The 60,944-nt window shown below is 42.9% G+C and overlaps 2 protein-coding genes across 3 annotated transcripts; one reads left to right on the top strand and one right to left on the bottom strand.

The window, feature by feature from the left end:
- The first annotated feature begins 2,097 nt into the window (after positions 1-2,097).
- Positions 2,098-34,370, top strand: FAH (fumarylacetoacetate hydrolase). Of its 2 annotated transcripts, XR_004753468.1 has the most exons (16): positions 2,098-2,312; positions 4,607-4,717; positions 5,302-5,423; positions 6,314-6,363; positions 7,686-7,776; positions 8,292-8,389; positions 8,648-8,700; positions 9,557-9,656; positions 10,393-10,523; positions 11,206-11,281; positions 11,861-11,907; positions 12,686-12,787; positions 13,793-13,910; positions 18,332-18,491; positions 26,361-26,365; positions 34,358-34,370. XR_004753468.1 is itself a non-coding variant. In XM_035335418.1 (14 exons), the coding sequence occupies exons 1-14, from the start codon at positions 2,232-2,234 to the stop codon at positions 18,409-18,411; spliced, it is 1,260 nt and encodes a 419-aa protein (XP_035191309.1). In that variant the 5' UTR covers positions 2,098-2,231; the 3' UTR covers positions 18,412-18,575. The 2 variants fall into 2 exon arrangements, 1 of the variants encoding a protein (XP_035191309.1); XM_035335418.1 differs by lacking the exons at positions 26,361-26,365; positions 34,358-34,370 and having other exon boundaries at positions 18,332-18,575.
- CTXND1 (cortexin domain containing 1) lies at positions 25,632-60,417 on the bottom strand. Its single transcript, XM_035335421.1, has 3 exons — positions 60,133-60,417; positions 31,493-31,670; positions 25,632-26,852 (listed from the first exon to the last, which is right to left on the bottom strand). The coding sequence occupies exon 3, from the start codon at positions 26,796-26,798 to the stop codon at positions 26,619-26,621; it is 180 nt and encodes a 59-aa protein (XP_035191312.1). The 5' UTR covers positions 26,799-26,852; positions 31,493-31,670; positions 60,133-60,417; the 3' UTR covers positions 25,632-26,618.
- Between the last annotated feature and the right edge of the window lie 527 nt (positions 60,418-60,944).

The raw sequence follows: 60,944 nt of genomic DNA, 5'->3' as shown, positions 1-60,944 counted from the left end.
AATTAGTAGATAAAGCACTACATGTAGCATATAAACACTACACAGCAGAAGGAGCTTCCTCTGTCAGATAGCTATGGAAAGGGATTTGCAAGACCCAATAACACATGACGTATCTTGAGCTTGCAAAAATAGTTTAATCACAATTTATGGAACCTTTTTTTTCATAGTAAAAGAGGGCATAGATAAAGCCAAGTTTCAGTAATGGTCTGCTCCTATGGGTCAAAGATCTTACGTTTCTTTACAGCATTTGCTAAACTTCCTCTGACGTAGTGCAGACAATGGAAGAGCAGCAGCATCCTCTTTCATGGCTTTCCTCTTAGCTACTTCACTTCTTCCCTTCTCAGTTTGATTTCTTTTCTCTATTCAGTTTCTGGTTGCTCTTCTTAAAAGTGTCTTTTTCCTATGTGTCCCTCTCTGGTCTGCCTTTCTGACAGTGATACTTCTGGGCTAAGCAGAGAAGATGCTGTAGGTTTAACAATGGAGGAAAGAGATTTGAGCTTTGTAAGTTTGTGTTTCTGAGAGATTGGAAGAAGGAAGGGTACAAATGTGGCTGCCCTTAGAATTCACACAATCCCTTTACCACTGCCTGCTATGAAGCAACAACTCTTCTGGCCCTTGATTGTATGGTAGGAAACGTGACTGTGCCAGGAGGAAACTTGACTTGCAGTGTGGTGGCAGTACTCACAGCCTGTGTTGGTATTAGGCAATTCTGTTTCTACACATCATTTTCAAAGCAACCTAAAAAACTTTGTGGCCTGGCTTATGCAGATTGGAGTTAAGATAATATTTCAGGACCATCTCTTTCAATAAGCTTGCATTGGGACTGGAAATCTTTCCCTAACAATAAGGGTTGTCATCTTCGTTTGCTTTGGCATTGGCCCCACCTTATCATGGTGGTTGATCTGCCTCTCAATCTGGATAACCAGTAATGCTTTATATTTTGTCATCAGCTTGAGGTTAGCAGATGAACACTTTAATACCAGCATATTCACAGCACTACAAAATGAATAAATCTTTTTTTTTTTCAAGATGCACGCTGTGTCTGATACACTTCCAAGGTTTTGTTTTTTGGAGTAAGGTTATATGTGCAATTCCTCTAAGCTTGGCAAAAACCCTTTTCATTGTGTTAAACGTTTTAAACAATCATTGGAGTGGAGTTGTACCTAAGATACTGAATTTGCTTACAGGAAATTTTACAGGAGTCAGTGCTAGGCATTGTATTCTTTTAAATAAGACCCCATGCCAGACAGCACCATGTGAGCTTTCTTCTCCACGAGGGAAGAGCTGTCACAGATGGGTTGTTGTCAATGGTGTTGTGTCATCTTACACTGAATATCTGGCTCTACAGCTTGCTGCATTTCTTCTAATGAGTCTTCTCTGCCAAAAAATAAAAAATAAAAAAAAAATTAAAAAGTTGAGCAGCGACTCAGTTCTTGGGCTTGGCAGTCGCAACCCATCTAATTTTTTATTGAAAAGGGGTGGTCTTTGCTATTTAGTTTTAATTCCACAGATACTCCCTCATTGGTTTCTAATTTTCCTGCATATGGGTGTCCCAGGGGTAGGTACAAGCTGGGGCTGGGAGCAGAAAAAGGCAAAAGTCTCCCTGTTCTTTTTTTGTTGTTTGTACATGTTTTTAAGCAATTGGGGCTATCTGGGGAAAATAGGGCTCGGGTACTGCATTACAAAACTGCTACGCACATGAAGTGCGGTTTCAGGTGCAAGTTGTGCAACTTTCTCAGGGTTGCAGGGCTCCTGGGAGATGCCCTGCTCGATCTGGGTTAGACGCGGGCATCATCATCTTGCCGTCACCCCGGCAGGTACACAACCCACGGGAGGCAAACCAGCAGCGTGTCCCTGCTCTGACCGCACCGGCCGGAGCCGTCTGATGGGATGCGGCCACCCGCAAGGATGCAGCCGGTAAAAGGCGGCCCTGGTTTCACGGAAGGGTTTATCAAGCAGGAAGAGCCTGTTTCTCGCCAGGAACAGTTACCAGCTGCTGACTCACACAAACCTCTGGCACTAATTAACCGCGGTGGCTGCCAGCAGGAGCAGGCAGAGGGGTGGGATGGAGACGGGGCTGCGATTGGTTTGGGGCTGGGGACGGAGGGTGGGATTTGGTGCCTCTGTGCTCCCCTTTGCGACATCTGGAGAGGTTCTTCCTTCTAGGTAGGAGCGCAGCAGCCTGGCAGGTCGGGGCTCTGGTTCATAAGCAGGGAGTGCTGGTGTTCAGCATGTCTTTCATCCAGGTAGACAAGGACTCAGATTTTCCTCTCCAAAATCTCCCCTATGGGGTTTTCTCCACTAAGGAGGAGGTGAGTAACAACATGCGTTGCACTGGGGCTGTTGTAACTGCTTGGAGCCTATGAATAAGAGGAGAAATTCTCAGCAACGTGGGATAAGGAAAAGGTTGACAGGCTGGGACATCGGTGCAGGCTTCCTGGTTTGACAGTGAGGCTGTAGCTGGCACGTTGTCTTTTTGCTTAATGTGGTTATTTTTATGACAGCTTCCTTGAAATTGTGCAAAAGAAAGAGAAAGTGTTAACACACCTGAAGAGTGTTTTGGCTAATACATCATACAGTTTTTGTGTGGTTTTGACTGTTAGTGTTTTGTTTGTTTTTTGTAAAATCATTAAATCTGATCCTTTCACATCACTGTTTGCGATGACTTTTTTTTGAACTCAATTCCTCATTTTCTTTGTGATTGGGTATATTTACACCCTCACCCTCAAGAAGCCACATTAAATATCTATTTCCTCTGCCATTAACTCTGTAGCATCCAGTCCCGTTTGCACAATATGAACTGGCATAGGGGGAAAAATTAATTCTGTCCTGTAATAGCTGTATTTTCAAGTGAGTGCCTTGTTCTGTTTTCCTTTAAGAGCCTGCTCTTCATCAGTTTGGTAGAGCTGGGTGCAGAAGCATTAAGCAGGGCACAAAGCATGTCGTTCCATCTCTGCAGCTGACCAGTTGTGGTTTATTGGGCATCAGCATTGCAGCAATGTGTTAAATGTGCTAAAGTCCATAACTGCTATGCCCAGAGGCTACATCGTGAGCCAGGGTCAGGCCTTATATTTGATCTGTCATGTAAGAAAATGTGGCTCAGCCTTTTCCAAAGAAGGTGGCTCCCAGTTCCTATGTGCTGAGCCCAGTTAGGCCAACTGCCGACCTCAGACCTGCAGACACCCGACCGGCCAGAGCCACTGAAATGTGCCCTGGATAAAAAGTGTGATTTCTGGGAAGGAAAAGCTGGAGGACTGCTAACTGAAACTTCGTTATCATCTCTTGCTTGCTGCTGTCTCCGCTTATCAGCACTGGTTCAAAAAAAGAATTTAAACTCAAAGATTGTGTTTTCTGATCTGGTATTTTCCCAAGATAAAATGAGATGGTTCATTTAATCTCTTCCTAGATGTGCATGTTGTTATCTAACAAGTTTGGATTATTTTTCCACCTTCTCCAGTGACTGTTTGCTGAAGAAAACATCTTTGCCAAGATCTTACTAAAAGGCAGAAATTATTTGGGACAATAATGTTTTAAAAGTGGCACAATGTTCCAACAATTCCAGGTTAAAGCAGTTGATGTAATTCCTGACTATCCCAGTTACAAATTAACCTGATATGACCTTTAGAGTTTTCTGCAGGAATGTTTGCTGAATAAATACTTACCATATTTGGAATCTTGCTTAGGAATTTAAGGCTAAAAAATAGGTTTAATAGCATGGATTTTCAGAGATGATTTTCCCATTTTGTTAATCTAGTTTTCATGACGACTGTGACCAGTTTGTCTCTACTTGCTTAAAGGCACAAATAATTGAAATTTTGTCTCTGAACGCAGCAGTGTTTCTATAATTTCCACCCAGCTGTGGCAGAGCTGCAGTGGGACAGTCTGCGCTGCTCCGGCACCGGCACCGCAGGCTCAGCACGCACCCAGCGCAGACCCTGCAAGGACTGCAACAAATGAACGCGGTCTTTGTCCGCGTGCATCTGGCAGGCAAATGCATCCATGGCAATCTCCCATATGCACGGGGAGCTCTTCCTACAGTCAGGATCTACACCAGGGTTTGCCTTCAAGTGGTGGACTGCTGCCGTGCTGTGAGGATGCTCCAGGCAGGGCAGCCTCCTTCGACCTTATGCAGGGATAACGTGGCTGAGCACGATGCACTGCAGTGGAGCACAGAGCACCTTTCCTCAGCTCAGGAGGAGCTGGAGTGTAGAAACACCAATTTATTTCTAATAATACGCACACAAGGATGAGATCAATCCTTCCCATTGTGTCTATGCTGCTGTTCCCCACCTGGAGGAGAAATAGCATCTTCCTTAGAAACCTCTCTATTGTCCTCTCCTTCCCCCAAAAGGCTGGGATGAGGGGAATGTGCTCTTCTACCCTGCAAGTCGGCGACGAGTCTGTGATGATACCTCCAAGCCTTAATGTTTTTCATCAGCCAGCCTTTTCTGCTAGCTGTCAGTAGCAAATGGCTGTGACATTGAGCCCCTGTCCCTGATGAATCCAGCTCCCTGTGATCACTGCGTTCCCCCATGCCCTCTTTGGATGATCTTTGGGTACAAGCATAAACTCTTCTTCTCTTCCCCCTGCTCTCACTGCTTTGCAGCCTCGGCACAGAATTGGGGTAGCGATTGGAGACCAGATTTTGGATCTCAGCGTCATCAAGCATCTGTTCAATGGACCAGCTCTTGCCAAACACCAGCATGTCTTTGATCAGGTATTTATCACAGAGTCTGTTGTTTGACTTTCTGCATGCTTTTTAGATATATCCATGAGAGTTGTTAGCGATGAGCGATGAGATGTAGGCCATGAACTGGAAATGGTGGCTTTTACTGAGCACTGAAGCTCTGTTGGTCCAGTTTTAGCCTGGTGTAACTGTCAAAGAGCAGCATGATGAAGCAACATCACCCAAAACTTGGAGGGGTGAAAGAGAAACATCTAAAATTAGCAAACTATTTCAGACCACCATAAGGCCTTTTCCATCCGTTTGGTTAGCACAGTGCAGAGCAGCACTAGCAGCTTTCCTTTTGAAACTTCGGCTTTGAATCCAAAGCAGAAACAGGAATCCAAATTTCCCAGTCTGGTGCTGGGGGGCACATCTCTGTGGCAGAGCCCAAATCTGGGGCAAATTCCCCCTCAGGGAATGTGGGCCTGTTCCATCGGTTGTGCTCTGCTCTGAGGGAGAACCCATCACTGTGGAGGCAGCCAGGGCAGTGGGGGCCTTTGGGACCCGAAGGGCCTTTTTATGAAGCGAAGCACAGTCTGTTATCTGCCTCCCCGCTCCTCTCTGTCACCCCCCAGCCCACCCTCAACGCCTTCATGGGGCTGGGCCCCACGGCCTGGAGGGAAGCCCGGGCCCTGCTGCGGACGCTGCTGTCAGCCGCCGAGCCAACGCTGCGGGACAACGCGGGCCTGAGGAAACGGTGAGCAAGCGCCGGGCCCGAGGTGTCCAGGCGCCATCTGAGGGGGACTTAACCCAGCGTTGGGGCCTGCTGAGAGCTTCCTGTTCCTCGTTATGTCGCTGGTTAATCCTCTCACCGCCCGCAGATCCGGGGTGTCAGCCCCTGCTTAGGAACACGGAGATTACGCCCTGGGGCGTGCCTGGATCTGCTGCATCCCTACGGAGGGACGAGCTGGGCTCCTGGGCTCTGGGGACACCTGGGGCTCCACACACGCTGTGGCAACCACGGCTTCCACTCGGGAGGTAGCCTCAAGGCCTCCAGTCCATGCCTCTCAGCAGAGCTCTGTCTGTCCAGGCTGTGGCTCTTCTGCCAGGGGGGCGCCCCTCCAGCTGCCCCCAGAAGCCATCTCACTTCGCCAAAACCCAGCCTGTTGGGGCGAAGTGGCTTGAGACACGTGGCAGTGCGTTGGTGCAGGAGGGGAGGGCAGGGCAGGGGACTCCTCCCTGTCCTGCTAGGTGGTGCCCGTGCCAGGGAGTTGTTGAAGCTCTGCTTCCCACAGGGACTTTCCCCGCACACCCCCAGAGCCACAAAACACAGCCTCACCCCTTCCTTGAAGGCAGAGGACAGAGCATGTTTCTTCAAAACAGCCTGCTCCTGCATCCATTTCTCACCTCCCTTGCTCACCGTGATGGGTGCTGCTTTTGGTCGTAACCCTCTCAATAGCAGCAGCCTGTGCAGTCCAAATTTTCCTGCATGCCCCAAACTAGAAAGGAATCACTGCAAGGTTTGGCAAAGCAAATTAAAGATGAAGCTGCTAGAGAGAAATGCTAAGTCCCTTATATGCTTGTAAACCACTTCAGGGTGAGAGCCTCAACTTTGCTGAGAGCTGAAGTCTTTGTCTTTCCTTTCAGAGCATTTGTACCTCAGGCTTCTGCTACCATGCACCTGCCAGCACACATCGGTAAGCCTCCCGGAGCCGCTGGCTGCTCGGCACTGCGCTTTGCTCTTGCCCAGAGGAGCTGCTTTATGTCCAGATTGCTCAGACAGATCAGAGCCGCGACAGGGAGTGGGCTTTGTAGGAGCCAGAAGTAGATTATTGTATGTAATGAATGGTAGGTGCTGTCTGCGGCACAGGAATAGAAAAACCCAGGGAAGCTCAATAGCAGCCAGAAAATTCTTGGATTTTCACTAAATCAGGGTTGTCTGGTGCCACAAAACTCTTGTCATCACCAAAGGCCTTTGTGATTAGAGCCAGGCAGGAAACACTAGTTTGATTTCAAACATTGTCCCCATTTGTCATCAGAAGATAATCCAGATTTTGCAAAGTTTTGCAAGCCAGATACTCAGGCACAGCCTCATAAACAAGCATGAGTCCCTGCCGCCAGGCTGTTACCCTGCATCCCAGCCCACGTCAGGCTGTGGACTGTTTTTGGAATGAGAAGCATCTTCATGATTTTGACAGAAATTTATATCTGAATCAAAACCAGCTCGACCAAAATCACTGGAGGGATGTGACCATCCCCGGATCATGTGAATTTGCCCATTTCCCTACCAAACACTGCTTCACTAGTCTTCTGACCCCTGTGGAGCACAGCGCAGCTGTGGGACATTGTGCCCTCTCCTGCAGGAACCGTGACAACTTCTGCAAAAGGTGCCAGGCTGAATAGGCCCATGCTTCCCCAGCAGACAGCTCGGTGAAGAATTGCAGACCCCGTGCACGCTGCTAGTGAGAGCATGACCCTGGCAATATCCCCTTGCCAGCACCTTGCAGCTGCACATTATTTAGCTTCCTGCAGCGTTTATGTCTTTGTGCTCCAGTCTTGCTTGTTCTGAGAGCGAGCACTGCCTGTATCCCCTGCTGGGGCTGCGAGATAACACACCGAGGCTGCAAAATAATGCAACGAGGCTGCAAATTAACACACCGAGGCTGCAAACGAACGCCAGGCCGCCGAGCTGCTCGCAGCGGCGGCAGCAGAGGGCAGCAGCCGCCCGCCCCGCGCCAGCCCCTGGGTTGTCTTCGCCGGCGGGGTCTGGAAACCAAAAAAGGAGCCGGTTTTGTCATCGTTTTCCAGGCGAACCACATTAATCACCACCCTTATGCTATTCATCACAGCCCCGTAGTAATCATGTGAGATGCTGAATGGCTCCGCTTCACTCCCTGCATCCCCTCCTGCTCTTCTCATCACATATCGTGTGCTTTAGACCCAGTGAATGATGGGCTTTCCCACCGTTGATCCATTTTTTTTTTTTTTTTTTCTTTTTTTTTTCCTTTTTTCCATGCAGGAGATTACACGGACTTCTACTCATCACGACAACATGCCACGAATGTTGGGATCATGTTCCGGGGCAAGGAGAACGCGCTGATGCCCAACTGGTGGGTCACACAGGTGGTTCCCTGGGGCACCTTGTTTTGTACGCTCCTCTGTAGGTATATGTACATTTTTAAAGGTCTGGGTATTTCCGCAAAATACTGATTTCACAGTGGACAAGAAACTGTGAACTTTGAGAGTTTGTCAAGAGCTCAAGAAGAGAAGCAAAAGCCCCATTTCCCCAGCCTGTGCAGGTGCAGCAGCCGCACCAATGGCAATGCACACCTCTGGTTCAAGGGCATATTTACCTAAGAAATTGTTTTGCCATATGACAAGAAACCAAGGTTTAAACTCTGAGGAACTTAGGGGAGCAGTGGCATGGCAGTAGCACAGCTACATGGATGCAGGGTTGTAGTTTGTTCCCATCTTTATCTCACAGCAGGGAAGGTGCAATTGTTTGTGCCCATCCATCAGAGTTCAGGCCTCAAACTTCACACCCTGAGGTGCCTCTGCCCCCAGAAGCGCTCTGGGTGGTGATGCTCCCCGAACTAACCCATACTCCGTGATGCTCTTTCACAAGGCTGCACTTACCCGTGGGTTATCATGGCCGAGCATCTTCCGTCGTGGTGTCTGGGACGCCCATCCGGAGACCTGTGGGACAAATGAGACCCGACAACGGTGAGTCCACGGCAGGCTTTAAAGGTGGCTTCTTACTCATTTTTTAACTTTTATTTTTCCTCCACATTGTACAGCAGTAGGGAGCAAGGGTCTGGGACGCCCAGGCTGGGGTCAGGGCAGAGAGCAAATGAAAGCCCAGAGCTAAATCCATCTTATGTCTGCATGCCAGGCAGCATCGGCCACTTCATTTCTTCTGCATGATGCTTTCATTGCCCTGTCTGCTTCCCTCTCATAGAACACTCTACTTTTTACCCACAGATAAACCTCCGGTGTTTGGTGCTTGCAAGCGTCTGGATATTGAGTTAGAAATGGTAAGACACGCTATTTGCCTTGCCATTGTAATAGACAAATATTAAAGACAGGAAAGAAAAGGTAAATTCAGCTGCTTCCAAAATGAATGTCTTGAGGTCCATTCATTCATTTCGTCTGATAGGTCTGTGTAGCAGGCAACCAAGAGTTCTGTGGTGGAAATCTGCCCTTCTGACGGCCAGGGGAGTTTTAGCTCATTCAGTGCTTTGCTAATTGAGCGTTCAGGTTGGAAACAGCTTGTCTGGCCAGACCTGAGCAACCTGGAAGCATGTGGCATGTTCTTCGTATCAGGCACCAACGCATGCTATCTGGCCAGCAGTTGCCTTTGCCCTGCAGCCAGGATCCTTTAGCAGACACGGGGATTATGGAAGCCCAGACTGCCCGTGCCATGAATCCAGAGCTGAGAAATCTGGAAATTGCTGCGAGTGCCATCCAAGCACCTTGCCCTGGCTAGGAAAATAAAACCTGTGCTGTGGGTGTTGGAACAAAACATCTTTGGTAGGTGCATTTTGTGGCTTAGCCTGGTCCTAAAGGAGAGAGTTTTGTAGGGTTATTGGCTGTAATTTATACAATATATATCATCTGGATTGTCATTAGGGGAGACATTTTGCTCCCATGTTTTGATGCCCTTGTTTAATGGCTGGCTCTTGGCAACACAACGCTCCCAAGCACTTCAAAGCTGCCAGCCTTCAGGAGGGGGTGAGAGAGGGAGTAGGCCACGTTCCTTGTTTAATTGTGTCCGGGAAATGATGCAGAATCACGTCCTGCCCAGCCTTGGTTGTTCATGCATGTAACTCTCTGTATGGTAAAGATTTCTGACTTCAGAAACTTAATCAACACTTTGCTTTTCGACTTCAGGCATTCTTTGTGGGACCTGGAAACAAGTACGGGGAGCCAATCCCTATCAGCAGAGCCCATGAGCACATCTTTGGGATGGTCCTTATGAACGACTGGAGCGGTAACCAGCACTGCGGGCATCTGCCTGGAGGGGGGGATCACAGCATCGTGGGAAACCCTAGATATGGATGAAGGATGTCTTTTAATAACAGATTAGGGGGCATTGATATCACTGGGTGTAGTCGAAAGGGATCAAAATGAAACTACCTGCACTTCTCAAGCTCTTTCTAAACCCGTCTTTGATCAATCAGTAGAACCAGTGATGGCTGCCTAATGAAGATTTATTTACTTATGAAGGAGCTAATATCCATCTAGTTTCTTCTGAGCAGGGATGGAGCAGCCCTAAGGATGGTGATTTCATGAGAGGATTGATTCCAGTGTCAGGATTAGGGAAAGGATTTGACAATCACAAATCCCTCTCTCTGTTCAGAGATTTAAGCAGACAAAAGCATTGTTATCGAGGTGAAATTAGCCCTATGGCTGGCACAGACTCCTGGCTGGGTGTCCATTAACTAAACTGGGGAGGCAAATGTGGTTATCTGTGGATGGCCTGGTTTACTTTAATTATCCCCGCCTTTTCTTCCTAATCTAGCCTGTCTGGGAAATTTGGTGTGAGGGTTGGAAAGGGATGGATTTAAATCAAGGTTTGGGCACAATGGCTGGAAATGGGTGGCAATGACATTTCCAGTCCATGCAGCTGGTTCTGTAGCTGTGCAGAGATCTGTGTCTTTAACCAGTGTGAAAGCTCACAACAATAAGTGTGTTTAATGGCGTTGCTTTCAATTTTCCCTTCCTAGCTCGTGACATCCAGAAATGGGAATATGTTCCTCTGGGCCCGTTCCTGAGCAAGAGCTTTGGCACAACCATTTCACCTTGGGTTGTCACCATGGAAGCTCTCATGCCATTTGTGCTGCCCAACCCTGTCCAGGTTAGCAAGGGGAAGACTTGAACCTTTGAAGAGTTTACAAGCATGATCCTGCTTCCAAACGCACAGAGGAACCTTGAGCTCTTTGAGTCAAATGCTGATTGATGTCACTGGCAGGGCCATATGGCACCCTGACTGCCATCCTGCCTACTCGAGCAGGGCAGAAAAATCAGCTCCTTCAAAACATCTTGAAAATAAACTGATCAGAGAGCTTCTTGGTAGTGCTTAGCATTCAAGAAGCACTAGAGAGAGAGAGAGAGGACTCATTCCAAAACACTTTGTTCAAATGTTTCCAGTTGTCTGTGTTATGTAGGCGTTTAGTTAAAATGGAAAAAGATAATGAAGGTCTCACAGAGAATTTGCCATCTTCTCTGTGCAGGCAGAGAACAAAGTTGTGCTAGAACCATATTTGTTTTGGATTAACATCCATGCCATAGTGATGGAGAGGGATTTTGGAGCCCAAGTGCAAAAAAGAGAATCTGGATCTGTGGATATCACATCAAACTCAGAAAGGTCTTTAAAAACATGTGCATGAGAGCAAGAAAAGCAACAATCTGAACAGTAATAGTGGTAAAGTAAATGGAGCGTGCAGCACAGCCTGCATAAACAAAAAGTCACCAGGAAAGGCTCATGGAATTTTTCCTTTCTGCTTGTTTAGACTGACATGCCTTTCATATGTTATTAGGATCCCAAGCCACTTCCCTATCTTCAGGATGAAGAGCCCTACACTTTTGACATCAATCTCTTTGTTGCCATTAAAGGTACAGCAATGCTGAGCAAGTTATAAAGCTGAAATTGCCAATTAAGGACTGCAGGACCCACCGGGTACTCCAGACAATTTGCTCTCGGCTCTGCAGTGTTCCTTTTTGCCTCTGTCGGGGAAAGAAGGAAGCTCCTTGTGCTCCCCATTGGCCATGCAGTGATGCACCTAGGAGGAAATGCTGCCCACCCGGGGCTTGCAGATGGTCAGCTCATGAGGAGGAGGGTCCCTGCGGGGGCTGCCTACAGGGCATGGAAGGAGCAGCTGTCCATGACTGTCAGATTTAAGCCCAGCACAGCCCCCAGCTAATGGCTCTGCTGAGCAGGAGGTCTAGTTGCTGCTCCTGTAGTAGAGTAGAGAATAGGAAATGGGTAGCTTGATGTTACCCTGGTGCCAGCCACACGCTTGTTTTCTGTGAAATGCTGGCCTTCATAAGGGAATGGAAAATGTTATTGCTTCTTTGCTGCAAGGGATCGCAGTGATAAAAGGAGTCATCCATCTGTAAAATGAAAAGACTCTAGCATCAGTCATCCAACACAAACGAGTTGTTTTCCTGTTTCTTATTTTTTATTTTCCTCAGGAGAAGGAATGAGCACGCCAACTACTATATGCAGATCCAATTTCAAGGTAAGACCTCGGTCTCTTGCCTCTGCTGGAAATCTTGCTGATGCCATCAGCTCCAGTTTGGTGCCCGAGCACAGAACAAGGGAGCAGCTCCTCCTGCTGCTTGGCTTAGGAGTCAGGCAAAGGCAATTGCCTCTTGCTGTGCCAAGGTGGAAGAGAGCCTCGCAGTCACAGCTGGTAATTTCCACATGGACACAGCTGCAAGCCCAGGGCTGTCCTCGATGCTGCGTGGGCAGGGTGGTGGCTGTGGCGGTGTGGGCTGATGGGGACATGGTAAGCCAGGGGGCGTGTGGACCAGCTGCAGCACGTCTCAGTCAATTTTGTATTCGCATGTAGTTCTGTGCATCTCTAGTAATTACTTTAATCAGTAAATCAGTAGTCAGCAAATCAACAATTAGGAGATTTTTCTATAAGCCTACTGGGCCTGACCATGGATCCTGTGTTAGCAGTGCTGGCCTTAAAGAGAAAGAAAAGGAGAATTGACATCTAACTGAAAGAGATTTTAAGGGACTAAACTGCAATTTAAAGTCTGAATTTTAGATGCACATAACAGCTCCTTGTCATCATTTAGAAAGCAATCAGCCAGGCCACAGTAACTATTAAAAATATAGCACCAAGTAGCTGTGGATGTTACTTTTAGGCTGCTGAAGGTTCCTGATTAAATAAGGGAATTTCTTTTGGGGGCAGTGTGAGCAGCATCATCCAGAGAATGCAATACCTCCTGCACAGGCATGCAAGAGGTTTGTCCTTCATTGCTTTAGCCTCCTTCTCCCTTCCGCAGCACATGTACTGGACCATGAAGCAGCAGCTGGCTCACCATTCAATCAATGGGTGCAACCTCAGGCCTGGCGACCTCCTGGCATCAGGAACCATCAGTGGGCCTGTGAGTGTTCAAATACCGATAGCCACGGTTACCTGGTCAGTAGCCCAAACCCGACAGAGCAGGGCTTTGGGTCAAAGTCCTATTTGGATTGGGCAGCCATGAAAATGCCTGCAGTTCCTTCCTAGGCATTTCAGGCTAATGGGTTTGCAACCATTCACACTGAGAGAAGTTATTTGTTTGTTGGTTTTTTTTTTTTTTTTTTTTTTTTTTTTAATATCTCCTGTGTTCCTTTCCCTAAGAACTATTTAACTCTAGATGCAAATTAATTTCTGTGTATAAGCATCCACGCAAGCCTATTTTTGCTTGATGACATGCAGCTTTTAAAATTGTTATTATTTCTGAGGGTAATATTAAAGGTGCATGGGTATAACTTGTAGTTTCTCTCATACTACATCTATGGACCTAGCTTCACAAGCTATTATTCTCCTTGTACACACAGTTGTTGCAATATCTGAGTAAGGTATTGGCACTTGCTGAAACATCAAATATAAATGCTCTTCACGCTGTCTGGAACACAGCTTCAGGGGAAGTGGTTTCCAGACAGGGTTACCTGTACTTCCATTTTGAGCACTCCTGAAGTGCTTTCTGCTTCCTCTAACTCATTGCACTGCAGATTGACACTGAAGATGCACAAACCTTTGCCAGCTTTGCTCTTCTGAAGAACAAAATGTAAATAAAACCGTGAACCACAGCTACATGAAAGCAGTGGATTTGCAGGAGTGCCCTATATTTGTTTCCCTTTTTTGTAGCAGGCTCAAACTTATCTTAAAGGTTTAGGACTATTTTAAACGTAGCAGATAAAGTCTGGAAGGCATGGCTGCTTACAGTGAGCAAGGAATTAAAATGCAAAGGCAAAACAATAAGACAGTGTATCAATGAATCAAATCAACAACAGGACTGCAGTCTGTATTTTTATGTATTTGTGAATCTACATCCAGCAGCAAGTAGCTTAGCAGTGGGACAGGTGCTAAAGAGCTACTTATTCATTGATAACTTTTGCTGCAGGAACCTGAGAGCTTTGGCTCCATGCTGGAGCTGTCTTGGAATGGGACAAAAGAAATCCCCCTTGGCAGTGGACAGTCTCGTAAATTCCTGCAGGATGGAGATGAAATCATTTTAACAGGTAATGGCCAAGCTCCTGCTCTTACACTGTACCTAAGAGATGTTTCCAGATGTTGATGGCAGTGGCACAAGTCCCCAGCAAGGACACAGGATGTGCTCCATGTGCCTGCTGTGCAGCCCCAGCTGTTTCCATCCCACCTACCAGCAGGTAAAAGGAAGCAGATAGAAATTTCCCTGCAATAAATGCTTTCTGGGTTAGTTTATTTGCTTTGCTAAGTGAGTGAATGGCCTCGCTATGTCTCTGTGTGAGTGCTAATGGGATGTTGGAGTAGATTTGCCTTTATGGGTTAAAATACCCTGGGACTAGCATTATCTGATTAATTGTTGCCACCATGGTCTGAATTTGCAAAGCTTGGCAAATCTTGAAAAAAGTCATTTTGCAAATAATATTTCATTGGTGATATATGCCTATCCAATTTAATGGGTTGCAAATTCAATATGTAGGAAGTAGCATGAAGCCTACTAGAACAGCTGACCAGGTCCCCCCAGAAAAGGGCTGCACTTGAGAACTCTTTCATTCTGGGCCATGGTTTTAATTTTCATTTTGAGAAACTAAGGATTTTATGCATTAAAATCTGACATGGTCTTTTGTGATCCAGATCCCACTCCTACCTCTTTTTAATCCACAGTCCAGTGCAAGACAAATCTATTTTTCCTTTCCTCTCATCTTGTCAACCCCGTTACGGCTTTGAGGTGACAAAGTGTTGGCAAGAACAGTCATGTGAAACTTTTATTCAAACATCTTGCTACGTTGCCTACTGAAGTTTTAGAGAATATTTGGTGGGATTTTGTGCATCAGCAGCTCCCACTCTGAGACCCAGCCAGTAACATGCCTGGCTCTGAAGCTCTGAGAAAACATTCACAAATGTGATGTAGGCCAGAGAAAATGTGAGTGAGTAATATCTATGCAGTAACTTGAAGGATGTGAAAGTGTGATGTAGTATGTGTTCACAGGTCTTTGCCTACTTAATCCAGCCCACATGGTAATAAGAATAGATGGGATTTGTCAATAGAGGCATTGCCATCTGCCTGCATCTCCTAGTGCTGGTGTTTGCAAAAGCATGGGCTACTTTGTTTTCTTTCTGCACTACGAGGCATTTACTTCACACCCCTTGGTATCTTCATTTAAACTTTCTGTCTCCCCAAGCAATGATCCAGATACCAACACTAAGCCTCACAGCAGGATGCAATAGGCAAAAGGGACAGTAAGACTGTGGCATGTGCTGCAAGCTGTGATTGCCTGATCTAGTTAATGCAGGTAAAATCAAAGGTCCTTTACCTAGTTGTGTTTCAACCACAGAGGTGTTTAATTGAAGAAAACCCAACATGGTAAAGCATAAGCACATCTAAACAAAACATGAGCCTGAAGTTAAGCAGGACACATGTTGGAGCGGCGTTCATCGCAATGCTGAAAGGGATGAAGCAACAAAATCCAGCAGCACGCATGTAGGTGCACACCCCACAGTCCGCAGCACCTCCCCTCTGAGATATTCAGCATGAGGAAGAAGAGGGTTTGCACACAGGAATGGCCACTGGGCCTGCCCATCTGGTTATGTATAAGCTACATATATATGCTGGTTGAATGGCTGGGGTTTTGTTTGTTTGTTTTAGGGTGAAACATCAGAGTTAGGTTGTGCTAAACCTTGGGAAGAGCACTGCCCTACTGTCCTAGCTCTTTGCCAGGGCTTGACTGGCTCTGATCGCCCTCAGTTGAGGCAGGAGGTGATAAGAACCAGGAACACTGCAAACCAGCTGGGGGTAAATGACTGCCAGACACATGCTGTATTTAGCTTTTAGAAACTAGTCAAAATGCACAAAACTTTCCCACACAACTCCTTGCTGGAAAACAGCTTTTTTGTGCTGTAGTTATCACTCACCATGTATCTGAGTGGTGGTTATGGGCTATTCTTGGCCAAGACTTTCAGGAATTTTGCCAAAGCAGTCTAAAAATTCTCATTCTTTCAGAAACATTTTTAACAAAAAGCAAGGACCTTTCTGTGGAGAAAAGTATGGCTGCATTCCAGTCTGCCAGTGATGGCTGTGTGAGCAGTGCCAGTGTGGCCGCAGCCCCAGTGCCTCCAGTCTGGCAGCCCCCCTACTGGGTTTGAATTTCTGTGAGGTGCTGCCAGCTTTGCAGAGCAAGGTGTTGAGACAGCTGGAGATTGAGATGTACTGGAGGGAGATGGAGACAGAGGTACCAGGGAGTCCCTGGTACCTCTGACATACTTCAGCCCTCAAACAAGCCTTTGTATATTCATGCTGCAGTGTGTAGATGTCTGATGCTGCTGTCCATTGCCCTCTAGAGGTGCAGGTCTCTCTCAAGTAACTATTCCAGCAACCCTAAATTAGGGCACAATTAGGTGTATGAATGTCCCTTTGGAGTTCCATGCTGACATCCTGATCTGCAATGAGCACCTTGTGGTTTGGGAGCTGCGGGCACATGGTGTCTAGCCGAAGGACAATGGGACTAGACTGTGACCCATGCTGACCTTCATGCCCAGAGCAAGAATCCTTAATGTCTTTTGGTATGATGACGTTGCTGTTAGCCTGGGTGAAAGCACCGCTGCCCCAGGAGGACGGTCTCACGTCAAGCAGCCTGCTGTGCTGTTTCAAACCAGCTGCAGTTTGTGGTGATGGGGGCATCACGCCATTCACGAGAGCCATGTGCTGCTGGGACTGCCTGCTGGGACAGCTTGGGACATGCTCCTATTTAGTGATGTATGACTGATCCAGCACCTTAGGGCACCCCTGAGGCAGGGCTGGTGCTATTTCATCCTCTCCCCAGGCAGCACCACTAGCTCTTGCCAAGCGCCCAGCCCATAATTCCTAGTCTCCCATTTCAACTTTGTGTTTTTGCTCACTTTCATCTCCTCTCACTTCATAGGAACCATTTCAGTGCTGTACTGCACAAAATAAGAGAAATACTCTGTTCCAAAAAGTACATCTTGGGGAGGGAGCCCTGTTAGCGATGGCTCGCTGAGGGTGTGCAGCAGCCGGCTGCACAAACCTCGCCGCAGCTCCTTGGCACGCTGCTCCGGCCGACACTGCTGGCAGCACAGAGCTGGCTTTGTGAAATGTGCCGCTCTTTGGTGCTGCTCTAAATCACAGTTGACAGCAGGGATAACTAAACTGGACTGAAATAATAAGCCAGTGCTCAAAGGAAAGCTGGCAACAGAGCCTGATGAGAAAAATGGAAAGTGAGCTGAGCCTCAAAGCAAGCATCTTACTCCAGTAATGTTGAGAATTGAGGATGGCCTAGCAGGTAGTGGGAGGATGTCTGCGGGCCGGCTGTTATACAGGTACTTACAGACACTGCTGTCCTCAGGAAAACTTCATCTCTGCCCGACCGTGACAGCAGTGCTGGTGGGCTGCCACTGGCAGGGTCTGTCCTGCTGCAGCCTGAGCCCACTCACCCTCCTCTTCCTCCCCTAACCCCCCTGCAGGTGGGGATCGGGGGTTGAGCTCTGTTGTGTTCACATCCCTCTCGGCTCCTCGAAGGCAGCTGGCTTTTATCACATGCGGGGAAGATGATGTATTCCATTATTTTAGGAAACCCATCTCTAACTATGAAATCAGCACAGCATATGCCACTTGTGTCCTTCCTTTGATCAGCCGTTGCTAGCAGAGAGCTGCAGTAGGTCTCCTCAGCTGCTTCTTTCCAAAATAGTCTTCCCAGATGGGCCAGGAGCCCCTCGCTGTGTCCGCTCCCTTGCTTCCCCTGCAGCTGTGCTGCAGATGCTGGTTTGGCCCGTGGCAGCGAAGGCTGTAGTGGCACCTGTGTCACCGTGTCACCTCTTCCATCGGTCTGCACCCTCCTGCAGTGGGACATGTCGTCACAGACCAGTAGCTTCAGCATCAGCCAGCACACTTGTGGTGTCTGTCTGCCCAACAGATGATAATAGGATATTTTGCGTTACTTACTGAGTTTCTCGTGGAACTATGCTGCTTTATTTAGGTCCTGTCGTTTGGGGGCTTTTAATGACCATCCCTCTGGTTCTAAGCACCCCAATGTCCCATGAGTAGTCCTACTGGTGCAGAGAGAGAACCCAGGTTTGGTTTAGTAATTGCAAGGCTGAGGCAGCCACAAATCAGATTGATGATGCTGCAGGTTGGGTTTGAAAACAGGAATATTGCACATCTTGTTTGTACTTTGATCATATTCACTGAACTTGTATATTGCTGTGTTGCACTTTTTTTTTTTTTTTTAACAATCCTGGCCTATTTGAACTTTTTTCCACCATTGCATTTCTGAAAGTTTTTATTTATCAGTCAGACTTTAAAGCTACTGTACTCTTAACCTCAGCTATCCACCTAAGGATACTTCTACTCATTTTTGGTCTCTTTGTGTCTTTATATACTGCAATTCTTGATAAAACCCTGCTGTCCTCACACCACAACCTGCCTCTTCTTTTCTGGCACCAGGTTACTGCCAGGGGAGCGGCTACCGTGTGGGGTTTGGCCAGTGCTCAGGAAAAATCCTTCCAGCCGTGTCAGGTCCGTGATGACTGCAGTAAGGTGGTGTCCAAGGAGGAAGAGAAGAAGGAGGAGAAGGAGGACCAACCCCCCTGACTCTAATAGAAATGCTACTTTACTCAGATTTATTATTTTTATATGAGTGATTGAAATCTTACTGTTTTTAATTATCAATAAATATCTTCAAGATGAATGTGGCTCTGTGGTGTGATAAGAAAAGGTTTTCAATGCTAGCTTAATGTTCTTGGAATGAGAATAGGGTGATTTAAAGAGAAAGTGAGATTTTTATCTCTTCTGTATTAATATTTTTATCACAGCTATAAAAAGGTCTTCAAATAAACTTAAATATTCAGAGCACTGGGTTGATGATACCAGCAGAGATTGAATGCTGACTTCTGGTTTCTCCAGTGTTCATATTCTGATGAAGGCAAGTTTCAGATGGAAGCTCAAAGCCTGTGAACCCTTCCAAGAGCTACAGGAGCATTCCCTAAACTAACACGTAACAAAGCAATTGGCAAATGTGATCATCGATGCAACTGAAAGGACAGGAAAGCGAAACAACAAGGCACTAAACAACCTTTTAAACAGAGTGAAAACAAATCATGCTGTACCAAAGGCTGTGCACCAGCTTCCCTGGTGTTAGGGAAGGAAGCAGCATCACTGTGGTGGCCAGTGCTGTCCCCAGGCACCCAGCAGTGGTGGTCCCACCTTGTCACCCTGCAGGGGCCATGACATAGAGGAGGTAGGCCCCCCTCCTTTGTGCCACCCAGTGCCATGGCAGCTCCTTGCAGCGGGCAGCAAACAAAGCCACACAACACTTTTCTCAAGTGTAACGGGCATCTGCCACGTCCTGCTGGCCTACAAATCAAATTAACTCCGTGGCTGAGTGCCAGATCACATCAATTAGAGGGTATTACTGACTGAAGGAGCTCGGGATAATGAACTCTGGTACGGTGCAAGGGAAACTCGCTAAATATTTGCTTGTTCCTCAAAGTGAAGGGGCTGATGAGGCTGCTGGCTTCATGCAGGGACAATAGGATGAGCTGTTTTCCATGGCTGCCCAATTGCTCCTATTGAGGCCTGCGGGTAATTTTGGGCAATGTGCCCCCACAGCATCGCCACCTACAGCTGCAGCTGCATCCCAAGAGCCAGAACCCCTGTGCTGGGGTTGGTGGACAGCAGGAGGGTTGGCTATATGGAGCTTTTGAGTTCAAAAGTCTTGTTTGTGGAGCTCCCTGTAGGAGAGGGTCTGGGCCATCCACTTCAAAGCCTAGGCAATATGGCATCGGGCCATGCTGATATTTAATGTCATCCAGGGGGAGTATCCAGTACTCATCGGGAATGTGACCCCTTGTCCAGGCAGGAGAGAAAAGTGAATTTGGAATGAAGATTAATGAAAAAATGTGACAGAGTGGATAAATCACTGCAACGGGGTGTGTTTGCTGAAATGGGCTCTCTTCCAGGCAGCCTCAGTGTGCAATAATAATAGTCCCTTCCACGCATGATACTGGGAGGATCATCCCTAAATCAATTTAAAATTTTAGCCAAAGACATTCCACTGTTACCAGAAGGGATGGCCTGGCCAGGAAAACAGTGGCTCTTTGTTTATCAAGAAAAAGTATTTTTTTTCTTCTGGTTCTTGTGGATACTCTGAATTGGACTACTAGACAAATATTTAATTTATTGTACTCTGACTCGGTTGTCAATTGATAGGATGCTTTGTGCTCTCTTTTGACCCCAAAAGACAACCACAAATTGACACCTTCCCTCTTGGCTTTAGAAATAACTTGTTCTGTCCTTGATGCAAAGCCGTGGCAGCCCCATGTTGTGGCTTTGTCACGATGTCACAGTCCCACAGAAGCTAAAAAGGGGGGGAAATATTTTTTATACCCAAGGTGACCACATTTCACCTCCAGGAGGAAGACGTGGGCCTGGTTTTGGTGTGCTCTGCGGGGACGGGGAGCAGGCCCGGCAGGCCCAGGCTGCCCACAGCACGGATCCCCACCCCTGCCTGAGATGAGGGTATATCTGCACTGCAATGTCCCCAAAATCACATTGTTTTCACTTGGTAAGGAACCAGCAGTGCTACACGCACTGTAGTACCACAAAGAAAGCTCTGGAAAACACCCAGGTGCTCTGGGCACCTCCTGAGGGCTCAATTTCACTTGGGGCAGCTGTGTCTACTTTGTGGGCTCAGACTTTAAAAGATGAAGGTGCTAGAAGCCCCATTTCTTTTTTGGGGGGGGAAGACATCTGTAGGGGTGGAAGGAAGCTGAGGCCTCAATGTGAGGCCCTTGGAGCAGGAGGGTGCTCAGGGGCTCTCAGTGAAGTGTGTAGACCTGGTGTTGAGAGGAGTTTATTTTTTGAAGGGACATTTGAAATGGCTTCCATGGCTTCCCGCTCTCTCTAGAGAGCTTCCTCTGTGCTTCTGGAAGCTTTTGCTGCAATTAGATTTGAGCGTGGCTCTCTTTGCTTCCAGAGTTGATTACTTTTAATTCAATATAAGTCTGCTTTCATTAGGTTTCTTGTATACCAGCTTCCAACAACAATGAAAGGAAAAAAGCGAAACCCAGAGCTCCTGCTCCTCTGCTGTGTCATAGCACCAAGTTTACCACCTGGATGTAGAAGAAGAAATTCCTCCTTGCCTCTTCAGAGGCCTGGAGGAAAAGTAGAACTCATTCAGGTGGCCTTGTTTGGAGTGTGCAATATTGCATGGGAAGGGAGCTGCTGCCTCTCTGGGCAGAGGAGAGGGAAAAGCACAGCTGATGGAAACCTCAGCTTCAACGCTTGCCTGGAGCTCCCACCACTCTGGTGAGTTTTTTGAGGCAATTTCCCACTGCCATCCTGGGGGTGAGTAGTGGGGGGACCTTGGCATCATGCTGCTTTATAATGACATAGTGAATCACATTCCTGTACCTTAATCCATCTGGTTTTATTGTGCTGTTAAAAAAGCTAAGGGCAGCTTCTGGTTGATACTGTTTAAGATCCATCTTTTTCTAGATCAGAGTGTCGGTTGGTGTGCAATGAAAGTGCTGGGTATAATTTATGATAGCACTGTGGTATAAATGAGTGGCAAAAGAAAAGAGCAGAATAAAAACCTAAAGCATAGTTCTGAATTTAAGCAAAACAATGGATTTTCAGTATGAAATAGTGGCCTTTTGCACCAAAAAAATATTTTTCTGTAGAGGTTCTAATTAGAAATTGATGTGATATGATGAGAAAAACATTGGTGTTGATGAAAGCAGTCAGGTCAGCAATACTCCTAATTCCTTTATTAGCCAGGCAGTAATTATTCAAAGTATAATGCTTCCAGTGGCTGTTCAGGGTCAAGGTAGTGACTTTGCTAAAATGGGCACTGCTGATAATGATATTCACATAGGTTTTGGCCTTAAGCAGGAATATGGGAGGCCATTTTTCAGGCTTGATTGCAGCTTCTGTCCAGGATGCTCACATGGTCACTGCTTAGTGAGAGAGAGGGAGAGTGCTTCTAGAACCTTAAAATTGATTTAAAGCTTTGGAAGTCTTTGGAAGTACGCAAAGAACATGCTGAAGCACTGGCCCCATCTTGCCCTATACAAACCAGTTATGAGTAGCACAGCTGCTGCTTGAAAAATCCATTTAGTTTTAAATATAAAATATATTTTAATAAAGTTCTCTTTCCTTATGGATTCAGCATGCTTAATGCAATTTCAATATATTTTGACTGATTTGTGATTTTCCTCCAAGTTGCCTGGCCAAGTCCCAGTCATAAACACTGAGCTTTGCAACTAACATTTCCTAATACTGCTGTGAGCTGACTGAGTTGAACCCTGAGAGTAAATGCATCTAGGAGTTTTAAGCTATGCATTGTTTTAAAAATATATGTGTGATCACTGTTTTTCTTCTGGTTAGCAAAAATGAATGCTGGCCAGAGGGCATTAACTATTTTTAAAGAAAATATATTTAAGTGCAAATGCAAAGTAACGTAGATTGAAATCAAGAATTCCCATGGCTGCATTAAGACATGGTTAAAATTCAGGATTTAATATCCTTTATTTAAATCAATTCACCCGAGATGTAAAACCACAGGACAGCTAAGACAAGTGGTTTGAAGGCTGGCAAATCTGGGCTGACAGGGTCAGAGACAGCGATGGGAAGCAGAGGAAAAGAGGAATTTAAATTGCCCGGCCTGCATTAGGCAGCGCTTTCACAGCATGAGCAGCTCAGCCAGAGCTGTTGTGATGGTGCTGAATGCACTGAATATGGCCCGAATGTGCTAACGGGGATTGTGTGCAGATAATGCAAGGGGCCAGCATCAGTCTGGCTCTGGGGAAGTTGAATTTGTGGCTGTCTGGAAAAGGCACTGCCTTCACCTCTTGTGCGCTCCATCTGTCTTCTAGGGTACCATTGATGGCTGATAAAGCGAGGCTGGTCAATAGGCAGGGTCTCTGTGCTCACCTCCTCCTTAGGTGTGCTGTGGAGACCACTGGAGTCTGAGCACGGTGTTTTCTCCCTCCAAGTCCTGTGTTGGCCTGGCTTCTGAGCTCCAGCCGCATGGGCTGAAGTTACCTTCTGAGACCGCAAGGGTCCAGTGGGACACCTTTAGATGCTGCAGCAGTGTTTGTGTGGTTCTTGGCTGGCATTGGTCCCTGTTTCCTTCAAAAACAAACAAAAAAAACTTTATGCTCACTGTTTTCTGGGGTGTCTACCCAAATTCAGCCACTGCTGGCTTCAGTTCAGGTCTGATCTTACTAGCCCTAGTAGCTGCTCTGAAAGCAGCATGGAGGTTCCAGTCTGTTTCTGACTAGGACACGGTTAATGATTTATCAGGTTTTTGTTTCTGTGGCAAGCTGGGTTGCAGGCACGAAGATCTCTCTGCCAGAGGACTTGCTGCAGGGGTGAGCAGATATATAAAGTGCCCAGCTCTGAGGCAGCTGAGTACTCTCACAAGGTGAGAGAAACAGCAATTTGCCTCTCCATCTTTCTCAAGAGGAATTCCTGGGTGCATTTCACTTACCGTGTCCCTTGTTCTGTGGCTTCTTCAGAGAGACCCCACAGATGCTCCATGCTCTCTGTGCATGAGATCCTGGCAAGTAGCACAAACCACAACCGATGCAGTCTTTCAATGTAGATGTTGTTTATTGCATTAGATAAATACATTTGCAGTAAATTTGCATTATTTCCTCTGAGTACAATTGCTGGTAGTATGACAGAATGATTAAAAATAACAAAACTAGCAGAGGCACTTGTTACATGCAGCCGAAATTACTGCCAAGCCCAGTGATGCAGCCCCTGCAACACAAAACTTCCTCTGGCTGGGAACGCAGCTTTGCCAGGCGGGCTCACAGGCTCAGCTTTGGCAGGAGCTGGAGTAACAAACATGCCTTGGGTGGGCAGGTCCCAACTCAAAGGCAAGCAGGATGAAACTTCTGCTTTTGCTGTGATGTTCAGTATTGCTTTTAGTTAGAGTGGTGAGGTTGTGTGTTTGTGATCATTGGTGAAAGGCAGAAATTAGAATAGGTTTATCTTATCTTTATAAAAACAATCCTGTTTTGATAGTTGTGAACAGGCTGGATGCAGAGGAGGCCACTTTCTAAACAGATGGGCTTGATAGGTTATATCAGAAAAATAAGTGCCTCTTTAGAAAATTGAGCTACCCAGGGGGACCCTTCCTCTAAAATATTTTGGAAAAAAAAAGTTTACATTAGTTGGAAATAGATATAATGGCGAATAATTTTGTGAGGCAAACTTGTTAACTTGCTTCCCCAATATTTGTCACTATTCTCATACAGGCCTTGTTCCTACAAGGGCTGTGGGTTACTGCCCCTGCCCAGACAAGGACACAGCGTGTGGCTGACCCTTGTCCCTGGGTAGTCAGGCAGCCAGGTCAGGGGCTTCAACTTAAGTGTGTGCATAAGTCTGTAGCTGAACAGGGGCTTATTGGTGATGCACAGCAAAGCCAAAGCATGCAGATACTCCTTGAGAGTTTTGGTGTCAGGAGTGGTGACAAGTGCTATCTGTCAGCTGCGAATGTAGCCAGGTAACCCAAAAACTGGAAGTGTCTGTAGCCTGGAAATAGATTTTTTTTGTTGTTGTTTATTCTGTACCCCCACTAGCATCAAAGTGGCATATAAGACTTAGTGACAAGAATGGGTTCTAAACTTTAGCCCAGAGGACAGAAACAATCTCCTTTGAGCTAGGGCATCAGTTCCTATCCTATAGATAGGCACACTCATAAGAGGTGACCGTATTTTCTCAAATTATGGTGAACATCAGCATTCACACTTGTGAAAATATTCAGTTACTGGTGATTAATTGGCTAGCAGAAACTGAGGCTAAATAACAGCCCGATGAGCAACCTGCAGTGGGTAATCGATGCAGTGGGGGTCTCTTGTTGGAGAATAGCAGGATAAAAGCTGATCCTCAAATCTCCTGCCTGCTGAATGGGATCTCCTAGAACAGAGATGACCAAGAATTGTGCGATTGAGCCTAGTGCAGAAGGTGCATGCAAAATTTTCCGTGTACCTCACCACCTGCTATTCTGTAATCACTGGGGCTGCAATGAGGGCTGGACAAGTTCTGTGCCTGGGCAGAGCTTCCCTTGCTGTATACTGAGATTCAGACCTCCCCCTTTAGTTTCACAACGAAAAGCTGTAAATCAATACCTCATTTTCACTTCCCTATCTAAGGGTCTCCAAGTGCTTTTTGTGGTGGTATGATACAGAGAAAAGTAAGACAAGTTACTATTATTGTACCAATTTTACAAGTGTGTAGACTGAGGCACAGAGAAACTTGACTTGTATGATGGCCAAACAAATCTGTCAGAGCTGAGAGCAGTAACCTACAAAGTTTACATCCTGATCCTTTGCTCTAACTTTTGTTTCTACCTTTCTCAACCACTGTACCTTGCCTTATGGCAAGAACCTAGAAGTCATGGTGAGGAAGTGAAATGCCCTTCTTACAAATTTGTGCTTTCAGGTCTTGTCTACTCATGGTACTTGTGGTTTCAGTTCCTACTCCTTTTTGCTTCAGCAACTCTTTACTATCTGTTAGGCTTAATGTGTACTCACTCAAGGTGGTTGTGGGCGAACCTTAGAACTTGAGGAATATCAGACACAGGAATCCCTCAATCACCGCTCTTCAAAAGGTAAATAACAGTTTTCCGAAGCTCCCTTGTTTGTTTATGCCTTCTTTCATAATGGCTTCCTTAATGAAGTGGGAGAAGGAAATGTACAAATAATCACCCTACAAATCTGTGGAAAAATTCTTATAAAGGTGCTGAGCTTGTTTGAGGTAGAATGCATATTATTGTATGCTACTGTATCTGTTATGCTAAAGAATCTGACAAAGCTAGGAGTCCTGTCTTTGCTTATTGTCTTTAATCTCCTTGTGTGATCCCACTGAATTGTGCCTGAAAGATCAATGAAGTTTCATGTGGAATCTCTCTTTGAAAATCATGACAAGCTCTATGCAGTTGAAGCCAGTGGTGTCCAAGTTCTGTTCCGTGAACTTGTGGTGTCTGTCAAGCTCATTGCAAGTAGTCTGGTACATGTGGGTGATCCACAGACCTATGGCAGGTAACAAAACATCTAGTGTTTTCCAGGAGTAGGATAGAGCAAGGTGAGGCTGCAGAGTCAGTTCCCATGACCCCATTGGGAACTATAGTTTGAGTACTTCTGTACTCTGATCACTGGAAATATGACTGCAGTGTGGTAGGGAGTGTATGCGCACAACCAAGTTAATTGAGAATGCATCTCCTCATAGCACCCTCCTTAGCCATGGTGCTTTAGTGCTTCTACTCAGTGCTCTGGGTTACAAAACTGCAAAGCCTGCCCCTTTTTCAAAACACAAATATAACGACTCACGAAGTTATTTGAAGCAAACATTGAGGGAAGAAAATATTTTTGTTGCCTTTCCGAATTCTGTTTTCTGAACAAAGCCCTGAATTTGTGGGAGATAGTGAGAGGGCAAACTGTGCTACAAGCAGGAGTTACTTTAGGAAGAGTCTGGAAAGTCTTGTGCTACTTGAGTTCCAATGATCACTGTTTTCATTAAAATGTGTGTTGCTGCATAGTATTAACTGTGCTGCCAGAATGGCTTGCCAATATCCTGATCTGTTGAGCAAGAATCATCTGATCTACGTGCTCTTAAAGATACTGCAGTTGCCCTGCATGTCTGAAAATGGCTTTGTGTTTGCCTTCCAGGTAGGGGAAGGCCTAGATTGCAGCATTTTATGGCTCTGTCTAGCGAAGTCCTTTCAGTCATCGAGATGCTGCTCCTCCCATGTAGACGTAGGGATGGCGCTGTAGGGGTCCATGATGACTTTTGCACAGCGAATGATCATCACAATCAAGAAAAGGCAGAGGAAGACGAAACATGCTAGTGTCAGTCCCTTGTCCACATCAACGTACACGGGCTCTGGGGTTGGTCCCTCCATTGCTTTTGCCGCTCCTCATCTGGGTTTATATTTACTGCCAGCATCATCGACCACCTGCAAAACAAACAGTGTTAGACACTGCTGACTGCTGCCCTGAGCATGGAGAAACTTGGGTTCAAGTGGAAACAGAATATCTGTGATGTGTTCTTGGAGGGAAATAAACCTGCTGGAGATGTCACGGCTCGGGTAACAGCTGTGAGCAGGAGAACCCTAATCTCCATCTTAATTTAGCCCATGAATGTTTCTTGCTAAGATGCTAGACGATAGAAACAGATCTTAACAAAAGAAAAAGAAACAGTGGTGAATGAACACTGTCCACTTGAAATATCTCTTAAGAGGTCCAGACACTGCTCTTGTCTCAGTTATTTCCCAGTCATAAAAATATTTCCTCCGTTAATGTGGAAGACCAGACAAATGGCAGAACAGACTGTTTCTATCCCAACTTTTTCCTCTGTCCAAACACTTCCTGTCTCTCACTGGCACAAAGCAAAGTGAAAATTATGCGTACTTATTTTCCATAATGTTTAATCTCTGCTACTTGTAGGTTCTTTAGGCAATCCATTATTTTTAGGAGCAATATCCTTTTAAGTGCGTGTTTTATCACCCAGAGAAGTATGGGTGATTATGTGATTCCTACATGGGTTATTTTATTTAATGCAGATGTGTGCATTGCTGAAGGTCTCTTCTGACCTCATCTGAATCCATAAGCAGAATCGATTCAGCAGAGGCACCCTTCTGCAGGTATGCTGCTGGATAGTGTGTTAGCTGGTACCCCGGATTGCTCCTGGAGGAGAGGAACTGAGCTGACTCACAGAATGAGTCACTGCCCAGGGATGGGAAACTCTTCCTGACATCTACCCCTGGTCAAGGTGGGAGGTAGAATTGTTGAGGGTTTCTGCTGTAAAAGCGTAAGAATGTGGAATGCCTCTTTAAAATAAACCACTGTGTCTGTCGCATCAAAGCAAATAACCAATCTGAGAAGCGATCCCTGTTTAATTCAGAGAGGAGAGATGGGGAGAGAAGATATTAAACCTCAGGGAGATTTGGGTGGAAAGTGGGTATCAAATGGTATAGTTGCTCTCTATAACTGCATTAATGCAGTGAGGAAATCCAAGGCAGAGACTTTGTCTACACAGCCAAGTTTGCCCAGCTCCATTTCCAGGGATCTGATGCTGCTGGCAGGGCTATTTCAGTAGCAACTCACATCTGGCTGCAGCACTGTGTTCTTGTAGCATCTTGCTGTGCCAGCTGTGGGTGTTCCGGCAGCTACCAAACTTTTATGCCCTGAGAATTTTTCCCAGGGTGAACTGAGGATCTATTGTTTAAAATAAAAAAATCACAGCATTTGCTCTCATAATTTACTTCCTTTCAAGTTGTTTTCCAGTCTCGCCAACTCCTAGCTCCTACAAACAAGTATAATTCAGCCGGCCTCTCTAGTCTATTTAAAGCACAAGGATGGCTGATTTCTATTTCCTGAAAGCACAGAAATTACTGCAACAGCCAGTCCTGCAGAAGGGAGTTGAAAGAGATGCTGATGAGACAAAAGTGCATGAAACCAATGCATTTTGTGCATTTACCAGTCCAACCCTTAGGACAGACCAACAAGTTTAGGCTTACAAAGAAGTCTCTGAGGAGTGGGGTAAGATTTGCAACGCCCGCCTGGCCTGACTAGAGGTCTTTAATAATAGAGAGGGCTCTATTGCCAGCATTGCTAAAAGGAGTTGCTCTGGGAGAAGATCCTGCTGCTGCTCCAGAAGACCCTGGAACTCAAATTGGGCTGAAATCTTTTTTCAGGAGTCACCACCATTGGATATTACCAGTTATTGTGATTCTGGGCTGTGTCTGAGGGAGAATGGATTCAAGGAAGGGACAAAAGTTTAGCATTTTCACTGAGGCCTGGGGACCTGGGGGGATTTTGGTCACTGTCTGATTAGGAGACTTCATAGTTTGCAGTGGAGTCCCCAGTGCTGAGAAAATACCACTGGATTTGATGCTGAAAAAACAGTTCTGCAGAGGCTTTTAGACCTGTTTTGCTACCCAAGAGATCTTGCATTATAACTTAAAGCTTATTTTGCTGAGCAAGAGTAAAGACTCTGTCAGCAAGGCTGAGTATTAATGTGGACACTTATTTTTCCTGGAGCAGAAGAAAAAATTTGTTGTCAGAACTATTAACGTGGCCTTGTCCTTTTTAGTACTCTTTACTCTTGTGAAGGTCCCACAGGCATGGATTTGATTCTTCCCTCCTGGCTTTCTGCCTGTTGTACCACGTGCTGTTATTTCATACTGAGTTAACTTCTGCACAGTATCAGAACTAACTGGAAAATTGTCAGTGATAATATTTGAAAAGTTGCATTTTCAATTAAATGTACCTTTAAAAATTTTACTCTGTTCTGAGATTTCATTGGGAGAATCAAACCCTTGAATATCTTTTCAAATGGCATTACAAATCTCATGGGAGATGTGGTTCAAGTGCTCCTTTACCCATAGGACTGTCTGGATGTTTCCTATGAAACACCTGAGCTATCGTGCGGCCCAGTCTCCTACTGAAAGGAAAGGACACGCCAGGCAGAAAGCTTTAACTAGAGATCAGAGTGAAAGCATATGGCATCTGATCTATAGTTCACACAGGAAGTTAGTGACAGCTTGAATTTGATTTTTTTCTGGTTTAAGTTGATATATTTTTCCAAAATGTCAACATTGTCAGTGGGGTTATAAGGATTTTTTTCCCAGAAAACTGTAGTCTTGAGGTTAGACAAATTGTACGTCTTCCTTCTGCTCTCCCTGTAAACGTAAGGTTTCTGTGATGTGGCTACTATTCTATATTAAGTCAATAGTGTTGGAAAACATATTTCTTGGGGCTGGCCAGAAGGGCCTGGCTTTGGGTCAGTCTCCTCACTCACAGCTTGGCTGCTCACCTGGATCTCTCCGTGCAGCAGTGCTGTCGGAGGGGAAGGCTTCCCCTGCAGACCCGGCCTGTCAGAGCAGCGCCAGCATAATGCCCATGCTCGAGTCGCATGGTGGATCAGTTGTCAGAAGGCATTTGGTGGTGTTCTGCTCTGTTAGTTACTGCAATCCCATTTCAGCATGCTTGGCAGCGTAGGGACAGCCATTAGCACTGAGCGGGTCTAGGTACTGGCATGGGGTTGTGTCTGGGGCAGTTTGCCATTTCCAGATTCATTTAGTATTGCTGGAGCATACTGCTGCTCTAGATCAGGCCTCTGGGGATCGGACCAGCAAGAGATGGACAATTACAAAGGAGTTATTTGTTCAGATGCCTTCACATCTTCACCAGGAATGGTTATCTTGAAGCAGAGTCAGGCCCTGCCTGCACATCCTACTGGTGCTCTCAGCCACAGGGGATGTGCTGGGTGCGTTAGCAGACCCATTTTGCACATCCCAGTCTGGCTTGTGAAATCCATCAGGCCAGCGTAGTGCTACTGAAACTCGTTCTCACTCCTGCTGCAGATTAGTAGGATTGGATGCTTTGCTTTTATTTACCATCACTGGTGATGCTGACAGCATATGTGTGGGGAGGGGAAAAAAAGATTAGCAGAAACAATTATAAATGTTCACACTTGACTGATCAAGTTTTCTCTGAATAGCTGAATTTTAGAAAATGACTTTTTTTTCTAGGTTGTGAGTAATATTTTTAATTTCTTCAGATCTGTTGAAAATCATTTGGTTTAATAAAAGCCATCAGATGAAGAACACCCCCAGACTCAAATTTATGAAGCAGTTTAGCAGTCTTACAAGTGTCTGCTCTTCTGTAGATCCCAAGGTGTTTCGATATAATCTCTCTGAGAATTGGTGGGCATCACAGATAACCAATTATAAAGTTATAGAACTGCTTTCTTGCATCTAGCCAAGACCACACATAAACTCTGGTGGCCTGAAACCAGCCCAAAGTCTTTGTTTGCAGTGACTCATTTAAGAAATTTCTGTCTCTGCAGCTGCAGCACCCTGGGGATGGAGCTGTGCCAGCTTGTTGCAGTGGTCAGGGTAATTCAGGACCGAAAGTGCCTGTGTGCACCTGGCTCCATGTGGATTGCCTGGCCAGGACCAGGCACCTCTTGTATCTCTTCAGAGGGGTTGGCATCATCTGGTTTGGAGGCTCTGGTCCCCTCTGCTTCTTGTCTGACCGCTGTTGCAGTCAGGAAATCCTGTGGTCCATGAGTTGTGTGGAATAATGGGCAGGGACTGTGGCCTGGGGATGAAGAACTCATGTAACTCAATGGGTAATCTGTCCCGAGCACTTGGTCTTTGCCTTTGTTTCCTAGCACTTTTTGCATGGACTGCCACAGATGAGAGGATATATTCATTTATTTTAATATTGGCATTCTCTTTCATATGTCAGCTGGGTTACAGCTTCTATATAACGCTTGTGCTGATTGGTGTGGCTGAATTTCACGTTCATTCATACCAAGGTAAAGCGCTTTAAAAGATGTTTTCTTTTCCTCAGACCTGAAAATCTTGGCACTGTCACTTTAAACACAAGCTAATAATGTACCATGTAACACAGAGCGCTTGTCTAAACCATACCAGTTCTTACACTGGTTAATTATATTTCCACTCATCTCAACCCACAGAATACATTTCAAAACACTTCTTTAATCTTCTCTGCTCTTTTCCCAAAACAATAAATGTGCAGAGGGAAGGGACTCTATGCAATTTCATGCATGCAAGCAGATTCTTACCTTCCAGACCTGGGTAGAAAGCCTGTCACATCCCGGCATGGCAGCATTGTGGAGTTAAAATCCTTACTGTAGTCATATTTTAAAAGTTTTGTTAGTCAACGTGGTTTTAGCTGCATTCAGGCTCCACTCAGGTTCACATCCATCCAGACCTGGAAGCAGTTCTTGTCACCGGTGTGTTCTGGAAAAAAAAAAAAAATCACAATTGCACATCACGCAGGATGTGGGCGTTAGAGTCATTAAGCAGTAGGGACTCACTTCAGTGACAGCCTGAGGCAATCATACAGTCAGATGTGAGATGGGAATTTCTGGCAAAAATCACTGAACATTTATGATGTAAAGAGAGCAATGTTTGAGCCCGATGTTATGTTATTTCTTAAGTAACACCCATGCTTTTAATCCATAGTGAAAGATGAACCAGATCTGAATTGATACAGCTCAAGAGTCTGCCTCTTTAGTTGTTTTTCTTTAAACATGGCCAGAATCGAAGTGAAGCATTTCAACAACTTAAAATAATATGGCTGATCTGAGCTGATACAGCAACACTTTAAAAAGAGTTAATTTGATTTTTCAGTCTGGTTGGGGATGGTATTTATTACACAGAATAATTTCAACCAAACAAACTTAAAAGTTGTTGGGTGACAAACACGTTTCCCCACTCAGTTTTGCTAGCTGAAGTTTCTGGTACTATTTGGAGCAGACAATTGTAGGACAAGACATCTGTCAAAGCTGGAAGAGAGGAGGTAGTGGTAATTAAAACTGAAGCAGTAACAGCTTGCCTGATTGTTTTCAGGATGCTTACCAAGATGGTAAGACTGAGATGCTGGTATGGAAAAGCTGTAAGAGTTAGGATGTGAAGGCTGGAGAGAAGAATGAGCCAAAAACAACCCCAAATCCCAAGTGAAGGAAGCTGAAATGCTGTTTCAGGGATGTATTTTGTGTATGTCAAATGAACTTGCCTTCGGTTTGAAGTTCAAATCTATAAAAGAGGAGCCTGGACACTTAATCATACTCTAATGTTCTTAACAATCTAGTTTCGATTAAAAACTCACTGCCTGTGAGCACACAGTGAAATGCTGTAGATTGATATAGACAGATGAGCTTCTTTCTATATCCAGAGCGCAATAAGATAACCACTACCTTCATTTAAAAATTAATTGTCCTTTTATACTTACAGTTCTTTCAGCAGAAAATCAATACTTTATTTCAGTAACTCTGGCTTCTATGAGCATGACTTCTTCCACATACCTGTAGCAGATAGGCAGGTTTAATCAATTTTTTTAACCCACTATTTGTTGGGTTTAAAACATTTGCTTTAGTTTTTTTTTATTGTTTTAAGTACTGGCTTCAAATCTTTACACTCAGCTTAGCTTATGCAAGCTCATTCAATCTAGCCCCCTCTGTTATGGTCAGGCAATAAATAATCTTCCCTCAATAAACTTGCTTTTAGCCAGTCATAAATTACTTGATGTCAGTACACCCTCTGAAGACTAAAGACATCATTTACGGGTGCCCGAAAAGTTGAAAACAAATAAACACATAAATCAATCCGAAGAAAGTGTTAAAAATTGCTGTTGCACAAATGTTTCCTTCTGGCATAACACCGCAGTAAGTGTAACATTAATCTTCATTGAGAAAAAGATGCAACATACACTTAAAATAACTGTGGGCTGCTTATAATTTCAGAGCATCCTAAGTCAAATTATCATTTCTCACTCGAGGAGCATGTGGTATTACTTGTTAGCCAAAGAAGAAAATCCTTGTGCTTGGGAGCGAGTTGCTTCTTAGGGCTGTTGAGCTAAACGATGGACAGTTGGCCTCTGGAGAGAAAAGCTTCTCAAGTCTTCCAAAGTTAATTTGGTGTGGATAATCCTTGATTAAATTTTGCTGAAGTGAGAGCCTGAGAACATTTAGGAAGCTTTTTAAGACTGGAACTCTTAGTTCAGAGGTAAGAGTAGGGCAGAATCAGGAGTGCACCTTAGGGATTGTTGGCTACTGAGCACATTGGTAGGAAGAGCTAGGACTTGAGCAATGTACGCTAGCTAAACTAAGGCAGGTGAGCCAGGGCTGATGTTATGATAACTTTTTCTATCAGCTGTTATATAATCCACAAGGGAGCACAGGATTCCCATCCCCAGTTCAGAGGGTTGGTGTTTTTTTGTTTGTTTTTTAATATCTCACTAGTACTGTCCCCAGCTGGCCAGGCTCTGAGCGATGTGTGAGCCAATAGTCCAGCTATTTTCCAAAAGGAAAGCAGAAAATCCTGTGCACAGGACCCCTCATTTGGTTCCCCATTTGTGTTTCTGCTGTGGGTGTGGGAGAGCTGCTTTGATTTTGTAATGTGGCTCACCCCATCCCTGTTCCTGAAGTACTCAATTCCACCCAGGAGATCAGTTGGGAACATTCATCAGGCACTGAAAATCCTTTAGTAGATCATTCAAAGCGATGCCTATGACATGTAAAGTTTAGATGGACTCAAAAAGCAATGTCTGTCTGCAGCAAGTCCATCCTTCATTCAGCATGTGTTTTGATAAGCAGTCTGAAGCTGCTTTTCTCATCACTCAGTGGTATGATGCACAGTGTGTGCATCCTCTCTAATCACGGTGAGTGGCAAACAGAGGAGTCGTAGAGAAACAAATGGATTTGGCCTTTAAGCCAAGGCTTGTAAGGTCTGAATAGATATTATATGAACACAGTTTAATGGACTATATGCTGTTGAAACATCATGCTGTTTAAATCGTATGGACAGAGACAAACATGCCTGTTGTTCTTGTCAGTTATTTTATATATTAAGCTGTGGCTGTTCTCCAGGAGAATCATAAGAATAGCCACGTGGAAACTTTTCATTGCAGCAAAGCTGACAGGGAGGGAGAAGGAGGCGCATTACTTTTTTCCACTCTTGATCTGATGATATTTCCACAAAAATATAAGCTGCACTTTGAGGTGGAATACAAGCTCCTTTTTGCTTGAATATTCATTTACCTTGTGGTGGAGATGTCCAGTATTCTCTAACTTGCAGAATATTTCTCAGATATCTTTTGACCTTTCACCTTCAAAAGCGACATGCCTGGCTCAGACTGAGGCAGCATCAATATTTTGATATGAGGAAAAATACTGTGGATGAAAGCTTACAAAAATAACTGGGTTACATATGTATAACTGCCACTGACATTGGCATGAAGGAATCATGTAGCCCTGCTTCGTTGCTGAACATCGTATTTAAAATGAAAAGCTAAATTCCCACTGATGAAAGAAACTCCTGGTTCAGGAAGGCATTCATTTAACAATACACTCAAAACTGAGTTATAGCTACCTTTGCCATAGCAAAAGACAGCAGTTCAGTGTATGCAAGTACTTATCAATTCAAATATATGATGTCTGTGTTAAAAAGATTCTGAATCAGTTTTCTCAGATACTTAGAAATTCGAGGGGATATGATTAAAAATAAACAGGAATGAACAGAGCTTAAAGTCCAGAGTTCTGTGTTCTGGTTGAAAAGAAAACAAAATTATAAAGTTTTACACTGGGCTCCCACAAAAGATACTGCCCTTATCTGTTCCTTTTTAGAACTGCTTAAGTCCACAGAAGACAAATTACTGTGATATTTCTGTTTTTGTGTTGATATCAGAGGCACAATGCCAGCTGAACTACATATTATCTTAACCTGGAGGAAAAAAAAGGGGGTTGGGGAGGATTTGCAGAGGAAACTTAAAGAGTGAAGGAATAAGCTATGGAACTTAGAGATGCTCCTGATAGTAATACGGATCTGACTGCAAATCAGGAAATATTGTTATATATTTTTCAGCATGTGTTGCCAAGTCACTGAACAAAAGTTGACCTACAGAAGAAACTGTCCAAAAGCCAGAAATTTCTTGAGTAAGGAGAAAATATCTCTAAGGAGAAACCTTGGAAAACATTGGCAAAAACAGCTCTTCTTAAACAGATTTATCTCTTTTCACTGGTATGAGGAATTGGAGAAAACAATCACAGGATCTGAAACAAGAAGGTAGGGCCCCAGGTGTTCTGAGGAGAGTTTGGGTTAGGTCTGGTTCAGGAGCAGAGTTCAGTGCTCCGGGAGGCAACAAGAAGCTCAGTGCTACTCATCCTCTCCAGCTGGAAAGGTAGACTTGTTGCAGCATGTCAGCCAATTCTCGTTATAATTTGCCAACAGGAGAATTAGTAATATCATTACTAGTTTTTCCCTGTTTTCTCAAGAGAACTTTTTTTTTAACTGTAAGTACTGGGAGAATGAGCATTGGCCCACTTTCAGAGGTGCTGAGTGCCTGGAGCACCCTCTGGAATCAGTGCGAACAAACAGTTCAACATCCCAATCTTCCACTTTTCAGCCCCCCCTTTTTTTTTTTTTGTACAGTTCCATCCATGAATACTGCACAAAAGCTTTCTGATGAGGATCCAGTTGGCATCCAGATAGATTATTTTTTCAACTGTCTCCCAGTGGGGATGGATTGCCTTTTCCTTCAGAGAGGCCAGATGATTTTTATTACAAAGGAACCAAAACCTTGAGGCAGGACATGCATTACATTTCCATGGCAGCACTGGCAGGAGTGAAAGATCCTGATAAGAGTTTAAGGATAATTGAACTCTAGTCTCCAGCTCTGCAGGTACATGACAAATATAGCAGCTTCCAAATTCTGTGCATCACTGAGCGAGGCTGGGTAAGAGGATAAATGGCCTATTGCTTAGGAGAGGGAGGATCAGTCAGGGTCCTGAGTCTGTCCCAGCTGTTTATGGCTTCTGTCTGTTGTCCTTCACGGGATGCGTGGGCTGTATCTGTGCTAGTAAATCAAACGTGTCCAAGACTGTTTTTTGGCATTGAGGCTGGCTGGCAAAGGGCAGATCATGCAAATATCGTTAAAGTTACTTGACTTCTGAGACAGGTCATTATGTTAGTGGGGTAAACAGAGCAAGAGCAAACCAAACTTCTAAACTTCCAGTATCTTTTAATTGCAGAACATATTTGAGATGTGTTGGGTGGATGGGAATAGAATACAGTTTGTATTTAATCAAAGACAGAGCAGTCAAAAATGATCTCTGAGAATGGTAAAGCAATCAGGCATTTTCTGGATGGCCTTTGGTGGCATGAGGTGGGCCAAATACTGATTTAGTGCTCATCAGAACAGAGCAAATGGGCACTGAAGACTGGCTGGGTGGTGTAAAAAACCACCCAATGACTTGTACCCTGATCTTCATGCCTGTTTCTGGGACATGCTCCATTGATCACCTTGAGGCCTGCAGCCCTCAAGCACTCAAGCCCCTGGAGGCTGCTGCAAGCTAGTCTGGGATACAAATTCCCTGAAGCTGCTCTGACCTCTGCTAGTGATGGTTTTGGCCACAGCTTTGTCCTTGGTGTTGTTGGGGATGGTTAATACCATCTCACTCCTTCCCTCTCATCCAAACCTATACTGATGGCATTACCAAGTGCAGCCCATGGCCTGAGTTTTATCCCGTGTTTCTACTTTCCTTTTTCTGATTACGCTCTCTCTAAATACACGTGCAGCCATTTCATCAAATCGAGAAAGATCCTTTCCTCAGCTGGAAGCTCATTGACTATTCTGTAAGACCTGTAGTCAGAGGCACTCTTTAATTAAGATTGTACCAAAGGAGCTTTGATTCCAGCCATGTATTACAGCCTGATGTTGTTTTCTTTGTCACTTCAGTAGGTTATTGGAAATGTAGTCCTTGATTAAAAAGATTGTGTACAATTACATTCCATCTCCACATCTTCAGCTACATCAGTAGCTTGTCAGTGGGTCATTGGGAATCAGATTGCCAGAACCTTTGTACCTGTTCAATTTATAACAGGCTGGTTTTCTGGCACAGCATCTGACAGTACTATACAGCCAATATCTTATTAATGCGCCATTAGCCACAAGGAACATTTTCAAGCGAACCTAATGTACAGCGAGCAACAAGGGCTTGCCTGAACTGACTCAGCAGTTTGAAGGTCTTTTCCTCTTTGCAGGGATCACGCTAACTTCTGAATGTGCTTGAAACTGTCTTAAAAGTAATGCTGGTTTTCTGCTCCCAGCCACCTTCCTCATTTTGTTTTCTGGTGGACTGAGATCACTGTAATGTGAAAGCAAGTTAGTGGGCTAAGGAAAAGACACCTTCTATTAAGGAGTTCTCTTTGAAACAATTAAAATGGTCAAAGAGATTATCAGCTGCTTTGCAAGTCTCTGGAGAAGATGGGACTCATGTTTAGGAAGATTTTTAAAAGGTTTTAAAGCTATATTATATTAAAGGTTTTTCAGAACTCTGTGATCCAACTTCAGTTTCTGTCTCAACATCCTTAAGTAAGATAGAACAGTGCCTGGTTTTAGAAGTATTAGTGCTTTGCTTCTAGGTTACCTATCTGCTTTTATACACATATACAGCACAGTAATGAGATTCCTTAAAAGCTTTTCATGCATGAAAGGAAACTTAACTCAAACAGCTCTGTCCCATGAATGATAAGGTGAGAGGTGTACCAGTGGGTCTCCACCAGCCCTCTGATGGGTATTTGCCCATTTATTGTCACGGGCTCATTTCACATCTGTGCTCTTGGAGGTTTAGTTAATTGCAAGTGCAGGCAGTAGGGGCTAGTTGCAGAACATGACTTTTGGACAAAAACAGCCATGCATCTAACTGATAGATATTACATCCCTGAATCAGTACATCCTGAAAAAGATAAGATTACCTTTCTCTGATCCCCATCTCTCCAGTTGTGTAGCTCAGTACAGAGCATCCAGCCAAGGATCTTTTAACTGCTGCAGGGACCAAATTTTGATGATACCATTAGGATTAACTAAATTTTCCTGCCTTGTTTGGTGTGCTTCCATGCAAAGATCTGTGCTAGGGTAGGAGCTAACTGGACTGCAGTCATTCCTCATTTAAAAAACCAACTTTTTTCTAAGGCAAATTTTAATATATGTGCAAATACAGATCTGAAATTGGTTTTGGACGAGCTGTTCTTTCCTTCCCCTTGGATTGTTTTCCCTGCAAGGTCTTCTAGATGATCCCAGTACTGTGCATTATGGTAAGGAATGACTTCAGATCTCCCACAGTTTCAATATGCACCAGCTGAGTCCAGGAGCATCTGGAAGGACAGCACACTGGCCCAAAAACAGCGCCGGCTTTTCAGTTGCTCAGCTGCAGTTCTGCTGGTGTTATTCCATCAGTGCCGGATTCAGAAGTGACTCCTATTCTTGTGTCAGCCACACTCAGCTTTCCTAAAATGGGGTTTTGACTGAGGAGGGGCAAGAGTTAAGTGCAGGAGAGAGCCTTTGTAACTCCATCATGGTTCAACATGTCTTCTCTTAGGAGGTGAACAAGGGCAACTGGTTCTTATCAGTTTTGCAGTATTTCTGACAGTAGCTGATTCATAAAAGTAATAAAATTCATGATCTCCCCTGTCACTGCAGATTAATGTTAAGAATTATCAGATCCCAATGTCTGGGGGAAAAAATATTTTATCTTTACTAAAAAGGTGTGATTTTTATGTACTATTGTTCTGTATTGATTAAAAAAAAATGAGACCCCTGCAAATGATATTGAAGAACAGGGGAAAGAATAGGCAGACCTCACACTATCATTAAGGGGTGGATAGGTGTAATAAGAACACTCTGAGAATGTGTCTACGTTCACAATTACCATCCAAAGGCAACTATTAATAACTAAAGCAAGTATATTAAGCAAGATACAAGGAAGCTCCTTGAATATCAGAAACCTCCACCGTTGCACCACAGCTTTTAATTCAGTGCTGTGCTTTCTATTTAAGCCTGCTCTGCAAATCAAACTGTACAAACTGAGATTTAGCCAAACATTCTCTATTTGTTTATGTGACTGCCCAAATGGCACCCATGGCTTTTCAGGGGCTGGGGGGAGACAGCAATGGAAATAGTCTCAGACTGCCATAAAAATAGTTTTTGTATACACCAAGCGTCGGAGTAGGAAAGACATCTGTTGGCTTCTTGCTCAAGAAGACGGAGTGTGGGAAGAAGGGTAGAGAACCTGCTCATAAGCATTCTGATGCATGTAAAGTTACCAAGGTCAGTCATCCTGTACTGATATGCTCAGTAAATAATGGGACTCATATGTTAAAGCTGCCCAGGGCATCTTTCCTGGGTTGAATGAACATTGTAACTGCAAACCTTTCAAAAGCAGAGAGATGCACAGCACTAAGCTAGAAAATAGGACTTTATGGGCATGTTAAAATATAATCTGCACATCGTACCCTTCTTTGAATGACTCTTCCCTAGCAGAGAATAATGTTTGGCTTGCATTTACTTGACTGTGAGCACCCTTGAATTATATTAGTTCTGTAAACATTGGGCTGGTAGCGGGCAGGTTGATTTCTAGAGAAACTCTCTTTCTAATAAAATGCCTCATAAAAACTACATTGACTTCAGACAGATTGTGGGCAGGTAGAAACTTCTTATTGCTTCGCTTTAACTTAGTATTTTCAGACTTACCTGTGCTTGACAAACTGCATCTTTCTGTCAAGTGTCCCTCACCAGCAGGAATGTTAAGGGTAATTATTTTCTGAGGCATATGGCAGTGATCAGGCATTACTCACATGGACACCAGATCAGTGAGGTTTGAGGAAAGGAAGGCTCAATGTGATATTCAGCGTGACTAAAGCCCGTGTCTCCAAGATGCTTATCTAAAATCAGTGGGCCATAAAGGCTGACAGCCTACACTTGGCATTTCCCATATTAAGCAGCGATATGACAAGCACTATTTACAAAGCCTCCATAAAACCTAAGGCAGGTCTGAGAGCTAAGCAGTTTCAGTAAACACTGCTGAACTTTGTCTTTGAGGAAAGCCTTTCTGCCAGAAAGGATGCTCTAACTGGAACACTGCATTCCCAAAACAAATTCCCCTTGGTATCACCTCCCCTCACCTGCCAACTAATACAACTCCCTTTTCCTTGAACAGGAAGTCCAAGTGGAGTTTTGACTTTGCAAAAAGAAGTGCCAGTAATTATCTGAGAGTCAGTATGGCCAGTTCTACTGATACACAGTTTTTAGTAGGAAGTTTTGGCAAGCTACAGTAGCAACATAAAACCCTAAGGTAGGTAGCAACTTTGACAGCAAAGAATGGTGTTCAAACTGTCCCCTCAGCATCTACTGGAAGAATAGTTTGAAGTGACAGCTCTTCACAGTGGCCTCAAGTCCTGCTAGGCTGTTTTGTCCCAACTTACAACCTCTCTAAACCTAGGGAGTAGCTTACTGAATGCGACACTGTTTGGTTTTGTTTGTTTGTTTGTTTGTTTTTGTGACCTACTGCAGTGGATAGCAATTAAAGCATTTGCCAAGTTTCTAATGAATATAACCTTGAGGCTACATTAGCAATCTAATGGTGAAACGTAGCTGGCCTATCCATATCTCTCCATCAAATGAAAATACGAGTGCAACATTTAGGAACAAATATAAGAAATCTGGGATGTGCTTACTACATACCACTCTGGTACATGTATCAGCTGGCTTATCAGCAGGGAATCCCCTCATCTTTCTGCCTAAGGTCTTCTGATATCGCTAATTATATTAGGAAGCTCCTTGCATCAGTGTCATTTAGTTAGCTTTTGTTTGCTGTTTTGTCCTAAATTTAAGATGTGGCCTGTTGGTTGCTGAAACTATGTATGGAGACATTGCAATCGCTGAGGTGATTTCAAAGCATAACAACTTGCTCCTCCCTCAGATTTGCTTCTTCCAGTGAAAGTGTAATCATTTGCTATTTATTTATGTTTAGAAAAACTCCTTCACGGTACACTTCTACATTCACCCTTGTCGCTCTCCCCCCAGTCTGTTGGATAACACATAGTTTCAAAGATATGCTCTGCTATAGGAAGTGACTCTAAAAACTGGTTTCCTTCCCCCCCCCCCCCCTTTTTTTTTATTTAATGTTAATATATTTTCTTAAGCTTCAGAAGATTTTCTAGCCCTGTAAAGCTTAGCCTGTGAACTGGATCTAGGTTCTTTTCTACCTCGTGAATCACCACCCTGAGAATGAACTTGGAGCAGGCTGACAATTCAGGAGCCAGCAGCCATCCCCGCTCCCACCACACACCCTGGCCTTACAGACGGCAGTGCTGCACTGCTACGGGATACAAAAACCTTACTGAATCTGCTCAACAGTGAGCAGCTGGGACTTTGAATGCAGATGAGAAGTAGGCTTAATTCACTTGAGTATAAAGGGGTCAAAAGAGAATGAACGTTATTTTCCTGTCCATAATTGCATTTTAAATGCATAATAAGACTACAGTAACCATACACTAAAGGATCCAACTGTTCTTAATTGATTAAAATAGATTCTGAAAACAGTTTCTATTAAGGACTTAGCACAATGCTATAGCATGGAATCAGGATGGGTTTGCAGTTAACTGGCTCTCTTCGCCGGGTCAGGCAGTATGGAACAGAAGTAGTTTTTCACAAGTCAGACATTGTCACTCGGTACTGACAGTCACCTGCCTCTGCCCTGATAAACTCAGCCATGGGGCAACAGCAACATATCTAGGGCTTTTAGAATCAAAAACCCAACTCTTTCCCATGTGAGCAGAAGGAATATTTTCCAGTGCTTGTATAAAGTCAAGCTGCTAGAAAGAGGTACAGGGTAGAGGTCAGATGTGAGTGGAGAGTACTGTACCCTGCTGCTTTTTCCTTTTTATTTTCCCTCTACTACAATGTCAAATCTCTGGTATAACAGTCAGTGTTGTTTCTCCTCTGTCAGAAAGGTTAAAAAAAAAACTTCTCCCTTAATAGCCCAGGGCAGGTTTGGTAGTGACCACAAGGGTAATTACATTGGTAAACTTCAGGGGGGCTGGTGGAAAGGGAAGAATGACGGATAGTTTTAGATGGACAGGTGGAAAAATCATTTATACTGAGTCAGTATGAGAAAGGCCAGCTCCAACTGTATCGTGGTAAATATTCCATTGCAATACAGAAGCATGTAGACAGGAATTGAGATTTTACTCTGTGGGATCTTCAAACGTGGGACTCCAGCTGTTCTGATAAAAGCTTGGCTTATATGTTCATTTGTCAGATATGGCCAAAAAAATAAGTTAATATCTCACCTGTAAGATGAGACAGTAAAATCAAGACTGTTTTCTCTGCCTACGCATGGAAAATTCTAGGAAAAGTAGTTTTCTGTAGGGTCCTAGAATGTAAATATTATTTATCTTACATTTGTCTAGAATGAAGGCTTTTGTTCTCCAGCCAAAGAATGAGAAACATACTTCTGAAGTACCTTGAAGTTGGCTGCAGTACAGGTAGCTCAGTATTAATAAATGAAATATATATTATAATAATCTCTGCAATACCGCCTTGGTGTTTTATCCCATCACCTTTAAGCAGACTAAATAAAGCATTGCCTTAAATAATTTTCCATGAAGTAGCATGGCAACTGCTCCAGTTTACTGGCATTCATGCAGACAGCAGAATTCTGGCAAAATTTTAACGTACACATTTGAAAGGCAGCAACTCTAGGTTTTGTCTCTTAATTGCAGAGCATTAAATTATACAATCTGTCTAGCTCTAGGCTGTCCGTCTGAGCCATGTCTTCTGTTAACCTGTTGTCAAAATAAAATTGATTTGTAACTGAACAAAAGTCACAGCGATAGTTTAATTTTAGGTGGTTTTTCTGTAGTATTTGAAACATTTTTTTCATGTAAGGGCTTCAGTACATGCATAACAATAATATGCACTTACGGCAGCCCTGAGAAGTGAAGTGTAAGGCCAACATACCTAATTGCACTTAGGTTCTTAAATCCTAAACTCTCATTGACTTTATTTAGAATAGAGGTGCTTGGGCAGGATTTAGGAGCCAATCTATTCCCATGCCTTTGACTTTTAACCTAAGTCCAAATACTGTCAGACTTAAATGCATCCTCTAAGTATTAGCTAGTTTTACTGGATGACACCTAAACTAGTCTTTGTACTGGATCCAGTACTTCTCTTTCCAATCTCTACCTCCACTGTTGAATGGCAAAGCAGAAAATTGAAGCATTGCAGGAAATTTCCAACTTTAAAAATTAATACATTTATCTGAAGTCTTCTCTGGAATTCAAATTACTTCCTCATATCTCAAGAAACAGTAGCTATCTTTCCTGTAGGTCAGTGTGTACGCATTAATTTAAATCCATGTGACAAGGGATATCAGATTGAGCTGAAAATAAATAAATCATAAATTTATGCTGACAAGGCACTTTTGAAAAAAAAAAAAAGACTAGAAATGGATACTTAGTAACTTTATACATAGCCTTTGACATCACAAGTGCTTTAGAATAACATTCAAACAGCTGGTAAAATGGAAGGTTGTCATCCTGAGTTTTACATGGAAGGAAGGTCACACTAATTAATTAAGCAAATACAGAGAAAGCCTGACCTAGCAGTCATTAGAAACTAAAATCAATGGGAATTTGTCTTGCAGAACAAAAACATTACTGCTTACAAAACCATTAAAGAACTCTGGACTAAGACCAAATAGATAGAAATCTTTTAGGAATGCTTTTCTTCCTAACAAAGGAATTCTTCCTAACTCTTTTAAAGAGCATTTTATTTACAAATATTGGACTTTTCCATTTCGTAACTGAAGAGTAAATCCTACCCCATGCTTATTGAGACCGCAGCCTCACATAATCATTTAAGTAGTATTTGCCCCATAGAGCTATTTTTTCAATGCCTTATCTTATCATGTTTATAAAAGCAAAATTTTATGTATCAAAATGGGAACTTTGTAATAAGCCTGTGGCTAGAGTTCTAACAAGTAAATTCATGTTCCATTTTAAGTTTCTAACTGCAGTAACATTAATAAATGACAAAAACAGCCTTAGCTGTTAGGATCAGCCTACATTCTTGAATGGCAGATCTGTCATTGTCAGGACTCAGCAGACAGTACAAGCAGACCCCTGGGAATCATCCTTTAAAAACCTGGAGTTCCATAATCATATTTGGGAGGTATACAGTAAGTAGAAACAATAACAATGGACTTGCATAGTGATTGTTAGCCTTATTCTGCATCTCGGAGATGTTACTTCCAGTTTCAATCTTGTAGGATCTCAAGTAGGACCTTGCCTACAGTGCCTCTGAACTGCTTTCAAGAATGGTAGCAGTCATCTCCATGCTGCTTGAAGAGTATAGAATCTCTCTGTTACTGTTCATTGTATTGCATCCTGCTTTTAAATCAATGAGGGATCCTTCTCTTTTTATTTACCAGGACACAACATTAGTAACTGTTAGGTGTTTTGAGTGCTCCTCTTTAAGAAGAGAAACTATTTAGCTCTCAAATTCATTTGCTTATATGCTAAAATTTGTGAGACTATCCAGGGGAGATTTAGGTTGGAAATTAGGAGATGTTTCTTCTCAGAAAGAGCAGTCAGGCATTGGAATGGGTTGCCCAGGGAGGTGATGGTGTCACTGTTCCTGGGGATTTCCAAGGCAAGGTTGGACTTGGCGCTTAGGGACATGGTTTAGTTGGGTGACATTGGTGGTAGGGTGATGGTTGGACCACATGATCTTGAAGGTCTCTTCCAACCTTAATGATTCTATGATTCTAGTTTTAGATATAGTGTGCCAAATGCTGCACAGATAATACAATAACAGATACAGTCTAGGAGTGTTCCAGTGGAAGCACTGAATATTAACTGGAAGTAAAACATGGTAGTTCTTCGTGGCTTCCAGCACTGACGTGGCTTGGCTACAGAGAAATTCACCTCCCACAGCACTACGTGTTTTGGTATGTTTCCTATACATTCTGCTTCAGTAGTTCATTTTCTGTTATTTTGATTTTATGCTAGCACAAAACTATGGTAACACAGCATTATACAGACTTCATAACCTCAAGGAATTATTTGGGACACAGTGAACTAGGCATAATTCTGTTCTCATTTATCCCCATAAACAGCAAAGTCCATAAATCATCTTCCATATAGTTTGACATACAGTGGCAGTCAGGAAAATGTTATGCAGATCTCTCCATCTTGCAAATGTACGCTGTGGTGCCAGTTAATACAGCAATGCTAAGGCTCGCTTCCAGGCAGCAAGCAGGAAAGCCACAAGAATAAATACTCTTGACTCCTCTTTCCTTTCTTATATTTTTCTGTATACAAAATAAACAACAACAACAAAACAATGCCAGCACATATCACAAAGAGCATGTATCTATGGATTGACCTTTACTTTAGAAATGTCCTTTTCCACATCTCTCACACCCTGAACCTGGTGACTTTCATTAAATCCTGTTTTAAAATATGTTAAAACTGAGCTCCGTAGGACTAAATCCCTTCAGTTTTAAAAAGAAAGTTCCTCTTTATGGGTTCGATTTTGACCTCAGTGATTCTGCATTCTGCCTGGAAATGTTTACTGGTATATAAAGCATCTAAAAATGTAGTGTTCTGACCTCGTAAGGATTTGTGGTTACTTTGCACGCGTGTAGATGACAAGCTGAGAGTCAGCTGGCAAACAGGGGCTTTGATGGGCTCCAAGCTCTGTAGACAAACCCACAGACTGAAATTTTCATTGGTGGCCTCAAATTTCTTGCCTTACGCTCACCAGGTCAGTCTGTGCTATCTCCACAGAGAGACATATCTGCTCTGGTCCTTGGTCCTGTGCTTCAGCAGCACAAGCTTTTGCTCTCCTGCCACTGTGAGCTCTCCCATCTTATCTCATTTGCCATGCACAGTGCAACAAATTTCCTCCCCTTCCAACACTCAAACTTTAAACCGCAAATTATGATGTTTAGCTGTTAATAAGGCAAATGAGGTGAGAAGTGTTGTGTATTGTTGCGATGTGGATGTCATTCAGAAATGCTGATGCATATTAATGCATTTTGATGTCATTTAATGAATAATAGATGTATTTTTTTTATTGCTATGCCACTCAAGCAGGGAAAAAAACAGCAGCCTGCAAAGAAATATATCAGGAACCACTACTGGACAACCAAAAATTGATTATATATAACATATTTCCTCATGTTGTATAAAAATGCAGATGGTGTAGAAGAGGGGAGGGGAGCCAACAATTTTGTGTGGCCAAGTACACGGCCTGACCCCAGGGCTATTTCCAGTCCGATTTGCTGAGGGGCACCCTGGCTCCTTGTTGGTTTTGTGGGGCCTCTGGTAGGCCAGCCCCAGGCTTGTCTGCCACAGGGTGCCTGCACCCATAGCCCCCAGCTGCCCAGGAGCTTTTATCTGAGCACTAAAGCCTGGAGAGCCCTGAGGGAGCCTGAATTCCCCAGGGTCCTGTCCTATCAGCGGGTGGGTGGCCTGATGGCAGCCGCAGGCCACTCAGGCCTGCAAGGCAAAGTCCCACATCGCCATGAGGCATGGTGCCTGCAGGCAGGCCTGGCCTTGCTATGGCCTGCTAAGCCTGATTTAAAACCTCCTCTTTTAATTAGAAACTATTTCTTCTTCCTACTTTCTTGTAACCTGGTGGAAAAAAAAGTGCCTTTATTCCTTCACAAACTCATTTTCTAAACAGTAACCAGCAAGGATTGATGGACCAGTGATTTTCACAGCAGCCTCTCAGAGTCATAGTAGTTGTTATGCTGTATAAGCACATGCAGCATACTTGAGAATAATTGCAAGAAAGAACCCCAGATAATATTTTCTGTTCTGTGCTCACACTAGTCTCACATTTTTTAAATAATAGCTTCTCAGAAAGTTACTGAGAACTAAAAATCTAAAAAAAGAAATTTGTAGAATTATCTTTGTTATTTTGAAGACATGGTAGTTATTCAAACATGACGTAGCTTTCTCACTTGCCAAATTTGTTTTTACAAGAACTTTACTGGTTGTTTAATACCTTATGTGCCAATTTTTTCATGTGCTCATTGAATGATACATGATTCAAGTACAAATTTATATTAGGCAGAGTTGTATGGAAAAGAGAAAACATTAAAACAACCAGAAAAGACTATAAGAAATCAATTTTGCCCAGAAACTCTGTGCAGAAAGACTATTCTTTTTATTCAGTTCATGAAATCCTGGGGGAACTCATGAAGATAATCTTACAAAGAGGCCAAGTGGAAAAAAGAAGCAATAGTTATCCCATGTATCCTATGAGAAAAGCAAAAAAAAAAAAAAAAAAAAAAAAAAAAAAAGGAAGTACAGCTTTGACTATCCAAGCACACTACCCTCATTTTCCTCTGACAAAAGGTTGTAGTTAGAGATTTTTATTTAATGATAATACAGATATGGGAAAGGACATCCTGATCCTAATATCACAATGAAGAGAGCCTAATTTTGATTTCATTTATCCTAGTGAGTATTGGATCATATCTGGTTTTCCTCACCCTAACATTTTTGGCCTCATAATTTTATTCATTGTTTTAAAATTCTCTTTGATTTGGCTTTCAAGGCGGGAATATGCTTAATAGTAGTGACATGACATTGCACTGGGGAGAACTGGCACAGCCATCTGAAGCCTTGCTTGCAAATGCTCCTGCTTTCTGATCTCTCACAGAAGCATTTTGCAAAAATCCATTACTGTCAAGAGAAATGCATCAGTAATTGAGGAAAAACAAGAGTTTAGAGTAAAAAGATGTTTGCAAGTATCAAGTAAGGGGGAGATTAAATAATAGATCATGTGTATAAAAGATTGAAAATAAGTCTAATCACTCAAATTTTGAAGGAAGTTTTTTTTTTTTTTTTTTTTCCTCTGATGCTATTAGTCTATTTTATGGCTTAAACTGCTCTAAAAATGCTGACTTTCTCTATGTAGTAGAACCAGATATTTCAGGAAAGTGAAATTGGGCAATTGCATAATAAAATTAATGTCTGCTTGCAATCACATAACCTGTTGCTGTTCAAAGATCCTGTTCTCTCAGCAAACCTAGTGAATTTAGTAGAGCTCTTCGATAAACTTTCCTTTTCTGATCAGACTTATTATATTTTCCAGCCATTTGATGGGTGAGACACTGTGTTGTATCCCATGATAAAGAGGGGGAAAAGATAGGGATATGGGAGAGCAGAGTAGGTGCAGCTCTAGTTTGCTTTTTCAGAAGAATTCCTTCCAATGCAGCCTCTTCCTCTCTGAGGAACAGGTCACTTTGGTGGTGCAACCCTAGCTCCTGGCTGAGGCACCATCTCATGAAATTGGGTCAGGTTGAGTTTTGCTCTGCTAGTGTGAGACTCACTGTACCAAAGGGACAAGAAGTTTTCAACTCTGTTAAAATTTTCAGTACAAAATCTATCTACACTTGCAGATAGAGATAGGACAAGGGGGAAACTAAAAGAGGAGAGATTTAGGTTAGATGTTAGAAAGAAATTCTTTACTCTGAGGGTGGTGAGGCACTGGAACAGATTGTCCAGAAGTTGTGAATTGTTTCATTAATGAAAAAAGGCAAAATACCAAATGGTTTTAACCTTTTTGAAAAAGATTTTTTTTTTTTTTATCACAAGATTATTTTTAGATGCAAAGTCTGTTGTTTTCTTTTTTGTTTGTTTGTTTGTTAGTTTTTTTCAGAAAACAGATTTGAAATACTAATTGTAGTGGTTATTGTCTGTGATCTTTGCCCAGGGAAACAGTGATAGCAAAATCCTTTGAGAGGTTTCCAGTTCTCTGCCTCCAAGCTCATAACTCTGACTGAGACAGGAATTTTGGGGAAGTGATTATTTTTTTGGGATTCTATTTTGGTGCAGCTGGTAGTACAATAGGAGAAAGCTTTGAACTGAATATCAGTTGTGAGGGGAGAGAGAGAGAATGACGAATTCTGCACTTTGAGATGATCAAGCTGTTATGTTGCCTCATACTCTTCAGGGAATGATTCCATAACTGCCTTCCCTGGAGCAAAACTGCCCTGTACAATACACAGGACTGCATTGCCTAGTTTTTCATGAAGAATCATTGACTGAAATTCCCTGTAGCTGAAACAAATTTCCTGTAGTTATTCCTTCCTCTAATAGCTGTCCAGCTGCCTATGCTGAGAGGTGTGCTCATGGCAAGAACCTACTCCTTTCTGAGCATCTCCATGTGCCCAGAATATCCTGGTTGGTTAGTATTTCAGAGAAGCCAGTGCTGTTAGCTGCAGTTATGTCTGTCTGACTCAATACAGACATTCCCTAGTGTGGTAAATGGTGTCCCTATTTCTGAGGAGTTACCTAGAGCTACCTGTTGTGTGATTTCTCAGATTGGGTTTTGTGACACTATCTGCCTTGCACTCAAAAAGATGCTTTATGTTGATGCTGAGCCATTTGGAGGAATCCTGCTTCCCCTGAATCAGGGGCCCTCTCAGATCTTTGCCTTGGTCCTTCCTGGATGTGCTTAGACTCTCACTGCCATGCAGTCATGCAGTTATTCATGCAGTTGTGTGTTCACCACTGTTAAAGAACAAGGATCTCTTCAGAACAGACATGGCTGTTGAGCAAACTGGCATATTGGCAACTCAGTATAAACAGATGTAACTTGCAAGGGAACAGAGAAAGAAGACATAGTAGGAAATCGTGTTTTTTTTTTTTTTTTTTTTTTTTTTTTTTTTTTTTTTTTTTTTGTAAGGAATGAAGTAGTAGGTGAGGTAGTACCGATTTGCCGTTTTCTGTTGTTTTGCTTTGTTTGTGGGGTGGCTTGCTGTGCTGCATTCTGTTAGGTTTACTTACAGCTAACTTAAATTGTCAGTTAAGTGACCTCTCAATTGAGCCCTAGGTTTTAATGTAGGAGCATAAGGAGATTACAGGAATGAATTTTCAGGAGAAAAGCAAGCTGAAGACAGCCGTTCTGATCCCTACACAAATAAGGAAACAAGACTTTGTTTATACAGAGCATCCCATTCTTACCAAACCTAATAGATAAAATTTTGCTTAGAGTAGCAGTGTTATTTCCTCCTCTGCTATTAATTTTAAAAAGTGCTGTAGGCATTTATGTTTTGCAGATGCTTGCTTAAGCTGCAAATACATGTCCACAAGTAAATAAGAAAATGTTTAAGGCTGAAGTAACACTTTTCTTGCTGCGAGATGAAAAATCACTTGGAAAATTCTCCTGTGCTGCATCCAAAATATCAGCAAAGCATTTGTGTGTTTCATTGTCCCAAGGCAATGTTCTGAGCATGATGCCAACCACTGTTGATTTCTGTTTCCCAAAGATTCCTTTAAAAAGTTTCAGTTTGAATAACCTGAAGCAGGCATAATTATTCCTTCCCTACATTCCCATGCTAATTCTCTGACAACTATCCATATAAAAGCTTTATCTATGATTGGTGGGTAGTAGGGAGTGCAGAAAAGCAGGGGTTCATGGAAAATAATTTTTTTTTTTTTTCATGTGTGTGTTTTATGATGGTCCCTACTACTCAACTACCCACAGAGACCGTGGCCTAAGCTACAGAGATCATACACCTGGGGAAGGGGTCCTTCAAGACCACTCCAGGCTGAGTTGGTTTAGGGAGTTAGAAGATCTAGGATTGCCCCTTTCTGATGTGAAATGTCAATAAAATATGCACAAGCCTTGCCAAATCTTTCTCTGTCCCCTGCTTAGAAAGTGTTGACTCCACTCTCTCTATAGATGCCAAATTCATTTCTTTGAATTCTTGAGCTGGAGTCAGCTTCCAAATGGATCCTACAGCATTTTCCTGTAGTCTGCTTCCAGTTGGCCAAGGCTTTGAAGTGCACTAGAAAGACTTGTGTTTCCTGGACACAGGAAGATTAAAAGTTTCAGGCATAAGCTCTTCATTCACCTGAATGAGTAGCTTACAAAGCCGTGTTAGAGCTGTTTCTAGCGAACTTCATGTTGATATCTTTCAGCTATTACTATCCCATAACACACATCATGGCAATAACTGCAGGTATGGTAGGGAACTTTCTTTATACTCTAATACTTGTAATATAGTAGGGTTATGTTTTCAAGGCAGCCGGCAATGGAGGTAATGAATCTTTAGAAGTTACCTTCTGTCAGCTGAGACAAAGTAATGGACTGCCTGGGTGCTCTTAGTCCATATGAGAAAACCAAGTAAGTCTGAACCAGTAAATCAGACTTCGTAAAAAATAAATATATAAAGACTTTTTTAAAAGCTCAACCTAGGCTGACTGCACCTGCATTTCCTTTACAGAGCCTTGCAGAGCATATATAAGTGGTCTTGAGAGCAGTGTATTTGTACTCGCATTTTAGTTTTGAATCCATGGGACAGGATTGCTATAATAGTGGTGCTATCATGCACATTTATTGTACGTAAATGGGAAGACAATCCTTCCTATTTGGAAGCAATGCATAGGCTGATAGGTTTCAGCTACTACATATACAACAAGTCCAGATATTTGAAACAGAGGAAAATAGCACAGATGTTTTAAAAGCTGTGTTTTTATTAATCTGACTGTAAACAGCATGCAAATCTCAGAGAGAAGCTGGTGAGGGAAGAGCTGAGCCAGGCATTTTATGAGAAGGAAGACCGCTGATAGCATGGTTTAACCCTGTGCAGCAGTCCAGTCTCTTCACCTGCCAGGAACTATTCATTCCTGTCTATGCCTGATCCCTCACTTGGGACGGCCAAAACAGTTATGACGCCACACCCCAAACTGTGTGGATTAGGGTATGGATCTGGGATAAAGCAAACCGTATTTTGTCAGCTTAGTTTTAACCCAGATCTGTCCCCCAACCTAGTCACCAGCCCAGCTGTGACCATTTCATGCAGATACAGAGAAGCACCCGTTGCAAGGGTGGACTCTGGAGTAGGAGTGACTGCTATGTACATACCAAACTGTCCATGAAACCACAAGTCCTTCCCATGAGGCTGGAGAATGACAGGGGAGCATATTGCTTACAGGAATGAAAACACAATATATAAATAGCAGCAGAGGGAGGAAAAAGGGAGCCTTGCCAAAGAGGGAAAGCATAAGAGAATTACAATGTCAATGACTTTGTTTTCTGTAGATCTGACAAAAATTGACTGTGCTGTCTGCATCAGTGATCTCTCAGGTGCAAAGGACAAGAGGTAGCAAGAAGATCTGTGCCTGAAGTGATGAAGAAGGCTTTCTCCTCACCTGTGCTGCTGGGGCCTTTTAAAACAAGTATGGTGTTCAAGTGCTTTGATGAGATCTCAGCAACTTTAAGTAAGGGGAGCAATTTGCCCTCCTACAACTGGGAGATGAGGCTGTACAGGTGCAAAGTGTCTGTTCTGTGCTTGGTATGTTTATACTTCATTAGCCAAAAAATAAAAAATAAAAAGCCTAGCAGACAGTTCAGGTGTTTTCTAATGAACAAGTGACTATTTGATTAAATATCACCTGAAAACATAACATCACTTTTGGAGCAAGATCCTAGCTGCAGGGCAATTAAAAGGAAGTTCTTCTGTTGACCCAAGTTGCACCTCTTTGTTCAGTTCAGCCTCTGCTGAATTTAATCTCGCTTCCCTGACCTGTGGGCAGGGGTGGGAGCGGTGCCTGTAAGGTACTATTTCTCCAGTCCTACAGCAGCTCAAGGGAAAAAGCTCAGTGATGCCATGTCTGCAGCGAGGTGCTTAAAAAAGGGGGGGAATAGAAAAGCTTTGAGTGTTCTGTGTTTCATAAGAAACTTAATATATTCCTACCATACTGTGGATAAGAAAAATCATGTTGCTTGTGAGCTCCAGTGGTTCTCAAATCCTTCTTAGCAGTGCTTTTAAAGGGTGGGTGGTGGAAAGGACCAAGGATGAACCCTAAGGTTTACATTTTTGTTCGTGTGTGCACATACACACTTAGATGTAAAATGCCCCAGCTGTATGTTACTGATGTTTAACCTCTTGCTGTTACAGACAATGAAGTTTCTGCATGGGTTGTGCTTCCTAACAGCTAGGCAGTGTCCTTTTAAATTGGTCACAGCACCCCCTTAGCTGCTGTTGAAATGGTTAGCTGCTTTCATCAGGAGATGGGTATATCCAGGTGGGACCCATTCAGGTGGCACGTTGCTTTTTTTCTTACAGATTTGCTTTTTTTTTTTTTTTTTTCTTACAGATTAAAGATAATAAATGCCTTAGTACTAAATACTGTTTAAGGAAACCTTATGGAATGTCTGCTGCTTTCATTTTCTTTCCAGATCTTGATTTATTGCTTTTTTTGTGTGTGTGTGTGTTTTCTTTCAAAGATACTGCTTCATTTTTATGCACTTACTATTTCTTACCAAAATATCAGTTTTATGAAGATGATATGAAATAAATGCTAGGAAAAAAGACATATCCTGTTGTTGGCTTGCTCCAGCAGGCTACATTCTGAGAACCAAGGGTGTCTAAAGGGCAGCTGACATTGAGTCCCAGGCTGGGCAGTACTGATACAAAGCACTTTTGAGGCACAGTATTGCTTCATGAGAAAAGTTATTCCATTTACTTAAATTCCACTTGTAACCAAAGTTTTTGTGGTTGCATTATGTTTTCATTCCTCTTTTAATATATTATTTCCTTTGTTTCTCACAATTTAAATCAAGCCACTATTAGAAAACACCAGGGTGACACATAACTTCATTGTCTGTAACAACTGTTATAAATTTTTAATGCATGTGCAAGGACTTAGGCAAATAAAACCACTGATGAAAGGCTGGCTATTTACAAAGATAGGACTGCTCACAAAGGTGAGTATTTGCAAGGTCAGGATCTTTTTGTACTTTTTGTTGTTGTTGTTGTTGTTTTTTTAACTTTTTCTGTGCTACAAGCGGGATTTTGCAAATGTGAGTAGCTGTTGATTATTAAAATATTCTCAAGCTAACTTTATTAGAAGTCTGTTATGTTCTGATCCAAAGTCTCTGGGGGTCTCCTCATTGCTACCTGCTGATTTGGGAACAAGACCCAAAGTAGAAGAATAGTGGGGGAAAACTCCTTTACAGGAGCAATTATGGGTTCATTTTTTTTTTCCTACTTTTTTGAATGTGTTTATCAACCTGTTCCCGTTCTTCAAGCAACTCTTAAAAGAGATTGCTACTTATGTATGGCAGCAGGAAAATGTTATGAAGTGAGAGCAGGTGTTTTCTGAACAGGAGAATCTGCTTCTTCCCAGAAAATACCCATGGTGAATGTGAAGATGAAAACTGTAAATGCTGTAGTGGTGTGACAGTCTGAATGGTGAGAGAATATAATGCTAGCTGTCTTCAATGTGCTGATCAAATACAGCATGAGAGAGGAGTATGGAGAGGTCTGTTGGAATATGTTTGCAACTGAACAAGAGCTGCATCAGTATGTGTTATTGAATATTTCCTTTCTTGCTGCCTTTTGCTTACAACTTGCAAAGTGCAGTGATGATATAGTGAACTCAGTAGCAGAATATGATCGAGAAAGCAGTATTTTCTGGTGGTTTGCAGACACAGGCATTAGAAAATCATTTACTTTCTTTCCCTAGGAAACATTTCCACTGGCTGCAAAACACAAAGACAAAGTGTAAAATGGTAAGAATAAAAACAAAAGAAAATGTTTTGTGAATTTGTGTTGCTAAATGTAGAGGTTGCCTAACTTTAATCTTGCATGATTTTTATTTGAGGTGATGCTTTTGAAGCTCTTGTGATCTTCTTGTGTGAGAATCTCTCATGTGCTTGTAGATAAACCTTTTTGAAGTATGAATCCTAAAATATTCCAGAAAATGGAACACAAAAAGAATGCAATGTTTATTTTTTTTTTCAGAGTCTTTTTATTTTGGATTATCTAAGTTTCATGACTTTGAGTCTTTATTTGGACTTCTTATAATGGGAGATACTTTCCTGACAAGTTGTCAGCTTGGAATGATCTCCCTTCCCAACCCAGTTCCAGTTCTTCCTGAACTTCTCTGGAAATCTCATGGTAAATGGGTCACTTGGTACATGTGTATAAGCTCACCTTTGTTCTGACTCCGTGGCACCTCTCCATTATAGACACTTCCTTGTGTTATAGTCCTTGTGTTATGTTGATATCTCACATCGATATAACATGTTCTTTTCCCCAGTTTTCCCCGTTAAAAATAGTCATAAAATGACTTGAGCGCAGCAGCTGACAACAGGCTCCATTTTTAGAGTGGAGGTAAAGGAATCAATATGGCAAAACTAAGTATGACTTAGTGCCTCCAAAGAAGGTAGAAAAAATGATCAGTTATGATTTCTTAGTTGCTCTCCTAGTTGGATTATGCTCAGACTGAGGGCTGAATTTTAAACTAGGCTGATGAAAACTCAGAATAGTTCTGCAATGTATAGTGCGATATGGTTATCTGGTAAGACGTTGTAGATAGGTTGGTGATGTTGGCAGAGGCAACGGGAGCTTGAATATGAACACAGGAAAAAAAAATTAATATTGGATGGGTGACAAGAGCTTACTTCGGACCAGTTTATAATACTGGCTAAAGGTATAAGGCATCAAATTCTTCTGGAAATCATGAAATCCATCAGATGGGGCAGGAGCAGAAAGGGGAAGAAAGGCTTTTCCACCAGATAGTTTATATTTGCTTGAGCATGTGGTTCTTTATTGCCGTTGGCCCTGACTGAAAGTCTAAAGCATAACATTGAGAGAACCTGTGATTTATCATAAAATGAAATAATTTTTTTTGCTCTGTTTCTAGCAGAAGAAATGTGCGCATCTGTGTTTTCAGCAATCTTCTGTCTTGTTTCCTCATCTTTCCCTCTGAACAAAGTACTGACTGACACACTGGGAATATGATGTTCTTCCTGTCTAGGAATCTTTCCCTCGCTGACTGCTGTGGATTCAGAGTATCTGTGGATAGGACCCCCAGAGGCTTAGTCTTGCCAGGGCTAGGTGAAATAGTTTTGAAATTTAAATGCTAAAATAATGCTGGGAAAGTGTACTTATCTCTGTGGCTATTGTTCAAGCAAACCCTTGTTCAGTTGACATGCTCTTTCCTTTCTATTTATGTTCAAAAGGGATGAAAAGATCATTAAATATTCCATGAGCTAACTCCTAAAGATTCAAAACTGAGCATACAGCATTTAATTTTCCTCCAGATGTTTCTGAGCAAATCAGATGTCTGATTTGCAGTCTGTCACTGATCATCTGGTTTATTAGGATATGCACTTTCACAGCCTTGTTTTAAAGTTCATTCTGTTGAACTATCCTCCCGAATGACAGATGCCAGAAATCTTTCCTAAAGCTCTAGAGAATATGTACAAGAGGGGGAGGAATCATGGACCAGTTCTTCTGTATCTTCTGAAGGTCAAACTGCCTTCTAGGTACGCTTTGAAGGTACTTTGCAAAATGTAGAGTGTGATCTTTCTACTTTTGGATGTATTTCGGATGCATATCTGTTCCTTTTGAACAGCACTTGGAAGAGGCAGGTACATTATTTTTGCTCCTGTTTAAAACAACAGCTCAGGCAGCAGTATTTAGGAGGTACTTGATCTTAGTCCTTTAATCCTCCTTGAACACTACTGCACTGCTGCTTTATGCACAGGAGCTTCTGGGGACTTGTGTGGGTGTGGAATGTGCAGATAGTCACTGTGGCAAGGAAAGTATTCTGAATTGTAACTATTGCAGAGTATTAAACTACTGCCTTTGGTAAGAAGTGCTAGCAAGTAATACTTAGCATATTCATTTTGTTGTTGAAAATGGATTGTCTAAGCATACATCTGAAAATCCCAATTAAATTCAATCTTGATGCTCACAGCAGATAAGTATAACAAAGATTCTAAGTCATTTGCTTTCATACATATGAATAAAATAATTATTATGCAGCATATCTAAGTAGTTAGACACCATCAGAAAATCTACCCTTGAATAACATAAAGGGAAGAAAGTGTCCTTTCTTTTGTAGTCAGAAACAAAGTACTGACTGTATGTGGCACATTTTGGATTTCACTAGCTGTAAGATATTTTTCTTTATAAACATGACAGTTCTACTAAGCATGGTAGAAAAATTCACTGCTCTTGTTCAAATATCCTTAAGTTTTTCTCTTTGAGAATGTGCTGAATGTCGTATCTTGTAATTTAACATTGTCTGCACCATTGGTTCCTGTTGCAACTGACTCATTTTCCCTGTGCATTGAAATTAAGGAGCGTGTTCATCTGCCTATGGTATATTCTTCATTACAGCTTTGTACTGGAAGCTTTGTCTCTGATGCTTAGATGTCAAGATGGTGCAGTCATATTTCATACTGTAAAGCATTGCTGGTGTTTCTACAAGTGAAAAGTGGTAGCAATATAGTGACATGAATTCAAGTACTCTAAACATTAATTAAATTGGGTTGCAATTGATTACTGATAGTGTAAGTTAAAATTAGTAAACTTTTCTTTGTGTGTGTCTCTCTAAGGTTTCAGTGCAATAAAGTGAACTTGACTTATGAGGCAAGGCTCTTGCCAGGGTAACTTAAAAGGCAGGGATGAAGAAGTGAAAGCATTTGTTTACTAATATTCTAGATGGCTGAGATATTAAATTACATGCTTAATGTTTTCCCATTTTAATTTTGACATGAACAATAATATCTGGGAAATAACTGCAGGTTTCCAGTTCAGGGAACACATTTTGATTAGGGACTCAGAATTGCGTGAAGGCATAAAAACAGCTATAATCTTTCTTTTCCTCTTGTGATTATCATTATGAATCCAGTATCTTTCCAACATCGACTCCTATTTGCATTTCCTTTCCTCCTCATTTATATATTTTTTTCCTGGGAGAAAATCATTTGAAAACAGTGACTTGTTAAATTACCAGGATTAGTTTACCTGAAAATGTCTGATAATATCATCAAAACTGCATGTTCTGCATACATCCTGATTACAGGTAAAATCCTCTCTTTTTCCTTATGATAGATAATCAACACTTGGTTTATACATCTCATTCAGAACTACCTTATAATAAATCCTCATATCTTCCAAATTCCTTATTGGCTTAGCTAGATATCTGGTTGAAGAAGACAGAGGTAGATGACACGCTGATCATGGACCTGCTACTGGAAAAAGAGCACAGACCGTGGGTTAAGATCCCAAATCATGAGCAGCTCTAACACCTACCAAATGCTTGCACACAGAAAGGAAATGGGAGAAGTCAAGACAGGAGAGAAAGGGAAAAGGTGAGCAGATGAGAGTCAGATAAAATTCACCTCCCGTGTAGGTTTGTCCATCTTCAAAGTTGTACAAATAGTGAAGAATATTTATCACTTATTAATTGTTCATTATCTTAATGATTACAACTCAATAGCACCATAAGTCACAAGGGTTGTCTTAGGCAGAAAGGAGAAAATTCTCGATGGCGTTGTCGGGGGAAGTAGCAATTATCGGCACCTGTGTCCCTCTCCCTCAAGGAGTAAAGTCTTTAAGACATGCATGTTGCATATGAGTAGAAAGGTGGTAACTCAGAGCTGTAATTCCTGGGTATTTATTCCTCCGTGTCTTTAGCTGTGCCTAGGACTAAACATTACACATCTTTAGCAGCATCCCTGCAAAAACTCTTAGCAGAAACTGAGCTTCAGTTGTCTTATTTGTGAGAAGTATGCCTTCTGATAACGTGACACCCCAGATTTTGTGCAAAACTTAATTGACAAGGATATAACAAGAAGGAAACTTTTTCTTCAAAATGTGAGCACTGCCTGTATATCCCAGAACTTTACAGTAACTAAATGAGCTCCACCTTTTAGACAAAATCTGAGTTGCAGAACTAAAGACTGTTTTCATGAGTGCCCTTTTCAAGATATCGATGACTATTTAATATTGACATTTGACTTAACAGCAAAAAAGAATACCTAACTTTTGGGACTTGCATATACTGCCCCCTAAAATAATATAGAATGCTTTACCTCAAGGAGTTAAACGTGCCCAAAGCTGAAATGGCACTTATTCTCAAAATAGGCAGTTAGTCTAAACCAGAGTCTTGTAAGTCAGTGAAAAAGCTGTATTAAGAAACCAGAGGAACACAGCTTAATAATAGTCTCCAAATTAACAGAGTGAAAACTGCACAGTCAAATTTGATTTAAGTGCTGTATGTTTTCTTCCAAAGGCCTGCAATTATTTCCCAAACTCTTATTTTACAAACACTTTCAAGCTATGTAAAAACCTCTCTTCTAATAAACCAAACTTTAAATCATGCCTTCTCTTTACTATACGTTACAAATAGAAAGCTGTGCTACTGCAGGGTACAGAAACACAACGCTTGAATCTGAAGAAACCCACTGCTATGCTATGATAAAGTACTGCTTATAAACATCTACAAAAAAAAAAAAAAAAGCAACCGCAGTTTCAGGCTACACTGAAGTGTTTACCTCAAACTAGAAACTAGCTGTATCTGATGAAGTAAAATTACAGTATTATTTTCATCAAGGCACTCATTCACATAGTTGCAATCTCTGATTTTTCATTATTCAGTGACACAGTCCCTGTTAATCTAGCATAACAGTACAGAAAATAGTTTGCACCCAAGCACAGGAATCATGCTGTATAGTTAAAGAGCACAGAAACACACACTGACAATAAGTTATTAAGCAGCATCCCTATTTAAATGCTGTCAAACATGACTATAGAAAAAAGCCACAAACCTAGCAGTATTACTTTGGCACAGGACCATACAGCAAGCGCTCCCCTGCAATACACACACATGCACACAATGCAAAATTATTCTCTTAGTGTCACTGCACATCGGCTCGATTCCTTCACTCGATTTAGAAACAACAGCAACAAAAACCGTGCGGCTCTGACACTGGTCCCGGACCGGAGGTTGTCTTTCACACAGCAAAAGCTGCAAGGCTTCGGCTCCTTATTAACCTCAGGAACCAGTGCCTGCTGCAATATCAGTCACTTACTGCATTGCTTTTCAGCGGAGTGAAAGTGGCTGCTCTTCCCAGCCACACATGGCTCTGCCAGCCGGAGGGGTTCTCTATTCAGCGCGATTCAGCTCCACGGTCTCTGCGTGCGGAGGGTAATTGCCTCTGCTCCGTGCTGGGGTTTTCTGGCTGCAGTGACTGCTCACCCTATCCATTGCCTCTGGTGTATGCTAAGTAAGCAATCCCCTGGGTCTTCATAATGAAAAGATGAAGAGTCACAGCTCTCAAGAGCAGATAAGGTGTTCTGCCGAAAGCCACTGCTTCCAGGGCATTTTAAAGGCAAAGGGGCCGGGGATGCCTTCAGCTCGTGTTGTAGTTGGTTATAGTGCAAGTTCTTCTGTTTGGTAACTTGCAGTTGAATTTGCAGCTGAGCATTATTTTTATGCTTCAGAGAGATTTGAATTTCTGCTAATGCATTTTTCAATGTTGAGGAACGAACTCTTTCAGCCGAACTTAGTCTTCTATTTTTTAGAAGTAGAAGTGAAAAGGGGGCAGGGGGTGTCCCAGCTCTGAAATGGAGCTTACCGGTCATGCTTACGGAAAGGATACAGTCAGAAAGTAGCTCCCTAAAGCTTCATGGATTAACATTTCAGATTTATTGCACCCCAAGAATTGTTCTACTCATCCGTGTCAGTTGTGTGTAGGGTGTCTATCGGGGAAAATGTAGGGATTCGCCCTACAGCATGCTGATGTAGCAGCAATAGCAAACAGTAATAATAAAGAGGCAGAAAGAGGAAGAGCCACAGCAAGAAATTCCTCCTCAGAGATCCTACGGAAATGTATTTGGCTAT

Source organism: Oxyura jamaicensis, chromosome 10 (assembly GCF_011077185.1).
Source record: "Oxyura jamaicensis isolate SHBP4307 breed ruddy duck chromosome 10, BPBGC_Ojam_1.0, whole genome shotgun sequence".
Lineage (NCBI taxonomy): Eukaryota > Metazoa > Chordata > Aves > Anseriformes > Anatidae > Oxyura > Oxyura jamaicensis.
This window is presented reverse-complemented; position numbering and strand designations above follow the sequence as displayed.

Coding starts and splice junctions, on each gene's coding strand:
- FAH (XM_035335418.1), top strand. CDS start 2,232: ATGTCTTTCATCCAGGTAGACAAGGACTCAGATTTTCCTCTCCAAAAT. Junction 7,777..8,291: donor AACGCGCTGATGCCCAACTG/GTGGGTCACACA, acceptor CTCTTTCACAAG/GCTGCACTTACCCGTGGGTT. Junction 8,701..9,556: donor TGGATATTGAGTTAGAAATG/GTAAGACACGCT, acceptor TTTCGACTTCAG/GCATTCTTTGTGGGACCTGG.
- CTXND1 (XM_035335421.1), bottom strand. CDS start 26,798: ATGGAGGGACCAACCCCAGAGCCCGTGTACGTTGATGTGGACAAGGGA.